Genomic DNA, 69,962 nt, shown 5'->3' on the forward strand with positions numbered 1-69,962 from the left:
TCACCTTTTTCTCTGGTCTACAAAATGGAAGTAATGGGCCCGGCAGAAATAATGACCCCTTCCCTACGAGCTATGCAAATGAAAGAAAAAGAAAAAGAGAAAGAGGTCTTCGCGGCAGAAAGATATGAGGACCTAGAAGGACTTGATGAGAAGAGAGAAGAAGCCCAGGAACACAGCTGCAGATACAGGCGAAGGCTGACAGAAGCCTACAGCAGGATGACCAGAGAAAGGGTATTCGCGGAAGGGCAACTCGTGCTGAAAGTGGCAGATTACATCAAAAGAGGCATGGCAGGACCGTCCAAGTTTGCGCCTAAATGGGAGGGACCCTTTGTGATAAGGGAGACACATCCCACTGAATATTACCGCCTAACTCAGACAGATGGCAAGGACTTGATGGACCCAATCAATGGGAAATGGCTGAAGTGTTATCATGCGTAGAAGGAAGGAGAGTGGAAGATCATGAAACCGCCCTTTTTTGTCTTTTCCCTTAAAACATTTTTCTCTTTTATTTTCCTTTTTTTTTCTTCAAAGTGGCTATGTCGCAAAAAAACAAGGAATTGTAATATGCTTTCATGAAGAGAATATGCAATGAAAAGTTATAAAGCATTATGAAAGACATCCCATGTCATAACAAGTAGCTAAAAAAGAAGGCAGTAGCATCTCATAGTTACAAAACCCAAGTTGTGGCAAACTCGCCAAATAAGTGCATAAGAAAAAAAAAAGGGGGAGAGACAAGGGAAACGTAAAGGGGAAAAGGAAACTGGAATCACATCAACGGAGGTCAGAGATAAGAGTCTGGTCACCAAAGCGGCTAGAACTACCAATGCTAGAAACAAGGCGCTCGCGACAACCCTCCAAGTCTGCCACCTCTTTCCTCAGAACCTCAAGGCGCGCGTCAATAGCTTCGATGGCAGGCTGAAACTTCCTCATGAAATAAGCACGGGCAATCTCACAAAGGTGGTCTAAAACAAACCCTACAGCAAACCCCACACTGACAAGTTCCTGAATCGTTGCTCTCCACTAAAGAATCCTCTCAGTCAAAACGGTGTCAACAAATTTGTGCTCAATATCATTCATCACACTTCATAACAACTTCAGAAAATGCTCCCTGGTAGAACGGCCAAATATGAACTCTCGCATAAAGTCACCACGGCTACTGTAAATTGCCTCGAGATGGGAGGCGCAGTCCTCAGGAATCCTAAAGCCATGGAAATCAACATAAGGAGGCTCAGAACCCCAGAAATCTGCAGGACCAAGGTCGTTAACCCCGTGCTGATCAAATTGGGTAAAGAAGGCCGCAGCCTCACTCGTCGAATCAGGCGCCGCGGCAGAACTACTACCCACCTCAAATTGAGAAGGAACAGCAAGGGGTGAACCTAGCGGAAGGCATCAAAAGCGGAATAAGAACACACAACTAAGCGAGTCAAAACACACAGCGAATGAAGAATGGAGAAAAGAGGAAAAAAGAGACTCACTGGGGCCTGTAGGAGTGGGGGCTGTGGGAATGGTAGGAACAGGTGCTACAGGTGTGGCGGAAGAAGTCACTGCAGGCATATCCTTGTTTGTTGCCACTTCTGGCTTGTCGGAGGTCTTTGCAAATAAGAAGGAATGGGGCATGCAAAAATGACGGGAAGCCGTGGTAGGAAGAGTGTTATATGCAGAAGAGAGATAACAAAACGAAAAGGGGAAGGAAATTTGGCAACACATAAAGATACGTACCCATGTTTTTGACTCCATGCCCAGAACTTTCCTCCTTTCCTTCAGATTTTGAGACCCTCTTCTTCTTGGCCGGTTCATCATCAGAATCTTCCAGAATACCCTCAGATTCTTCGAAGGACAAGTCTACGACAGGACCACGTGTGGCAAAATCGGGAATGGAGGAAGGGGTGACTGCCAAAGAAAAGCCGTCCTTCACGGCTTGGGATAGAGATGCAAAGGGGTCGCTAGTAGAGATAATGAGCGGTGTGACCGGGGAAGCAGCCTCGGCTTGGACAGCAGCAACAAAAGTATCCTTCTCCTAGGAAGCGGGCATTGAAGCAAGGTTGACAACGGTATCACTGGCCCCCTCAGCAGGAGCTCCCTGCGGAGCAGCAAGTGTAACAGGGATCCCAGCAAGAAACACCGTGTCTGCCCCATCAAAGAAGCCCTTCATTGGAACACCCTGAGAGGCAGAAATTTTCGCGGCCGTGGGACGGTACACGGAGATGGGTTGAGGATCAGTCTAAAAAAAAAAAAAAAGAGACGAAGGTTGAAGATGCAAGTACAGATAATAAAAAATAAAATAAAAAATAAAAAAAGAAGGTATAGTAAGGGAATGAAGGGAGAAAATCATACCTCAAGTTCGGGCTCATCCAGCGGAATGGGATGGGTAGCAAACGAGTCCTCTTTGTACTTTGACTGCAAGAGAAGAAATAAAGAGGAAGAAACAAGCCAACATGGATTAGCCGCAGGAAGAGATTCTAGACGAGAATGACAAAGAATAAGGAAGAGGGTTAGAGACGACATACCCTCCACTCAATAGTGGTGGGCACTCGGGGAGGGAGAAGTTTTCCTTTTACTGCCTCGTGTCCTACTGGAGGGAGGAGCGTCAGTGGATAGCTGAGGAATGGCAGGCTTGGTCCTGCCTGCGGCAGAACGTTTGCTAGACCAAGTACGAATAGAGGGAGGAGGGGTGCTTTCTAACGCTATATTGCTCATAGGAGGCTTGGACTTAGCAGAACTTTTCTTCGCTGGCACTGGGACATTGATCACTCTCGCCTTCTTTTCCCAACCTACGGGGTAATCACCGTCATGCCAATACCACCCTCTCTCCTCCTTGACCCACTCAAATATGGCCGAACGACTTTGCTTCCTAGCATAAGCCCGCACAGATGCAGAAGGCAAAAGCAGGCAGGGATTGGTGAAGACAACCATGCTAAGCTGGCTGGGTGGAATAAGGGAAAATCCACGGCTACCCAACAACTCTTTCTCAAAAGAGATCATCATTGCCTGCCAGTATCCATGCATAGCGACAGTACACATACCTTCCCTCTGAGAACCTGGGATGGTAACTGCTGTGAAGTGCTGGCTCCAGAATTCGAAGGCAGTATGCCGCAGGAAGGGTCGGATGGAAGTAGGAGACTCCGTAAGAAAAGACGGGCCATCAGGAATGTCTTGGTCCAGTCCAAATTGCCTTCGCACGTGGTTGGCAAGATAATGTACATACCTGACACCTTCATCGGCCAAATAAGGTAACCACCCAGCGTTGGTGGCTATCAAATATGTTATGCCCCTTTCATCAAACTCAGTTAGCGGGGTGGTGGTGCCGACAACGTCAGTAAAAGTGCCTATAATAGAATCCATACATGTATAACCCTTACCTAAGTCCATGTATGCCCTCCAAGAAAACCCAACTCCTTTGTCAAAAAACTCAACAATAGGATGCCCAATTGGCTTTAAACTAGCCCAACAAAAAGCCAAGGGAAAATCGGAGTCAAACCTGCCACATAAGTCCGTAATAACCTCTAGACACGAACTGTACTTCCCTCTGGCAAAGCGCATGGGCCTACACTTGGTCAAATGCTTGGTGCAGCGCTCATACAACATATACTGCAAAATGGTGCTGTGAACAGAAGTAGTGATCAAATGACAAGAGCCTGCCTGACTCTCATCGCTCTGTAGGATGTCTAGTTGGACATATAGATGCCCCAGAAACATAGGTGCTAGCGGCAAACTCACCCCAGCAGCGACCTTGATGGCCAAACGAAAATACAAAGGTTTCACGGTGTAATGGAGGTGAGAACCAAAAACATACTTACATAACCAGAATGCAACAAAGGCTGCACGGCTGGCAGCGGCGAAAAGCTTCGAGCGAGAACTAATCCAGAACAACAGTTTGGCGTTACCACTCATCTGTTTCTTCAATTTGGCCTCAATGGCCTCTTCTTCTGGAGAAAGCTCAGGGGTGGCAGGATCGACGTCACCAAGAATGGGCAGAAGTAACTGATTAGCCACGTCTTCCAAAGTTACGGTAATCTCACCGTAGGAGAGAAAGAAGGTGTGGGTGGCGGTGCACCACCGGCGGACTAGGTGGCGGAGGTTGAATAGGTCCCTGAAGTTGGCCAAACAACGGGATTGAACAATGGCCTTCAATATGCCGGCCCGCTGAAGCAAACCCATGAAGTGTGTATCCGTCAACTCTCGGTCTACCCACTCGTTCCAACCCAAGGCTGCACTGGACCCAAACTCGAAATGAATAGGCACAGGAAGAGAAACCCCTTGGCGGATAGAGAGATCAGAGATCGAAGAAGGCAAGGGAGCCCAAGAGACGTCGGGACTACGCCGGCAAAGAGCGAGCCATACGCGGCCCTACAGCAGCGGCACGTAGTCACCAGGAACTTTAGGGAAATGGCCGTGGACATCATACCAGGGGTCTAGGAGGGGCGCGCACTCGCTGTTGGGGTCGCGCCGCTCCGTTTCTTCATCGGAATGATCCGACTCGGAGTAGGCGACCTCTTTGTGCATAGCAGGATCATTAGCGATCTCTTTCCCTTTACGGCGGGAAGAGGGTTGACCTTTGGTCGGAGTCATGTTGTATCGGTTAGTAGGGGAAGAAAAATCGTAGTGATTGGGAAGGGAAACACAGAGAAGAAAAGAGAAAAGAAGGAGTGTTTGTGCCCGAAATCTGAAAGGACTTAGCTTTAAATACCCGCGCCATGGGGAAGGGTGCGAAGGGATGCGATGAGTCAGTCAGAAATTAAGGGAAAAGTTAATGAAGCGGAGGCTATGCTTTAAAATAACTGCTTAACTGGGAAATTCGAAGAGACAACACTGTTCACAGCAGGAAAAGAAAAAAAAATGGGGGGGGGGGAGATGTATATAGGTTAGGGTCCACTTTTCAAAAAATCCCGCGAAGGAAAAGAAGAAGAGGAAAACCAAAAGTATAGAAAAGTCTTTATTCACATATGAACTGCAGAAGCATTTCATATGTTCAGGGGGCTAAATGTAAATGCTCTTTTTTTTTTTTTTTGCAAGCCCAGCGGGGAGGAAGGCCCAAAGTCATGGGCAAAAGAAAGTATTGTGGAAATGCCATTAAGCAAGTGGCAAGAATAATGGATAGTGGGTCTAAAAAGCAAATAAATGGATCCTGAGGAAGTAAGTGGGCCTAGAAAGGCTCGAAAGAAAGTAACAACAAACCCATGGGCTGTATGGATGTGGAAAAAGTGAGAATGGGCCACGGTTGCTACAGCAGGCCCAAAGCAGTGCAAGTAATACCCATGAGCCCCAAGGGAAAGGTGAGAAATACTTGGGCCGAGGAAGCCCAAGAAGTTAGTAAAAGTCCATGGGAAACATAGAATTGAAAAAGGGCCAAGGACGCCCAAAAGAGTAAGAGGGCTGAGGACGCCCAAGCGGAAGTAGGTGGGATAATGGGAGCCCGCAAGTAGCAAAGGGCCCAGTGAGATTATTGGGCCCTCAGAGAAATAATAAACAGAAAAGGTCTAAAGTGGCCCAGCAGGCTTAGGTCAAGTAGGCCTCACGGCAGACATAACAGAATTGTGTGACAGGAAGCAAGTAACAAAGGCTGGGAATAAAGGCTTGGAACGGCCCACGAACAGGCATGGCCCAGCCCTTAGAAGATGCAAGCCATAAATGATGAGTCAAGCGAAACAGCCCACGCCAAAAGAAGCAAAAAATGAGTAGCAGACTGGGTAGTTTGACGTTCAGACCGCTGCAAACAGATGAGTAGCAGGCGGAATTTGAATAAGCATGGAGGCAAGGCACGCGCAAGGCCCAGGCACCACCAGCATATACCCAACCAATACAGGAAATGGTGAGGTCATGGGTCAGAGGTAAGGGGGTATGGTCTGGCGGTGGGGAGGGGGAAAAACCCATTTTTGTTTTCCTGCTTAAGCCATTTTGGAAGCAATGTCCTGCTGGGAAGGCATATGACCCAAAAGAGGCAAGGTTGAGTGGGAACCACTAGGTGCATGCCATGAGAGATAGAGGGAAGGAGAGTATTCACACCATGGCAGGAAAGAATGCCAAAAGGAGCAAACAAAACGAAATAGCCTTCTCTGACTGAGGCGAAATGGCACTGGTTGGGTGACTGACCAGTCAGTGATGGTTGGCAAAGGAACCCATGCCAGACAAAAACGGTTAGAGGCTAAAATGGTAAAGAGCCAAGCATGGCTAGCCCTATATAAGAAGCCCTACAGTGCACGGCTAGGGGGACGGTAACCTCTGGGAGATAGTGGCTAGAATCACCAAAAACAGGGGAATAAGAAAAGAGAGTAAAAAAAAACGAAAGAAAAAGAAAAGGTTAAAAGAAACAAAGAAAAAGAAAGAGACGGAGGGAATAGAGCGATTGGCATGCACCAAATGGATTAATCTCCCTTTCACCCTTCAATCCATGCCCTCTAGTAATAAAAAGGGAGAAACTTCATTCAAACCAAGTCACTTAGGCCCGTTCCTTCAAAGCAGCTAATTTCCTCCTCAAAGAAATTAGTCGCGTTGAGGGAGTGGTTCCCTTTCCTAACGTAAACTCCGTGGAACAGCTTATTGCAGCAGGCTAACATTTGTTTTTTTAATACACTCCTGACTCTTCATCTAACATTTATTATTTCGATAATGTAATGTAAAACGGCCACCCTTCATTAAGGCCCACTGACTATTTTGCTTAAATCCCTATTTTTTTATTATATCCGTCTGCTGTAGTTAACGTGATAGTTCTGTCTACCGTAAAAATCTGATTATCAAAGGGCATTGTTTGCGCACAACCCGGACCAAGAAGGCTTGCTCTCGGACCGGTCTCAACTCCTCAACCCAGAAGGAAACTTTGGGCTTAGTGTAGCAGCAGGCGGCCCAGCCCAACACTTGCAAAAAAAAGGCCCACACATTTGTAAAATAGTTTATAACTTTAGCATTTTTCATAATCATAATTCAAATGAAGACGTATTTAATTTGATTTAATCAATCGTTTTTTTTTTAATCTTAAATTCTATGAAACGTTAATTAATTGTGGCTACCAATAAGTGAAGCACTCATCAAAGAGTTTGCATTAGATACATTGGCATCAAATTGATTTTATTACACAAACAATCTAAAATCTTTAGCATATGTAGGAAAGAACATAATTATTATTGCCCAAGTTGGCACTTGGAATTTTTAAAGGGTAACAAAGATCAACATGCGAAAGCGAGCACACAAAGAGCTGCTCTGCTTTTATTTGGTGCATGTTGATATTATTGTCCATAAAGGGAAATACAGTAGTGCATATGTGAAGTAGAGCAAGGAAAATAGTATCAAATTTTCTTGATACAATAGAGACTGATCATGTGGAGAAGAGATGGTGAAAGTGGGGCTCAAACTCCAAGAGCTCAAATTTTCCATGAACAAAATCATAGTAGCCACCCATCAACCTCAGCTTCTTGTTTGCCAACCCCATTTGAACATATGGATAAGTTTCTAAGTTACACAGTGATAACTTCACTGATTCCTGCATAACAACATATACACACAATATATGATTATCTTCAAACATGTTTTAAGTAAGCCTTCTGTATAATTAAAGTCAGTATTTCTTCTGTTCTTTTTTCTCTTTTGAATCATGATTATAGTTGAAACAACATGGTAAAATAGAGCTAACCTTTTCACAATGTTTACATTGATCCTCCAATGGCAAGTCACCAAACTCTGCTTGGACCTTGACCTTTGCAGGTAATCCAATTTTGACCCACTCATCTATGAAGTCACTGCACACATCAATTGGATAGATGAGATATGTGAATTAGAATTCTAGCTTAACTTCATTACCCTATTTATTTTAGACCCAATTGGTTGGTTGATTAAATTGAGTGTATGTCAAAGAAAGCAGTTGAATTTTGCTAGATATAAAACTGTATGTAGAAAGCCTTACAAAGGAGTAGAATTGTCTTCAGGATGAGTCATAAGCCTCTTTATCCCACCACATCGACTGTGTCCAATGACCAGGATATTTTGTACCTGTATAATTTTATTTCTTGTAACACTCAGATATCCTAGTTACAAAATTGAAAAAGAAACATGGAAAATTTGAAGAAACAAAACAAGAAATTTTGGAGAAATAAACGAATTCACCTCAAGAACTGAGACAGCATATTCAATGGCTGCACCAACTCCAGAGTATTTCAGCTATACAATATCAATTATATTAGCATTTTAATTTAAATTTGATAAAATATTTAATGTTAAATTAAATTAGAATTTGGATGTTGAATTTAACAAAATTGATTATGAAGGATCAAATGGGAAACCTTGTCAAATGCAGGAACCATGTTAGCAATGTTGCGGACCATGAAGGCTTCCCCAGGTTGAAAGTCCAGGATATGAGAGGGACACACCCTAGAGTCTGAGCATGCGAATACCAAAAACTACACCATAAATTAAGAATATTAATATCATTCATAAATCAGAGAAATGCATTAAGTTTGTTTTATTGTTTCTATTTTCATAATCACAAGAATTGCGTATTATTAACTCTTTCATATCTTCTAACCAAGGTTGGAAAAGTAGTAATAATAAGTAGCAATGTCTAGATGGTACCTTGGGCCACTGGCCTTCGGCAAGTTTCTTGTACAATTCTGGATACTTGCTGCAAAAGCAAACCAAATAAAATTATTAAATTAACAGAGAAATGGTAAGTTTACAAGAGCCTTATAAATTTCAAGTAATTATAGGATACTCCTGAAGTACAATTCATGCATACTCTTTCCTCTCACATAATAATGAGCTATACTAATTAAATTTATGGTATGACCCATAAGTCATATGAAATGAGAGAGTAAGTTTTTATTGTACTTTCGAAAAATACAATAAACATCCTTAAATTTCAGCCTTTTGGATACCATATGCTTGTATTTTGAAAGTACTTTTTTAGTAGCATAAACAAGTGGTATCATACTCAAATTTGTTGATCTTGAAGTGTTGAAACCCTTCTAAAATCCTTTTAACTGGGTCACATTCATTGAGATCTGTCTTTTTCAATCCTGTTATCAACTTCTCAATTTGTGCAACCGCCACATCATCCTTGTCACTGCAGCCAAGTAATAGAGTTTAGTCAACAATCTCATGGATTGTTTAGTTAGTATGGTTAAAAAGCATAACATTAATTTTAGCTTCTCTAATCGGTAGCAATCTTTTCATTTCAACAATTAATACATAAGGAATTGTAAACATGCCAAAATTCTGAGTCAACAAATAATAATGTCCTGTGAATATTCTTTGTCCGCATGAAGGAACTTGGTATGCATAGTTTTCCTTTGTGGTTTGTAAATGTTGTGTTTGTTGAGTCAATGACAAAGGTTGTTTTCTATTGTTATCCCTTGACCCGAAACAAAATTATCACACTATAAAGGGGGATGATATTTGAACACTACAAAAAAATAATTTTCACATTATCAAGTGAGAGAAGGGGGTTAAAAGGCAAAAAGTGACACTTTTCAAAGTTAAAATATCATTTCTCCATCTCAAATAATAAATATCGAAAGCCTTGATGCTAAAATATAATTTCTCCATCTCAAATAATAAATATCTAAAGCCTTAATGATTTTCTAAAAGGAAAATATTAAATATATTACAAAAAGACTTTAAAAAAATAGTATAATAATGAATCTAATCGGTGTCACATAAATAATTAATATAATAAATAAAATTTTAATTACTATTTTGCTTTCTATTTAGAAGTTAACCCATCAATAATTGGTAAGATATGTGATTGACGTCATATTTGTAATATTCATAAAATCACTCTTTTTAAATTATTTTGGCTTTTTTGTTTTGGTGTTGTGTGAGAAGTTTTTATATATTTTAACCTCTTACACGGACATTTTATATCACCTAGTGGAAAGGTTAGTAATGCTATCTAAAGATTCTATACCTCTATGAAAATTTCGTATATTTACACCTATATGACAAACAAAGGGTTTCTGAACAAGTGGTAAAACCTGAGAAACTTCTTCAATCCTTCAACGGCCTCCTCCAATGACCCCATAGGTAAATCTTCTTTCTGCAAGTTAAGGAGATGTAATTATAAAGTGAAGAATATACAGAATTAATCATATTGTAAATAATAAAAAGCTTCATTTTTCTGACTTAAATTGGCTTTAAAAATTAAACGAACTGACATTAAAAAAAAAAAAATTTAAAAAGCCATCATGAAATTGCCAGTATATACTTAATAGCTGATTGTTTCTAAAGAAGAAAGTTGTTCTCTGAAATTCAAAATTATTATTATTATTATATATATATATATATGTATGTATAAGAACCACAAGATATATATACTTTTGTCTTAAAAAATAATAATAATAAAAGGAGAAAGTTTATAGGAGAGCTCCATGCATTAGAAACTTGAAAAATTCTATAAGAAGAAAATAAAATAATCTAAAATGGCAATCAAAGTGAAAGTCCCATGAAATGTAACCTATAATATATATGAATAAAATACGATCTTGTTTCAAAAACTTAAGTTAAACTTGGAAAATTTTATAAGAAGAAAAGAACACTGTTAAATATATATATATATAATGAACTTAAACGTAACCTAGCTAGAATAATTAATTAGGACCAAAGTATGATGCAGTTTGAAAGCATAAAAACTCAACAAAAAAAAAATGAAGAAAATTCTCTAAATTAAATGGTAATCAAGGTTAAAACATTATAAAATTCTAATGGAAATGCATGTAACCTAGAATAATTAGGACCAAAGTATATATATGATATTCTTAGCTAGAAAAAACATAAATGGTGAAGCACATAATAGTATTCAGAAAATATAAGAATTAACAGACCGAATTCTAAAGATTTCACTTTGAAATTTTGTAGAATTTGCTGCCTAATGTAAACCTAGTACACTTGCACACATATCTTGCACTGAGTGAAGGTCTCTATTTATAAGCCAAGTCTCTATGCTTACAATGAACATGCTCATCTTATCTTCATCAGAAACGTTTTTCACAGGAAAAACAACTGGACCACATTTGATTTTTCTCGTCAACATAAAAGACAAAGGAAAATAATTTTTCTTAATTTCACATTGTAAAACAAACACGTCTCTATACATGTACCCTTGTTTTTATACTATATCCTAGCTATGTAACCATGTTCCCATCTACCACGTACAACTGCAACGTTTAAAACATTCCATTTGCATTGTCCAATTGTCTCCTATCTTCTTTTTTGCATGAATAATATGTAATGTTTTCCTTCTTCTTGATGAAAATGAAATTAATCAATGTTTACGAGTTAATGACATATGAATAACATTTTTTAAGTCATACAGTTGCTTCTTTCATTACACTTAACAAAAATTTTATAACTTAATTGATGACACTTCTTCATGAAAAAAATACTTCAAAATTTAAGAGAAAAAGAGTTTAAATTACGAGATTAACAGCATATTATAACCTTTAAAAAAAAACATGTTACATCGACCATTTGCAATAAATTGGAGGATAAAGATGAGTATGTTTGGGGTTGCCAGCTGGTAGTACATTAGACAAATTTCCAAATAGTTATAATTAAATTTGCTATTGTTTTTGTTTTTTTTTTTAATAAAGTTAGAGGAGTAAGTATTGTTTTTTGGTTCAGAAACAAAAATGTCTACTTCAGTTAGGTATGAGGGGTGAACATATGATTAGCATGCAAAAGATTATTTTCTCTTTTTTTTCTAAGTCTTGGGAATCTAAAGTCTGATATATTAAGGTAAAAAAATAGTTTGGGTAAATTTCACTAACTACCCCTAAGGTGACAAATACCAAGGTGGTCCATAACATTTCAAAACTGACCACTTTAGTCCCTAAAGACAACTTTGTCCCTAACCACCGTTAGCCCGCCATTAGCTTCTCTCTCTTCTTAGTAACTCTCTTCCTTCGTCTTGAATGTCCCTAGTGGCAGTCCATCAAATAGGAAAGTCATTGAATTTTGGTGGAAACAAAGTTCTTTAGAGGAATGCGGAATCCCATGAGTAGCTGATCATCTAGGAGTCCAAGTCACCCTTATGTATTGTATTGTTTGGGTAATACCACTAGTGCATCAAAATAAATGCAGACTTTGAAATTGTTAAGGAATCACAGCTAGTATAGCTAAGACAAGTGGGTGACTAGCACTATAGGACTAGGACTTTGAAATCGTCATTCTTCTCTCTTCAGCTCACTTTGTCCTTCTCTCTCTCTCTCACTTTAGATCTCTTATCTCTTCAGTTCAATCATCCTTCTATCTCTCTAATCTTAGATTTGCCACAATGACCACCTCAGCAACTCCACCACCACATCTCTACCCACAACCACCCCCACTATAAATTTACCTATATTAGAACCCATCACCACCATCGGCCACAAAACCTAGCCAAATCCACTGCAACAAAACTCAAATCCTTCAACAAAACCCAAATCCAAAAAACTTATAGAAAACCCACCACTCCATAATAACCCACAACCACCACTGCAAATCCAACCCATATCAAAACCCACCACCGGCCACAAACCCAAAAACCCACAACAAACTCACCACACATCAAAACCCACTACCATCGAAAAATCCATAACAAACCAAAACTCAGCACCGGCAACCCATAACCACGCACAACCACAGCCCACAACCACTAAACCCACAAACCACTGCTGTGAAAAGAAGAAAAAGACAATGAAAGGGTGAGCAGAGAGAGGAGAGTGGGTTGGGTTGGGTTAGGTTGTGTTGGAGAGAGAGAGAAAGAGAGAGAGAGAGAGAGAGAGAGAGAGAGAGATGAGAGGGAGAAGAGATGTTTGACTTTTGAGGGAGAAATAAAGGAACTAAAGAGTTCAGAGAGAGAGATAGGTTTGAGAAAGAAAAATGAGTAACGGAGGCTAACAGAGTTAGGATTAAATTGTCTTTAAGGTCTAAAATGATCAATTTTGAAATGTTATGGATCTCCTTAGTATTTGCCCAAACCTCAGGGGTAGTTAGTGAAATTTACCCAAATAGTTTTTTATTCGGTAGGTAGGAGCATCAATGCATGTGATTTTAACGACTTCTAGGTAACCTCCCAGTCAAGAGGCAAGGGGTCTAAGTTTTTATGGACACAGCCATAAGCCATGTTTCATTTATATTTTATACAAGGAATCTAGGGACAAATCTCATCGGAAAGAAATATATTAATGTTGATGTTGGGCCCCATGTGGCTTGAATTACCAAGCCCAATTCAGTCTTCTAAACCAAATACAAGCAATAATAGGAAACCTCACCAGCCGACCTATGACATATATATATATATATATATATATATATATATATATATATAGTGTCGGCTCAATGGTATAAGCCATTGATGCGGCCGCCTAAGGCCCCAAGTGAAAAAAAAAAAAAAAAGGTCCCTAAATTTTAACCAATAGTATTAATTAAGCCGAAATATTAAAAAATAAATAAAGTAATATTTTCTTATCAAATGAAAAACAAATAAAAAAGAGAAAGAAATGCTATGTCCATAATATTTTTCACAACATTTTTACAAAAAATCCTAAATAGTAGATTGTTAAAGGCTGTTATTAACAACAACAAAATAATTTTAGTGGTAGGTCCAAATAGAAAACAAGAAGTAACTTAACACCTAAGATTTGTTATGAAAAACATCGTGAATGTAGCACTTCTAAAAGAAAAAAGAAAAGAAAGAAAGCAATCCACAAAAAAATTCACAACATTTTTCACAATAGTCGAATTAGCAAACTTTTACTAGTTTTCAACTAGATTCACCACTAACATTATTTTTTTACTCTCTACTATCAATCTGCCACATCAGCAAATGTAAAAAGTTTTGTCAATTTTTTCTTTTGTGTTTATTAAATTTTTTTTTTTTTTAAAAATCAAAGTGGTTCATGTTAATTAATAGTAATTTTACATATGAAACAAGATAATCAATTTTTGTCTTAGACCCCCAAATGCATCAAGCCGCCCCTGTGTGTATATATATTAGGTTTGTGTTGAATGGCAATGGAGATAATTCCTAAAAACCTAGCAGCAGCCGCATAAGAAGAAAAATAGTGTTTTCTTGTCTTATGGGTGAGAGAGAGTTACGGTGTATTGGGATTTGGGTTTCTTGAGAGTGTTCTTGTACATTATTGTATCTCCCTACTTTTATAGTGAAATTTGTCCATCATCGCCGTGGAGGTAGGCAGTTTGCCAAACCATGTAAATTCTTGTGTTCTTTGTGTGTGCTTGTTATTTAATTTCCGCTTATTTACTGTTATTGATATGAATCCTGATGTGCTATCTTCACAACAAGTGATATTAGAGCCAAGTTAGGATTTAATCCTTTGAATACAGTAAAGATGTCAAGCACAAAGTATGATGTAGAGAAGTTTTGTGGTAAGGGAAATTTTTCACTTTGGCAAAGGCAGATGAAAGATCTCCTAATTCAACAAGGAGTTCACAAGGCCTTGCTTAGGAAGGAGAAGAAACTGGAAACGATTAAGGCTGTAGAATGGGTAGAGATGGATGAGAAAGCAACTAGCGCTATTCGTCTCAACCTAGGTGATGAGGTCATTCACAACATCCTAGAAGCAAAGACAGCAAAGGAGGTTTGGGAAAAACTAGAAGGTCTTTATATAAGAAAGAATTTGACGAACAAGTTGAACGTGAAGAAGCAATTATATAGTTTGCATATGAAGGAGGGTTCTAATATGTTGGAGCATCTCAACACATTTAATATGTTGAACACCTAACTATCAAGTTTTAGGGTGAACTATGAGGACGAAGATAAAGCGTTACTCTTATTAGCATCACTTCCTACTTCTTTTGATCATCTAGTGACTACGTTAATGTACAGAAAGAGACTATAGTACTCGAGGAGGTGACTAGTGCTCTCTTGTCACACATGAAGATGAAGCAAGATGGTGATGGTTCTCAGGCTAATGTACTTATTGTAAAGTTTGAGTCAAGTAATAGGGGTAGAAGTAGATCAAGAGGACAGAAAGCCAACAAGAACAGATCATAGTCTAAATCACATGCAAAGAAAAATGTAGAGTGCTTTTATTGTCACAAGAAAGTGCACTACAAGAATCAGTGTAAAGAGTTGACTGAGCATTTAGAGGAGAAGAAGAATGGTAAAAAGCCCCTAGAATCAACTAATGTTGCTGAAAAAACATCAGATGACAGTGAAGTTAGTGCAGATTTACTTTCAATTTCATCAAGTAATTATGTTCTATTAGAATCTTGGGTTTTATATTCAGCATGCTCATATCATATGACTCCAAAGAAAGATTAGTTTGACAAGTATAAGCTTTACAACGGTGGTATGGTCCAAATGGGTAATGATGCTACATGCCCGATTATTGGAATCGGTACCGTGAAGATCAAGATGTTTGATGGAGTTGTGAGAGTTCTTAATAATGTCAAACATGTTCCAGATCTTAGAAAGAATTTAATTTCTTTACGAGTATTGGATGATTTGGGCTATTCATACTCATCAAAGAGTGGAATCATGAAGATTACCAAAGGTGCTTTGATGGTGATGAATGGACAAAAGTAAGCACGCTTTATAGATTGATTAGGAACACAGTTGTAAGAAGAGCTGCAGTCACTACTCCTGTGGAATCCAGCACTGACGATACAAAATTATGGCATATGCGACTTGGTCGTATTGGTGAACGTGGTATGTTAGAGTTGCACAAAAGAAATTTATTGAAGGGGGTGAAAACATGCAAGCTAGACTTATGCAAGTATTGTGTGTATGAGAAGTAGCATAGAGTCAGTTTCAAGACAGGCTTTCATACAAGTAAGGGTGTTCTTGACTACATTCATTCAGATGTTTGGGGTCCAGTATCAGTTTCTTCTCATAGCGATGCTCAATATTTCGTCAGTTTCATGGTGATTACTCTAGAATGATATGGATTTATTTTATGAAGCATAAGTTTGATGTGTTTGGCGTATTTAAAAAGTGGAAAGCACAGGTTGAGAATCAAACTAGCAGGAAAATAAAATACCTTAGAATAAATAATGGACTAGAGTATAGAGATAAAGAATTCATAAGATTTTGTGAATTAGAAGGCATTACTCGTCACTTCACAGTTAAAGGAACTCCACAGCAGAATGGGATTGCAGAAAGAATGAATAGAACCTTAGCATAAAGAGGCAGATGCATGAGATTGAATGCAAGGTTGCCTAAGGTGTTCTGGGCAGAGACAGTTAACACATCAAGCTTCATTATTAATAAATCTCCATCATCAGCCATTAATTTCAAGATTCCAGAAGAGGTTTGGTCAGGTAGATCAGTTGATTATTCGAGTCTTTGGTTGTCTAGCTTATGTACATGTGCAAAGTGGAGAGCGTTCTAAATTGGATTCAAAGTCAAGAAAATGCGTATTTCTTGGTTTTGAAAAAAGTGTTAAAGGATATAGGCTTTGGGATCCAATCTCAAAGAAAACGGTGACTAGCAGAGATGTCATATTTGATGAAGCCTTTATGTTGAAACAGAATGAAGCAGAGACATGTGATGATAGTCCGCAGGAGAAATTAATTGTTGAGGTAGAGTTTGACGAGAATAGTTCACCCAATGATAAGGGTGATGTTGAGATTGATCCACAACGGCAACAAGAAAAGCCTTATTCAATTGCTAAAGGTAGAGAGAAGCGGGTTCACAAAGCACCGCAAAGATATGGCTTTGTAGACATGGCTAGTTTTGCTCTCTTAACTAGTGGTGGAGATCCATTCACTTTCAAGGAGGCTACAAATAGGAAAGACAATGATAAATGGCTTGTAGCAATGTTAGAAGAGATGGAGTCACTACAAAAGAATAAGACTTGGAAATTAGTAAAATTGCCCAAGGGAAAGAAGGCTATGGGTTGCAAGTGGATATTCCACAAGAAAGAAGCATTGTCAAAAAAGGAAGGTGAAAAATTCAAGGCATGGTTAGTGGCTAAGGGTCACTCACAAAGAGAAAGAATTGACTAAAATGAGATTTTTTCACCAGTTGTGAAGAACACCTCAATTTGAGTAATTCTAGGATTTGTGACAATGCATGATGTGCGCGCCCAAATATGGCTACTGGGGCCTAGAAGGAGTTTGGACTCACAATCTATTTGTATCGTGGTTTTTTGAATTTCCTACAATGGGGGATACTATGCTCGGCAGCTCATGTACCCAAGTCCCTTATGCTCTCAAGACCACTCTCCCCCTCTTTCCAAGGTGATTACTTCCTCTCCTTAGTCTATGCTCTACAGAATCGCCAACCCCTTCAACTGAATCTTCCTTGCCTATTTATAGCCAAAGTTAGTGGAATAGTCATGATCATTCTCCTGGTGGGTGGAAGGAGAGGTTCAATATTGTCTCCCCTAAGTGAATGCTTAATTGTGAGTGGGGGAAGGTGGCAGTGGCATTAGAACTAGCTCCACCGCTAGACTTGATGCTCGGCGGGGGCATTCCCTAGGCAACGTAAGGAGGGTCCAATACCATTTCACTTAAGTGGATGTTTGGTGATGGGTGGGAAAAGGTGATAATGGCGTTGGAACCTGCTCTGCCAGTAGGCTCTTTACTCGGCAGTGGCACCCTTAAGTGATGCCGTACATTCCGAGTTCAACCTGCTCGGATGACATATCTGCCGGAAGTGGCGAGACTTCACACTCGCTGGCCATGCCGTGAGTGTTTTTACACGTGATCAACGTAAGGTTCTTACACGTGTTATTACCTCCATGGGCCTCTGAGTAAGTGGGCTTGAAGGAGGATGACGCCGGTACAATAGCCCCCCTTGATTCATACTCTACTTCTGGTGATGAATTAAGGATCCCGGTCAGGTCATGATGATGACTTCCCGTGAACATACACTCCCTACACGCGGCCAGGGAAATCGTCATTGTAGATTTCTCGAAAACGGTGCCGTGTCAGGTCGTCACGTCAGTAATTAAAATTTGGAAGTTGGTGAACCATCCGACGGTTCGTAAACCGTGCCCATGCGTGTAGAGAGGTTACCCAAAATAAATTTGGGAGGGTTTTCCTGCTCCTTGCCTCATTGAGTGCCTTAAAGTCCTATAAATAGCCCATTCTGGGCTCCCATTTCATTTTTCGTGTTCCTTTCACTCCCAATCTCTCCTTTGCCGAGCATTCCTCTTCTGCGCAAAAACTCTTCCTCAGTTCTTCACTCCCTAGAGCCCAAAATAAGTTTTCTCTACCTCTCTCTCCTTTTCGATTCTCTTCTGTTACATACTTTAGGAATGGGATTTTCTCACCTCCTCACCCCTGGGACTGCCTTGGCTAGTTTTGGAGAGACCTTTGGTGTCCCAGGGGATGTCGACATTACGTACTGCAATGTGGATAGTATCGAACTTGAGAGGGCGGTTGATTCAAGCGCAGCCTTCTTTCCGTTGATGCCTATACTAGAGGGTGGGGTTAGATTTCCTGTAGACCCTCTCATCATAGGCACCCTAGGATTCTATGGGTTGTGCCCCGACCAATTTCCCCCTAATTTTTATAGAGTTGTTAGTTGCGTCAACAAACTGAATCAGATGTTCGGGCTGCAACTGAACCACCATGACATCAATTTCATGTACAAATTGTGTGGTAATTTTACAACCGACTATTATTTAAAGACCAAAGATATGTGAGTCCGGCTTATCTCTTGTCTGCTCAACTCCAACAGAAACTCAGCTGGAGAGTTTTTTCGGGTGCACGACAACTGGCTCGCCAACGAGCTACTTTGCTTGCTTTCACCATGTGCGGTTGGTCGATACCGAGAATCTTTGCCTGTTCCGATTTTGTATCTTTTATTTGTGAGTTTAACAGATCGGTTTATCCTCGAATTTGTTGCAAAATCAAAAAGGTTCCTGCCGGATTCCCGAGTTATACACGCGCGAGATCTCAATTTTGTCCTTAGGTCAGAGATTTTCATTCACAAGGACGGGCAACTTCGGGCATCTCACTTGATCCTTGGGTGTTAACCCAGTGTACACCACCTGGAAAAACTTCAGCCAAGCGCTTTTGGTAGACAATCCGCTCCTGTCGTACATAGACGTTTGGCACAAAAAAATTCCTTCCACCCACGCTTACTATTGGTGAAGCCCGAGACCTCGGCCCCCGCTATACCACCACAGACAACATTGCTCCAGTAAGGGACGAGTCTGTCGAGCAAGTGTCCCAAAACCGAAGAAGACACGAAGCCATCGAACAGCCTAAAAATGTTGCCCCAACAGCCAATGAAGAAAACGCCGATCCAACCGGTAACTCGAACGTTGAACCCGACCATGAGGAAAAAATGGTGAAGTAGAGGGGGATGACCCTTGCTCGGTTCATACCCGGTGCCGGCCCCACGGCTCAACCTCAAGCCCCTCAAGGGTTTGTCCCGGCTCTTCCCGTTGGTGAAACAAGAAAAAGGAAACGAGCCATCGATAAGAATACTCCTGTCCCAAGTGACGCCCTACCCAAGACCCCGCCCCGCTTAAGGGGTGGGTCCAGGATTCAAGAGACGCCGATCATTACTCCACCGGTGGCTCAGGTCGGTACCACCGTGGCGTCTTCCTCTCAGCCTGAGGTCGGCTGGCAGCTTGCTTTTCAGTTGGGTGATAAGCCCTTACCGGCAACTGCCAGCGTTCGGCTATAGGATAAGGGCGACGGGGGGCGGGTAGCTCAAAGCTTGGAGGGCGACGACAAGACGCTTGCTAGACGGCTACAATGGCATTCCATTGCTGTAATTTCTTACTCCGTTCACTACGTACGTTGTAACAGTTGGCTTTCCTCCCATTTTCCTCATTCCATTACTGTTCTGTTTTCAGGCTGCACAGTTGACTGGCATTATGGACTGGAGACTGAAGGATGCGACTGAGGCCGTCGAGCGGGAGAAAGCGCTGAAGGCTGTTGCTGAGGCTATTGCCAGGGAGAAAGGGGAGGCAGCCGTAGCATCTAAGAGGAAAGAAATTGATGCCGAGAAAGCCCGGCAAACAACAGAGAGCAAGCTGACCATCCTGGAGACGAAGCTAGGCGAGACAGAACTCAGGTTAGTGAAGGCAAACAGCTTGAACCTTACCCACGCCGATCAAATTGCTGACTTGAAGTAATCTCTGGAAGCCTGTAAGGACAAGTGGTACAACACGGGCTTTTCGGAGGCTGAAAAATTGATGGAACCGATTGTTCACTAGGCTCGATGCCATGGCTTCAGGAAGGGATGGTTCGCTGCTCTCAAAGTGATGGGAGTGTCCGAGGACTCCCCGCTATGGAACCTAACTCAAATCCCCTATCTGGGCCCCCTCCTCCCATTCAGAGTCAAGCAAATGCCATGGACGAGGAAGACACTCCGAGCATGAGGGACCTTGCGTGGGACATTGAAGCTCATGTGGAGGCTGCTGATCCGGAGGTTACAAGCAGCATCTGTATCGGAGCTAAGACAACTCAAGATCAGACCCCCCAATAGCTAGGCCGGACAATGACGGATCTGGGCAACCTTTCCCCCCACAAAATCCTTCTGACCCTACCATTTGAAAATTTGGCTCTCTTTTCTTTTTGTTGGTTTGTGTTTGATGAGCCTAAGTCGCCGGGCTGTGGCGACGGAACAATTTTTTCATCTTTTGTGTTTTAATTAATGTCGTTCAGATAAAATTGTGCTTCTTATTGTTGCTTGTTTGATAACTGCTGATTTTATGAAATCCGAGTTAACCTGCTCATCATACCTTACTTTCTCACTATCGGGGGCCGGGAGTAGCCTTTCTACCCTTAAGGTATTTTGGCTTGGGACATTAGCTGTTCTGCCCGAGGATTAGTGTCTGCCATTAGGAAAAAATGATGTCTTAAAGTTTCCGCCTGCTCGGTGATAGGAATTGAACCGAGGAAAGGCTTCAGACCTTAGAAAAATGATAGCTTGAGGTTTCCACTTGCTCAGTGATAGGAATCGAATCGAGGATAGGTTTCAATCCTTAGAGAAAATGTAGCTTAAGGTTTCCACCTGCTCGGTAATAGGAATCGAACCGAGGATAGGTTTCTATCCTTAGAAACATGATAACTTGAGGTTTCCACCTGCCCGATGATAGGAATCGAACCTAGGATAGGTTTCAGTCCTTATAGAAAATGTAGCTTAAGGTTTCCACCTGCACGGTGATAGGAATCAAACCGAGGATAGGTTTCTGTCCTTAGAAACATGATAACTTGAGGTTTCCACCTGCTAGGTGATAGGAATCGAACCGAGGATAGGTTTCTGTCCTTAGCGTGAATGAGATGTCTTCACACTCGCAATTCTCTCTATATTTATTGCCCGGCAATAATAACTTAATAGTAATGGGGTTAAATGCACTGGTTAATGAATAAATACCGTCATACTAAATACGTGATAATGCAAAATTACATCAAGTTTACATCTTTGGAGAATAACAGATCAATGATAGAACTTTTTCAAGTTGCAAACATTCCATGGCCGGCGAAGCGGTTTTTTCTCCAAGTCTTTTAAGTAGTATGCCCCTGCACCTGCAATAGCAGTCACTCGGTAGGGCCCTTCCTAGGATGGAGCTAGTTTCCCTGCATTAATGTCTCGTGTGTTCCCTATGACCTTACGAAGTACTAGATCTCCAGTGGTAAACTCCCGCTTCCTCACACTTCTGTTGTACCTCTGGGCTAGCTTTTGCTAATATTCTGCTAGCCGAATGGTGGCCACTTCTCGGTGTTCCTCTAGCAAGTTTAGCTGCTTTGACATTAGCTTCTCGTTCTCATCTAGAGTGAATCTTGCGACTCGGGCGCTGCATAGGTTTACTTCAGCAAGGATGACAACCTCTGCCCCATAAGTTAGAGAAAATAGTGTTTCTCCCGTGGATCTTCTAGGGGTTGTCCGGTATGCCCATAAGACGCTCAGAAACTCCTCGGCCCATCTACCTTTGGCGCCCTCCAACCTCTTCTTCAATCCATTCACGATGGCCTTATTGGTAACTTCTGCTTGGCCATTGCTCTGCAGATATGCCAGTGTGGAATATCGGTTCCTAATGCCGAGGTTGTTGCAGAACTCTTGGAAAGCTTTACTGTCGAACTATAGACCATTGTCTGACACAAGAGACTTCGGAACTCCAAATCTTGTTACAATGTTTCTCCATACGAATCTCTTGACATCAACATCTCGGATGTTTGCCAGCTCTTCTGCCTCTGCCCACTTCGTGAAGTAGTCCACCGCCACCAGCACAAATCTCCTGTTGCCCGTTGCCCGGGGAAATGGCCCGACTATGTCCAGCCCCTATCGGGCAAATGGCCATGGGCTGTTTACTAGGTTTAAGTTCCCGGCAGGTTGGTAGATCATCGGTGTGTGTATCTGACATTGCTCACACCTCCATGAATGCTCGATTGCATCTTTCCTCATCTGCGGCCACCAAAACCCTTGCATCATTGCTTGGTGGGCCAATGAGGGTCCCCCCACGTGACTACCGCATACAGCCTTGTGCAGCTCAGTCAATAGCTCTTCAGCTTGATTAGGACGAAGGTACTGCAGGTACGGTCCTTCGAATGATCTTCGATATAACTTCTGATCGGCAAACAACCAATACTGAGTAGCGGTTCTTCGTACTCTGGCTGCCTCTTTTACGTTTTCCAGGGCTCGGTCTTCTGCAAGGAAATCAATGATGGGGTCCATCTAGCATTTCTTAGTTGTGGTGACCTAAGCAACCAATGCCTTGGCGGTGATACTCGATTCAACCACTAACTCCACCCTGATCAATCGAGGTACCATGTCAGTAATTGATGACGCTAGCGTTGCTAAGGAGTTGGCGTGTCGATTCTGTCCCCAAGCTACCCATTCAATTCTAACATTTTAGAAATTACATATGGTCTGCTTCACCAGCCGTAGATACTCAATCATCCAGGGTTCTTGGCCTCGAAGTTCCCTTGCACCTGATTAACTACTAGGAGAGAATCCGAGTAGACTTCCACCTCTTTGGCTCCCAAGTCCATGACAACTCTTAGTCCGGCGAGCAGAGCCTCATACTCGGCCTCATTATTAGAAGCCTTGAAGCCCAATCTGAACGAGTGCTCTAGCTTTAGCTTTTCCGGGGTAATGACCACAATTCCAGCCCCTGCTCTTGCTGTATTGGACGCGCCGTCCACAAACACTTTCCAAGGCCTAATCTCCGCGAGGCAAACTACATCCGCACTTTTTGGTGAGAACTCGGCAATAAAGTCTGCAAGTACTTGTCCCTTCACCGAGTTCCTTGGTCTGTATCTGATGTCGAATGAGCTTAGCCGGGTCCCCCACTTAGCTATCCCTCCCGTAAAGTCAGATCTTCTCAATAATGACTGAAGAGGATACTCGGTATAAATGTGGATGGTGTGAGCCTGAAAGTAATGGGGCAGTTTTCTGGTGGAATGCACGAGTGCTAGCACCAATTTCTCCAACGGCAAATACCTGGTCTTGGTGTCAACAAATGTCTTACTTACATAGTAAACCGGCAGCTGCACACCACTATCCTTCAATAGCACAGCGCTAGCTGCATGCTCGGATACCGAAAGGTACATATACAGGTCTTCTCTTGGCTCCGGGGCTATCAACGTCGGTGCCCATCCCAGATAGTCTTTAAGGTCCAGGAAGGCTCTATCACACTCCTCGTCCCATTGAAACCCCTTCCATTTCTTCAAAAGCTAGTACAATGGTCGGCACCGATCAGCGAACTTGGAAATAAATCGGTTGAGAGCAGCCAACATGCCGGTCAATTTTTGAACCTTCTTCAGATTGCTCGGGGGTTTGAGATGTTTCACAGCTTCAATCTGATTGGGTTAACCTCAATCCCCCGTTTGGTAATTAAATAACCCAAGAATTTGCCAGACCCTACTCCGAAAGCGCACTTATCGGCATTGAGGCGCAGCTGGTGTCGTCCGAGTATCTCAAACACCTCTTTAAGGTTGTCAATACGTTGCCCTTCTTGCTTGATTTTTATTACCATGTCATCAATGTACACCCCGAACGTGCACCCAATCTTATCCCTGAACATCCTCGTCATCATTCGTTGATAAGTGGCTCTAGCGTTCTTTAATCCAAATGGCATCACGGTATAATGATAGTTGGCATCCGGTGTTATGAATGCAGTCTTCTCCTGATCCTTGACGGCTAAGGCAATCTGGTGATAACCTTGGAAAGCATCAAGAAAGCTCATTCTCGGGTGCCCGTACGTATCGTCCACCAATTGATCGAAATTTGGCATCAGAAACAGATCCTTCGAGCATGCTCGGTTTAGATCGGTAAAGTCAACACAAACCCTCCGCTTACCGTTCTTCTTCTTCACAACCACCGTGTTTGCAAGCCATTTTGGAAAGAACATTTCTTTTATGGCCCCTGCTTCTTTCAACTTCCCAACCTCCTGTCTGACAGCATCGACATGCTCTTTAGCAGATCTTCTCGGTTTTTGTTTCTTAGGAGGGCATGAAGGGTCCACATTCAACTTGTGGACTATAAATTCAGGGTTGACCCCGGGCACCTCATATGGACTCCAAGCAAATATATCCACGTTCTGGATAAGAGAGAGCAGCAACTCCACCCTTTCCCCGTCACTCAAGCTTGCCCTTATCAAGAAACTCTTTGCACCTCCCGGAAGGATTTTTACTTTAACCAGTTCCTCGGCAACGTTGGTCCCCTCCGCTTGGGGCTACTGTAATTGCTATAGGGGAGCCTTCTTGGTTAATTCCATTGGTTTGATTTGTTTGTTGGCCACGTCAACTAAGCACCGTCTGGCCGCCTGCTGATCATCCCTTATCACTGTAATCCCTTCTTCAGTTCGAAACTTAACTTTTACATGCAAGGTGGACGGCACAGTCCCCATGTCGTGGATCCACGGCCTTCCAAGTATTGCCGTGTACGGCGAGAAAAAAGTAACCACTATGAACGTCACCATTACCTCCTTACCTCCCATGTTGACCGAAAGTGAAATCTGCCCTTCTAGAGTCACCATGTGGCCATCAAATCCCTTCAACGGCGTATCATACTTGGACAAATCCTCCTTTTTCAGGCCGAGCCCCCTGTCCAAGTTCGGGTACATCACGTCTGCGCCATTCCCCTAATCTATCATTATTCTCTTTACTATGAAACCCCTTACACGGGCTATGACTACTAAAGCATCGTGTTGCGGCTGGGTGGTGCCTTCCATATCATCGTTGTTAAATGCTATGGGTTGTCTGGTGTATCTCAGCTTCTTCTCTAGAGGGCGTTTGCCCATGCAACTTTCTGTTGATACCACGGCCAATACCCTGCTTGTTCTGCTTGCTTGTAGGCTCTTTAGTACTGCGTGGATGACCTCTATCACTCCAAAAGGGGGCGGGGGAGGGTTTCCGCGTAGTTGACCCGCCTTCTTGGTCTCCTAATTCCTTGTTTCCACTAGGAACTCTTTCAAATGTCCCGCTTTCACCAACTACTCCAAATGATCCTTCAATACTCTACACTGCTCGGTGGTGTGCCCTTTATCTCTGTGGTAGGTGCAATACAAATTCTGATTTCTCCTTGATGGGTCGCCTACCATCTTATTCGGCCGCTTAAAATACGGTTCATTTTTTAAATGGTCAATGATCCTGTGTACGGGCTCCTTGAATGCCACATTGACTCCCCCAATCGCTGGACCGGGCTCTTGAATTCTCAGATCCTTCCTGTGTCTAGGATTGAAGCCAGTATTCCGAGGATAGTTGATAATCAGGGCTTTCCCCTTGGTCTGCAACCGATCGTCTTCTAAGCGCTTGTTCTCCTCGATACGCCTCATCAACTGCCTCATATCCTCTAGAGGCCTTCTCGTTAATGATTCTCTTAGCCCAGACTCTTCAAGTAACCCCATCCGAAAGGTGCTTGTTGCGATCTTTTCATTGCCCCCGCCAATCTTGTTATATAGCTCCCAGTAGCGATTGGCATAGTTGCGAAGGGTTTCCCCAGCCCCCATTTTCATTGATAGTAACACATCTACGGGCTACGGAACTCGGCTACAAGTCATGAACCGCACTCCAAACTCCTAGATCAGTTCTGAAAAACTATGGACCGAACCTTTCTTCAATCCAATGAACCACCTCAAAGCAGTGGGGCCGACGCTCAAAGGGAAAACCTTACACATCAATGCATCGTTATGGGCGTGTAAAGACATCATTTGAATATAGTGACTTACATGTTCCACCAGGTCTGTCTTTCTGGTGTAGGAATTGAATGGCGACCATGTGAACCTACTCGGCATAGGCGCGCTCTCAATGTCTCTCCAGAATAAAGACCGGGCAACTTGGCGTAATGCCAGGCTCATTGCATCCATGGCCACATTTCAAGGTCGTCCCTTATCCGAGGAAGTCGATTCATGGTCCGCATATTCTCGTGAATGATCGCGGTGTCAACCAGACCCAGATTGATAGGATCCTTCCGCACAGCGATTCCCTACACTTGCCGACCTTTCCCTTCGTTCCTCACGGTCCCTTCTCCTGCGTCTGCCCTGCACTTGCAATTCCAAATCCCTCACCGCCTTACGTAGGCGCTTGAGCTCTTGATCCCTCTACTCAAGCTCCTGGTTTCTTCTGTCGAGGCAGCTGCGGCCCGAGGCGTCAGAAATTGTCCGAAGGGTCTAGTATGATCCTTCTCTGGGTCCAGATTCCTTTGCTTCCTCATGTCGCCTATCCTCTTGCCCCTTTTCCCTCCTTTCTCGCCATGTAGACCCCTGCGACGACCCTCCAGAGTCGCTCTCCACATGACTTCCCAGTCTACTTCCAGACATTCTCCCGTGCGCGCCTAGATAGTACCACAGTTACGTAGGAGATCCCCACAAACGGTGCCAACTGTGCGCACCCAAATATGGCTATTGGGGCCTAGAAGGAGTTTTGGGCTCACAATTTATTTGTATCGTGGGCTTTTAGATTTCCTACAATGGGGGATACTATGCTCGGCAGCCCATGTACCCAAGTCTCTTATGCTCTCAAGACCACTCTCCCCCTCTTTCCAAGGTGATTACTTCCTCTCCTTAGTCTCTGCTCTACAGAATCACCAATCCCTTCAACTGAATCTTCCTTGCCTATTTATAGCTAAAGTTAGTGGAATGGTCATGATCATTCTCCTGGTGGGTGGAAGGAAAGGTCCAATACTGTCTCTCCTAAGTGGATGCTTAATTGTGAGTGTGGGAAGGTGGCAGTGGCATTGGAACTAGCTCCACCGCTAGACTTAATGCTCGGCAGGGGCATTCCCTAGGCAACGTAAGGAAGGTTCAATACCATTTCACTTAAGTGGATGTTTGGTGATGGGTGAGAGAAGGTGATAGTGGCGTTGGAACCTACTCCGCCAGTAGGATCTTTGCTCGGCAGTGGCATCCCCTAAGTGATGCCGTGCATTCCGAGTTCAACCTTCTCGGATGACATATTTGCCGGAAGCGGCGAGACTTCATACTCGCTGGCCATGCCGTGAGTGTTTTTACATGTGATCAGCGTAAGGTTCTTACACATGTTATTACCTCCATGGGCCTCTGAGTAAGTGGGCCTGAAGAAGGATGACGCCCGTACACATGACATGGAGTTAGAGCACCTAGATTTGAAGACCGCATTCCTCCATAGAGAATTAGAAGAAGAGATTTACATGCAACAGCCCGAAAGCTTCAAAGAACTTGGCAAGCAAGATTATGTTTATCTGTTGAAGAGATTAGGGATGGCAATTTAGATCTGACCCGTGGATACCCGGCCCGGCCCGACACGACCCTAATGGGCCAGATTTTACCCAGCCCGATAAAGAATAGGGTCGGGTATAGGTTTTTAAAAAAAAAACCCAAAATGGGTCTGGGCCGGGTTCGAGTTTTATCAAAAAAAAAAATCTAAAACCCAACCCGAAACCCGACTCGGATAATACCCAGTTATTTGAAATTACTAAAACCCCCCTCTTTTATATATATCATTGTAATGGTCCAACCCTAAGTCACTACCCAGCCCAGCCGCCTCTCATCAATCCTCAGCCCCTCACACCCTCAACAGCCCCTCACGCCCTCAGCCCTCACTCCTCAGTGTCCTCAGCCCCTCACGCCTCATCACGCCCTCAGCCCCTCAGCAGTCAGCACGCAGCATGCCTCGGCCAAGCTCACAGGATCAGCCACGCCTCGGCCAAGCTCAACATGTAGTTTCTAATTTTAATATTAAGTTTTTTTTTTTTTTTGGTTTTTGATTAGTGGGATTTTGTTATTTAATCAAAAAGTTGATCTAGTACTAAATGAGGTTAAGAGTTTTTGGCTGTACGATAAATTTTGAGAACAGGGTTGCTTTTTGTTTTTTCTTTCACTCCCTGTATGATTTTCGAATAAATCAGTTACTAGGTCTTTTATTTTAGGTAAACATATGTAGTTTCTTTATTCCTTTTATGTGCTACTAATTCTTTTCCTGTTTTTATTTTTTGGGTAAGATGTCTAAAGAGATACTAGATCCCTCTGTTTAGGGCTTTGCTATGTTCATACTTCATATATATATTCAACAAATTCTACTAAGTTGCACCACTCAGATCCTATATATATTCAACAATTTTTCTAAAGGGTATCATTACTTTCTAAATATAGTTGCACATGCTACTAAGAGTGAGAGACTTAAAAGAAAAGACAATTGGAAACCAAAATTTTTTTTTTTTTGGTTGGGCTAAATTTGGGCCCAAGAAGATAAACGGGGCCGGCAGGGCCTGGCGGGGCGAGTCTGGGCCCCGAAAAAAAAAATCCAATTAATAATCAGGCATGGTTCGAGTCACGGTCTTGGCTCGTGGGTCGGGTTCGAGTATACAAAAACCCGGCCCGAACCCGACCCGTTACCATTCCTAGAAGAGATCATTATATGGCTTGAAGCAGTCTCCCAAGCAATAGTACAAACGGTTTGATTCATTCATGGTCACACATGGGTATATGCGCTGTGAGTATGACTGTTGCGTTTATTTTAGAGTACTTGCTGGTGGCTCTTATATATTTCTTGCTCTATCTGTTGATGACATGTTAGTAGCTGCAAAGAGTAAGCAAGAAATTGTGAAGTTGAAGTCTATGTTGAGTAGTGAATTTGACATGAAGGATCTTAGAGCTACCAAGAAGATCCTTGGGATCGAAATTCATCAAGATAGAAGGGCTGGTAAATTATGGTTATCTCAAAAGGGATATCTAAAGAAGGTGTTAGAAAGGTTTAGTATGCTTGATGCAAAACCTATTAGTACACCGTTTTCTGTCCATTTTAAATTGTCCTCACAGTTGTGTTCAAGTTCAGATGAGGAGTCAAAGTATATGTCTAAAGTATCATAAGCGAATGCAGTTGGAAGTCTTATGTTTTTTATAGTGTGCACTAGACCTGATATTTCTAATGCAGTCAGTGTGGTCAGTAGGTATATGGCGGATCTAGGCAAAGAGCATTGGAATGCAGTAAAGTGGATCTTTAGATATCTTATAGGCACTCGTGGTTTCGGTATCCTATTTAATCAGAGAGCTAGTACAGAAGCTGTGGTTTATGTGGATTCCGACTATGCAGGAGACCTTGATTCTAGAAAGTCTATGATAGGCTATGTGTTTAGGTTTGCTGGTGGCCCAATTTGCTGGAAGTCTACACTACAAGATGTAGTTGCTTTATTCACTACAGAAGCAGAATATATGGCAATGACAGAGGTAGGAAAAGAAGCCGTTTGGCTTAGTGGACTGGTTAATGAGCTTAGTTCCAAGCAGGATAGCATGGTGCTACATTGTGATAGTTAGAGTGCAATTCATTTAGTGATGAATCAGGTATATCGTGCAAGAACAAAGCATATTGTTGTGCGGTATCACAAGATCAGAGAATGGGTTTTGTCTAGTGATATTTCTTTGTCGAAGATTCTCACTAGTGAGAATGCCTTTAATATGTTAATAAAGCCAGTTCTAATAGACAAGTTCAAGCACTGTTTGGACTTGATTGGTGTTTGCAACTTATGAGCCCTAAAGGGCTAAAGGGGAGGCGATGGAGGAGTTTGCTAGCGTAGCTTGATCAATTCAAGCCAAGGTGGAGATTTGTTGATGTTGGGCCCCGTGTGGCTTGAATTACCAAGCCCAATTCAGTCTTCTAAACCAAATACAAGTAGTAATAGGAACCCTCACCAGTCGACCTATGACATATATATATATATATATATATATATATATATATATATATATATATATATATATATATATATTAGGTTTGTGTTGAATTGCATAAGAAGAAGAATAGTGTTTTCTTGTCTTGTGGGTGAAAGAGAGTTAGGGTGTATTGGGATTTGGGTTTCTTGAGAATGTTCTTGTGCACTATTGTATCTCCCTATTTTTATAGTGAAATTTCTCCGTCATTACCATAAAGGTATGCAGTTTGCAGAACCATGTAAATTCTTGTGTTTTTTGTGTATGCTTATTATTTAATTTTCGCTTATTTACTGTTAGGTGCTATCTTCACAAAAATTAATGTGTTAGGATTTGAGTTTATAGTGTTGGCAAACCATGATAAAAAGTAAGTTTCATTGAGTTAGCATTGTGCACTTTCAAGTCCAAGACAAAAAAAACTCAAGTTCAGGATGAAAAAGTGAGATGCAATTTGGTTCTCTCGATTACTGTTCTATTGGCCGAGAGTCACAGATCAGCAAAAATTAGCAAACGTAAAAAACTCATAACTTGATTGTTTCAAGCCCAAATCGTGACCCATTTTTTGCAGTATTTAAAGGACATTATAAGCTAACTCTAGGAGGGGTTTTTAGAGAGAGAAGAGTGTATCTTGTGCCTCCAATTGTATATCTAGGGTTTTTGTACCCAAAACTCTCTCAAATCTTCTACTGGTGTTATTCTTTGAAGAAACTCAAGATTCGGTGTTGTAGAAGTTGATGTCATCACTAGTCATCAAAGATGCTAGAGATTTAAACCTTCAAGGGTGGTCTTGAATTCACAAAATAGAGTGTTTATGTTGATGATCTAAACCTTTAAGTGGGATCTCAGAGTCACAAACGTGAGTGTTTGTGTTCAACAAATTCAAATAGAAGAGTCTATGGATTCAAAACTGCGTGTAGTCATGTGAGTAAGAACTACAAAAGGTAGATTTAGATTTTGGGAAAAATCTATTGTAAACACTTTCATTTTATCATAGCGAATTTGTTGCCTTGGGTATAGTTTAGGTTAAATCCTCCCCAAGTTTTTTACTTTTAAACTAGACAGTTTCATTGGTTTTCCTAGGTCATCATATCGCCTGTGTTATTTATTTTCTGCTTTATGTGATATGATTGTTTGTGTTTAACCTAGATCTGAATAATAAACCTAAGTAACAACTTGGTTAATTAATTAGGTTAAACAATTTGAGTGTAAAGGAGTCTAAACGAACTAACATAATGTCTTCGAACGATTATAAAAATTAATTATCATGAAATACACACCATATGTTCAAATCATATGGTATTTCTTAATAAAAAAACGAAAATATCATTTTGGTTCTTATATTTTGGGGTCGCAATTAATTTCTTGCACGAAGCTTCATGAGCCTTGTTTCATTCTTAAAGTTTAATAAGGAATTTAGGAAGAAATCTCACATATACCAAAAAGAAATATATTGATGTCCTAGCATGATTGTAAAAAGTAATTATCATGAAATATATACTATAAGCTCAAATCATATGGTATTTATTATTAAAAAAAAACAAAAATGTCATCTTAGTTCCTACATTTTGGGGTCAAAGTCAATTTTCTACATAAATCCTCATTATCCTTGTTTCATTCTTATATTTTAATAAGAAATCTAGGAACAAATCTCACATAAAATATATGTGCGTGTGTGTGTGTGTGGTTGTCAAAATCACATGAGGATCATAAAAATAGTAGGATCGTACGTAAGATTGTATAGGATTGTAAGATCATATGAGATCCTACCGATCCTACCAAAAACATAATTTTTTATGGGATAAATTTTCTGTTTTAATGAAACTTTAAGGGTTTTTATTTTTTCATGTTATAATGATATGACTTTTTTTTTTTAATTTTATAAAATTATGTTAACCTAAGCAAATGTTTTCTAGTTTCTAGTTCACTTGTAATTTAAATGAAAAAATGCTTCATCATTTCTAAATGAAGAATTTGATGTTACCTTTGTTGCCTTTTAAGCTATAATATTGTAAATTTTTATGATCAATATATTAATTTGTGTTCTAATATTACTAAAATATTTTTTTATATATATAATTTCATCAAATATGCTTGTATTTGTATATTGATTGATTAATTTTTCTTGTACATGCTTTTTAATTGTTATTGAGTGGTATAACTTGAATAGTTGAGTGTGAAATTGTATTTTGATGTCTTTTACATCTCTAGTATACAAATATATAATGTTTACATAGACGATGATGATTAGGAATTTAGGACGGTGGTTATAAGAATCTTAGAATAAGAATAGTTAAATATTCACTTCACCTTAATATTCATCTTTCTTTTGGATTTCATATTGTAGTTAGCTAGTTTCCATTTGCTAACTTATTTTTTATTTCAAACTTGAAACTTAGAACTTGGAAAATATTTTCCATATGTTTTGATAAATATTTTGGTATTTGGTTGCTAATTAAACATTTATTGAACTTTTTAGACACCTTGAGTCAAAACTTAAATATATTTGTTTCGTTAGTATAGATTTAGTGATGTATGACATGCAAATTACATCATATGATGCAAATCTAAGTTTTTTTATGGATGAATTTATAATTTACGTGAGTATTCAACATACAAAGCCATTATTAATGTGTTTTTTGCTTTAAATTTGAAAATATGTAAGATCTTATGATTCACGATTTGATCCTACAATCCTACTATCCCACCTACCTTCAACGATTCTACGTAAGATCTTGATTTTGACAACCTTGTGTGTGTGTGAGAGAGAGAGAGAGAGAAAGAGTGAGAGAGAGAGAGAGAGGACATACAGAAATATATTGATGTCTTAGCATGATTGTAAAAAGTAATTATCATAAAATATATGCATACCATAACTTAAGTTGAAATCATATGGTATTTATTATATATAAAAAAAAAAATTATAATGAACATCAACCTAGACGAGGGAGTTTCCTCAAAAAAAAAAAAAAACTAGACGAGTTAAGTTCCTCCCTAGTATAATTTTTTTGATTATTGGGGCACTAAATGAATCGCTCATTTTTTAATGGATTATATCTTTATCAAATTACATTAATAATTATAAATATATGAAAAACTAAGTGAAACTAGGTTATAATTCATGTTTATGTATGAAAACATTCAACAATAGTGATAGTAAGGTGGACTTATTTAGATGAGTGAGATGGTCACTACAACTTTTACGTTGAGTTTTATGAATGAGTCACTTGGCACCAAAATTAAGAAAATTAAAATGGACACTTAGTGCAAAATTATATTGCAATCAAAAGATTTTTTGGATTTATTTACTTTTTTTTTTTTTTTTTGTTTGGTATACAGTAAGGGAGAGGAAGGTAGGATTTGAACCACATGCATGAGAATATGAGACACCATAAACAATATTATTACCACTTATCTATTATTTGAACCCCTAATGCAATTACTTTTGGAGTTATTCTAGAACCATAACATTTACCATAACCATCCCATGTAGAAAACTATGACTGATTGACTGTTAGTTTCACATGTACTCACTACTTATTTTTCACCACTCACAATTAGCCACATAAGACAGTTGTGGGAAAGGGTTTGGTTTTAGAATTATTGTTACATTTGGTCATTCCAACTTTGAGACTCGAAATTCAAACTATCTTGACAAAGAATCATAATTCTAATGAAGATCTAATTAATTTGATTTAATCAATCCCTTTTTTATTGTTTTTATTAAAATTGCTTGTTTGATACAAGAAATATCAATCCAAAAAATCAATCAATTTAGAAAGTTCATCCTATAAATGGTTTTCTCTCATCTCATCTCATCCCTCCCAAATACTAAAGATCAATTCTCAATTCAACTTGCTTCCAGATGAACAAATAAATTATAGAAAACATTAAAATTTTTGTCTTAAATTCTATGGGTTTCAGGGTCTAACCCATAAGTTGGTTGTATGTTTGCAGTGACCGAATGAACTCCTTCAAGGGCTGGCCCAAACATTTGGGCTAATCTTAAAAAGAATGTTATAAATTTATAATGGCCACATATTGGACTTCCTAAATATGCGTCTTCAGCCCACAATGCAAAAAACATTGTACTAGGCCACTAGCTTGTAACTACACAATGGAATGGACTATGGAGCCTCAATTTTCTTTTTCTTTTTCTTTTTTTTTGGATAAATTGAAAGACTATTTGTTTTTTATAAATGAGGCTCAGTTTTCTTTTGTCCAACTAATATTTCCTTTCATATTATCTTTTCCACATTCACATATGGCAAGCATGACTACATGAAGCAACCCTTAATATATCAGCTTTATTTTTTTTTTTTTTTTTAAATCATGAAACAACTCATATTTCTCCAACTTTTTTTTTATGCAAAATAGAAATTTTATTCTAGTCTAATCTAAGTGTATATGTGTATAAAGCTCCCTTCTAGAAACTTGAATCCCAACTATTACCTCCATACCTCACAAGCATTTATACTTGATATTTCTCCAACTTTTATGTCCCCTAAAAGTAATATTACAATTATTACAAATTTCATTATATTAGACGTAAAATAATGATGTGTCAATTTTTAACTATAAAATAGAAAATAATTAAATAGTTTATTTGTCGTGTGTGTGTGTTGTTGATTTAACACCATCCACATATATTGTCATGGTAATTTGGAAATCTTTTTGTAATAAAATTGATATATATATATACACACACAAATAGTAAAGCACAAAAGGCTATCTTAAAATGGATTGAAAACGGTCAAGAGTTCAACTAACATCTCCCGATCTTTTTAACGAAAACGTTCAAAATTTAAATCTTTATTATTTGCTTATAATTATAGAATAAAAAAGAAAAATAGGACTGAGAGTAGTCGGTGGGATACACTAGAACAACTGTGAAAGGCCCAATTTAGCCCGAAAAGGGATTTATATAGAGTGTGTATACTAGTAAAAGCAATCTAGTACAGTCAAAAATGACAAATAGACAATATAGTCTATACAATCAATATAGTCAACTAGTATCTTGGTCCGATGATAAAGAGATAATATGACTACTACGAAATTATTTCAAAAAAAATATAAAAATCATTAATATAATTATACAAAAAAAAAAAAAAAAATTTATTAAAAATAATGATAATATACTACTCGGGATGAGCAAAAACCACCTCTCAGACTCAGAGCCCGACCCTTGTTTTCTGTTAAGCACTCTCTCCTCTTATATATACAATAGTTCCACAATTTCCTCTTCCTACTTTTTGTTTTTTTTGTTTTTTTTTGTTTTCCCTTTATTCATTTCCGTTCCGGCAGAGTGGTGTAAAATTCACTTCTGATTATCATGGCGACTCCTCCCAATCCAACGGACGGCAATCCGCCCACCCCCGGTCTGATCTCTCTCTCTCTCTCTTCATTTTTGTTGTTGTTTCTCACTCTTGTTGAAAAAAAATAAGAGATGCTACGTAAAATAAAATGAATAAAACAACTTTCACCGATAAGATTTTGTGTGTGTGTGTGTGTGTGTGTATGTAATCTGGGTTTTATTCAAACTATGAAAGAAAGAAAGTAGGACAATTTGCTGTGTGTTAAAAGTGCTAAAGTGGGTGTCAAACGAAAAGGCATCATATGATAGGAATTTTTTTTTTTCTTTTTAAATCCTGAAATTATTCAATGAGTATAGAGTTATAACATTTTTGGCAAAATATTTCACAACTGTCGAGATTGAATGGAAGTTATTGGTGGGGCTCAGATGAGAACTGGTAAAAAAAAAATTAGTGAAAAATGTCGGGATATGTGGGAGGTGTATGGTACACAATGTATGGATTGTTGTCTATACAATTGAATTGGTGATGGAAAAATTGCTGTTATGTGTTTTGTCTGTGGTGATTTTCCTGGTTTCAATTTAATGAGCATTTGTGCTAGAAGCACAAGGGTGTTTTATAATGCTCCTTTCTACTGCAACTGATTTGCGCATGAGCATAAACTGCTTATAGCCCATTAGGGGTGAATGCCCCTGGATTGCCTAGAAACTGGTTTTTGGTAGATGGGGTTAGTTGCTCATAGGTTTTACTAGCTGGAGCGAGTAGAAAGGGCTCTTCTTTATAAAGGTTCCCTACCTTATCACAAAAAAAATGAATAAAGTTTTGCGTGTGTGTTCTAAATTTTGCCAAATTAGAGATGCTGCAACTTCATGATTAAAGAAAGAAAAAAAGTGCTTTTTTTTAAAAAAAAAAATTTTAATGAAATCTTCAGCAACACAACCAACACAACCAACAAATCAGGATCAGCAAGATTCTAAGGTGGAGGCTCCAAGTCAAACTTCTCCAACGTCGGTGTTTGTCAATTCCGAGCCAATGCGAGAGGAACAAGTGCAAAATGCAGTTAAATTTCTTTCACACCCCAAAGTTAGAGGTTCTCCGGTCATCTACAGAAGATCATTTCTTGAAAAGAAGGGCCTCACAAAGGAGGAGATAGACGAAGCCTTTAAACGTGTTCCTGTAAGTTGGTTCTTTTATCATGATATATTGATTTGTTGTTAGCTACAGCATTCATTTATATGCAGATCACCCATTTCTGTTATTTTTTTGGTGCCCCACGTTGTTTTGAATTTACAGGACCCGCCACCAAGTGCAACCAATGTTAATCAAGGTATTATTAAATATTAATTCAGAGTTGGGTTTAACCGGAGTTTAGTAGCTTATCCTTTATAACTAATGTTCGTATGTAATTTATCAAAATGCTAACAGATGCGGAGGTGAAGCCATCATCAAGCAGTCAGCCACAGGCCGTGGTACAAACTCTGCAGCCTGCAGCAGCTGCTCCCCCTGGTACCATTTCCTCAATGCGGTCTCGATTCCACTGGTCTCATGCTGTTTTTGCTATAGGATTACTGGCAGTTTCAGGTGCTGGAACAGCTGTGCTAATTAAGGTACCAATGATTGACCCTTCTGAAATCATGCAATCCATTATTCAGATGTTTTTGTATTTGTATGGTTCTCTCACCAAGCTTCACTTATGGCTGACTGGCTGTATGCATCAGCTTATACTACTTGATATCTCAAGCTTGCTCACAATAATTGATAACAAATTCCTTCTTCTAGAAATCTATTGTTCCAAGATTGAAGACTTGGATACGCAAGGTTGTATTGGAGGAAGAAGATGACATTGTCAAGAAAATAGATTCAAAACCGAGTTTAGCAGAGGAGGCAGCTGCTGCTGCAAAAGCAGCTGCAGCGGCAGCAGCTGATGTGGCAAAAGCAAGTCAAGAAATGTTGAATTCAAAAAATGAAGGTGGGTTTATACTTGAATTTTAGCTTATTTTGTCTCAAGGGATCTCTTTCTATTTTTCTTTGTTGGTTTTTTTTTTTCCACCCATTTCTGTTTTGTTTTGGAATGTTCACTTATCAGTAATATCTCTTTGATCGCTTTACTTTATTCTATACATGGCCAGAAAGGAGACGTTTTGAAGAATTTACTAATCTCTTGGATGTGCAAGTACGAGAAATGAAGTCAATGACTAATGCCATAAGGAAATTGGAAGGTACTGAAAAATTGCTTTCTGAACAAGAAGATATACGAAACTTTTATTCCTGAAAAAGAGTTTGGTTCTTGATTTTCTGCCTTTAGCACTGAATATTAAGTTCTTTATTCGTTAAGGGTGAGCTTGCTCATCTCATTAGAGTTGTTTGCAAAGCATCTAATTCTATTACAACTCCGTGTTTGTGTGTTAACTGCTTCTAAGTTGCTAATATATAGGCGTTTAGCCATTAAACATCCAAAAACTTTAGCATTGATACACTTTGATACTAATGGAGAAATTCCCTTTACCTAGGTGAATATGAATTGCTTGCTATGTGTTGTGGAAGCAAGTTTATATTTCCAAAAATATATATATTAGTTTAATCATGCGTGTAATAATTAAAGCAATAAAGTAAAGTGAACACAACTACACATAAGACATAAGGAATTTTATGTGGAAACCCAAAACTAGGAAAAATCATGGAACCTCGTCCAGCCAAAGATATGCATTTATAAAAACAATTATTAAAAAGAGTTACCAACTCAAACCTGAGTCCCCTAATGTCAAATTGGCTATCCACCTTACTCTCTGCTTGAATCTACATTGTGACACATGCTTTATCTCCAAGTTTTGTTTTCAACACGTGTAATCTTTGGTATGAAATCTATTTGCGGATAAGAGATTCCAGAATCTCCCTAGAAGACCTCTATAGACACCACACACCCTAAAAAATCTTATAGTCTCTAAACACTTAAGCTCTCATAGAAGTTAACTTTTGTGGATGTGGTCCTTCTCTCACGAAATGAAGTGTTTTGACAAACCACCAGAAAACTCTACAAAGATTTTCTAACTTAAGAACTAGAGAGACTTATGAAATAGAAAAATCATTCAATTGTTAACCTATAGAAACTCTGAGCTTGCTCTAAATTTTGTGTTACAAGATCCTTATGAAGAGAAAAAGACTTTCAGGCCAAGGAATCATTAAAAGTACACACACACACACACACACACTTTTAATGATTCTTTGGCCTGAAATTTAGAGCAAATTGTGTCAATGGGAGAGGGTAATCTTTGGAATTCTCAGTTCATCCTGCCTTTGCAGGATTGGGAGTTGGAATTTGTTGATACTTTTTTTGAGGTGCTATATGATAAATTTTCTGCTTCGACTGGTCACGATTGAGCCTTGTGGTTACCATCTAAAAAGTAGTGTTAGAGGTAAGTATTCTAATGCTCTCAAGGGTTCCACAAACAGTTTTTCCCCCCCTTAGAAGAGCATTTGAATGGCTAAGGTTCCAAGAAAGGTGGAATTCTTTGTGTGGATTGCTGATCTTGGAAAAATTCTTACAGTTAAAAATCTTCATAAGAAACACATTTTGATAGTTGATTGGTGTTGTATGTGTAACTTGTAAGTGCAGTGGGGAATCCATTGATCACCTGCTTCTTCATTGCTCTATGGCAACAAATATATGGTCCTTCTTCTTCACTTTATTTGAGCTGGCTTGGGTGATGCCCAAATCTGTGGTTGAACTGTTGGAATGTTGGCAAGGTCGGTTTCAGTACCACAGAGGAGCTAAGGTGTGGTGAGCCTTGCCCTTATGTGTCATGTGGATTCTGGGTACAAAAGTAATAATCGGGTCTGATGGTCCTGCCTGTCATTAAAGAGCATATATTGGTCGTTGTTTGACTGGATACATGCTCTAGGTGGCACCCCCTCCTTGTCTTTTGTTGATTTTATTGTCTCTTTTATTTTGAGTTGTTTTCTTTCGAAAGGAGTTGCACACATAAATTTTTGTACCATTTTATTTTCCTTTTCTAATAAATTTTTTACTTATATATAGAAAGGCCTGATGGTACCTACGTCGTCCTCAATCTCCCGTGTTGTTGGTTTGAATCGACTCCCCTCTCTCCTCCCAAAAAAAAAAATTTTTAAAAGTTTCAAAACATATTCGGTCAATTGAATGTGTTAAACGGTTGATCGAATGATCCAAGGCTTTTAATTTTAAACCAGATTTTCCTAAATCCTAGATTCTTGTCAACCAAATAACCAATTCAGTCGATCAAAAGTTTTTAGGAGTTTTACTCGAAGGAAGGTAGATCGATCGACAAAGTGAATTTTTACTCAAACGAAGTACGAAGAAAGCACCGTTTTGTTTTTAAAGAAGTAGAAAAATACACATATTTGACAATTTTTATAACCATTTGGCTAGGAATTTCGGGAAGGAATTTACTTGCCTATTCTTACCAAGGAAAACAGGCCATTTGACACAGATTCTAAACCATGTTCCATGCAAGATGTGGAACCAAAAGTAAAACATGGTCTCTAATGTGTGGATTTTGGTCCCTAGATCACTTACCAAGCTTCAAGTCTTGATGATCTTCAACGTGAACCACAAACCTATGTAAACCTTCATCATAGAACCCGGACTCACATCTTAATCACCATTCCTATAACAAAATCCAAACAATTTGTCCTAAGATTTTAGTCATGGGATTTGCCAACTCTAAATTTTTGGAATTACATACAAGATTTCTAAACAACAATGTTACAGACAATAGTAATTTTATACTTTAAAACTTTTTTGTTTTCTTAAATACTGGTGTTTTGAGTCCTCTTATTGTTTTCTTTTTATTGGAAAATTGATCAGAGGCATCTTATATGTGACCAACTTGCAACAGTGTCACATATATCATGAATGCATGTTATAAAAAAGGTATGCACTCAAACTCTGCTGATCCAAATGAATATTTAGTTTAGTGCCTGAGCCAAGCTGAGCAATCTGTCAAGCCATTGTTCTTTGCTGTCAATGCTGTTGCGTAGGTTTTCTTAGGTATTCTGATAAGATGCTAAATAGTCTCTTTGCTTCATTGTTAGTGGTTCAGCTGTATCCAGAAAATCCCATTGCTCATTGGGATAACATCTAACATTCTTAATACCCTTGTTCTTTGTTAGATCTTGAAGGACATATCTACAAATTACGTCTCACCAATTACTAGCAATATGCTATTCTTATTATTGAATATCCTTTCTTTCTGCCTAATCATCAGGACAATCAAACACCCAAGGGAGAGCCTCTTTTGTTGATCAAGAGGATCATGGAATTGCTATATCGAATTCAAAGGTAAGCTGAACATTGGCATAATTTGAGAACACTTCATGCTATCTAAAGAAGATTTTAGAGAACTTACTCTCATCGACGTGGCCTCTCTAAGGTTTAAGGTTTTATTAATTTAAATGTTCTGCAGCAAATGTATGTAAACAACAAGGTGGATTATGACTTGCGCTCAGGTACACTTTGGGGATCAAGTGGCAGTTCTCTCTTGTGTATATTTTAATTGGTTTAAATTTCAATGTTTTATAATTAAAATTTTCTGTACAGTGAGATCTTCCTCGCCTCCCACATCTGCAGAGCCATCAGTTGCACCTCACCCTAAGTCCTATATGGATGTAAGTAGTTAACCTGATATTTCCATTGATGAGAAACACAACATAATGTATGACCGTATGCTTGAGTATAGTCCCTCTTTACTTGTCATGTCTAGTAATTGTAAGAGTCAATGACATGCATATTAATCACTTAAAAATATTGGGAAGATTATATAATTAATTAGCTAGGTATGAAGTGTTAGATTATCTTGTGAGAGAGTGCTACATCTTTGGGAATTACTCCACCAGAGTCAGTGGTAGAGATGTTTTATGGGAATGACTACATATTGGAACTGAGAGCATATGACTACTGTAAGTCTAAACTAGATTTCATACCCACACTCTACAAATTTCATTGTTTAAGGCTCATTGGGCCTGAGCCCACAGTTGTCTTTGGGTCCAAGTGCAATTGTGCACTTACAACTACCATCTTTTAATTCTCTGATTTCTGACCATTGTTAGACTTAGTCCATATCTGAGTAGTTGTATACTTTTTGTCTAACTACATACTTATATTAGTTTGTTATTTGTTATCAAAAGTTTCAGAACAAGCATTAAAGAAGATAATAGCCAAAGAAAAAGGGAAATAATCATGAGATTGAAATGACTGTCAAATTTTCATTCTTGTGAATAACTTTCAATTATGTTCAGGCCTGTAACATATTTTGTTATCTGCTTTAATATCTGTTTGCTGTTATCCATAGTTGATGCTTAATTTAGATCCATGGGTTTGTCTTGACTGTAATGATGCACTTCATACTATTATGTGTGTTGATCTTTGTTATTCTAACTCAGAACCAATTACTGTCTGCAAATTGTTCTGATTTTCTTCATTTTTGATTAACTTTAAAGCCAGATACATACTGCCACCGTCCACTGATATGAAATGTTAATATCTTGCTCATGGTGTTGCAGATTATGGCCATGATCCAAAGAGGGGAGAGACCTCCTAATATCAGAGTAAACTATGTGTAAATGTTCTGTTGAGATCAGCTTGTTAGTGAGGTCAATGCTAATACTGGGTCATTCTAAATTCATATGCAGGACATAAATGATCAACCCCCAAACCCTAATCAGCAACCATCAAATCCTCGTTTAGCACCTAGAGCTAAGGTTTGTTTTTGAGCATTTTTCCTTCTAAGATAGTTCATTTCTTTTTCAAAAATAGATTTTGTGGACTATCGGAAAAACTGAAACACTCATAACATTTAACTTATTTTAGGGGTTGGGCTATTTTGGAGAAAGAAAAGAAAAGGAATAAAATGGTGGGTTGGGATAAGCTATGGATCTTCAATAGATTAGTCAATGGCGGCCACATCTATTCTTTTTTGTCATTCTATTTTGTCCAAAGTCATACTCTTTATTACTTCCTTAATTAACATGTCATTTTTTACTACTACTAATTTTATTTTTGGTTTTCCTTTACCTTTTTTTGTTCTTTCAACTCACCTTTTCTCATTGGAGTATTAATCTTTCTCCTCTAAACATGATCAACCATCTCAAGTGACTCTCTCTTATCTTTTTATTAATATGGAGCACCTCTATCTTTAAGCGAATTTTCTCATTTCAAATTCTATCTTTTCATGTATTTTCACTAATTTAGCTTAACATTCTTATTTCAGTTACACTTTTATGAATATGTTGCCTCTTAAAAGCCCAACAATCACTACCATGAGCTCTAAATCAAATGTCACCTTCTCCCATATGAGTAGGGTTAAGAGTAAGGTCTTGGGTTCAAAATCCGTAGTATGTACATGTGTACTTACCAACTGAAGAAAAAAAAAATCTTATGGCTATAAATAATTTAGAAATGGCCTAGAGTAGATGCATGCTTTATAAAAATGTAGAGTCATAAAATAGAGGAAAAGAAAAATTCCTTCTTCAATTTGTTACTCTAATCACTGTTGAAAAATGTGGAAAAGGAAAATGGTAAATTTCTTGCATTCACACCAAATAAAATTGATTGTTGATTTGCTCGTTTGAAAAGAATGAAACTGATTTTTACTTCATGTACTCCTGAGTAGCCATGGGAGCTTAGTCAGGCCCATAACTCAAGCCAACCACTTCAATCTCAAGTAAGCAGCGAAGGCTTGACTTCCAAGGTACAAGACAATGGAGTAACCTATCAGTTAAATGGTGACAGTTCAGTACCTTGGTGGCAACAGAAAAATGTCAAAATCACAGAGATTGAAAATGGAGATGAACTCAAGGCAGGGATTTATGGTCAACGATTCAGTGAGCCACCTGTTCAACCACCTGTTCAGCGTTCATGGGTCCCTCCTCAGCCACCCCCAGTTGCAATGCCAGAAGCAGCTGAAGCCATCCGACGCCCAAAACCAGCAGTTCAGAGAGAACAGTTGGTTGATGATCAGTCAGTCACAAATCCTTCAGATGTAACTGATGAGTTGCTGAGGGTCACAAAAATATCTGAATCTGGAGGTGCGATGGAGGTTAATGGTGGGAGCTTGGTGCTGAACTCAAGTGTGGAGATTAATGGTGGGAGCTCAGTGCTGAACTCAAGTGAGATACAAGAAGATCACAGTTATGAGCAAAGTGTTCATTCAACTTAATCTAAGGTACCCACATGTATACTTTTTAAGTTTGTAGTAGTGGCCCATGGAATGTTTTGGATCAATTTGAATCGAATAATGATCCCATGCTATTGTGTAGTTATAAAAGAATTTGAATGCAAGAAACGTGGACTTACTTTCATGAGAAAATGAGAGTTATAATCAATAATGAGAGAAAGCCCTTATGAAACATAGTGCAAGCATATATTATTTGCGTTCAGCGTATGCAAGCATTTCTAGCTCCTTTTGTACGGGTTTGTTATGGCCTTCTAAAATTGGCAATGTTTACTGCCAAGCTGCTACGAAATGCAGATCATATCTATCGCGTCTTCTCTTTATCTGCTATAGTTAAAGTTTAGCTAAAGTAGGGACAACTGTTTTTTACAACTTGCTTAGGTTGAAAGTTGCAAGTGGAACATCACTTTCACATGGCTCATCACTAGTACCACATTTATTATGTATTCAACCACAATATACCGCATCAAAAGTTGAGAAAACATTTTCTCAAAAAAACAAAAAAACCACAGTTGAGAAAACAAATTTTGAAAATTTTTGTATACTTAAACTTATTGTGAGCGGAAATCTAGAGTTTATGCTTTTTCTTCCCGAACAATTCCACCTTGCCTCGCGAGCACTAGCCTTTTTACCTTGGAATCAGTTTTGAGTATGAATCTTACACCATCTAGAGTCCTGATTTCCACTATGTTAGGGAAGATGAGATAACCTCCAGGTAGCAGTGATTGGTCAAGTCTTCATTTGATTAATGGGGTCTGCTTCATATTTTATGTCAGTTATCTTTCCAAAACTTGCGAGTGCATAATGACATAATGCACGCTTGACTTATTATAGAATCCTAATCCTACCTTCTCCTTTTTTATTTCTTTTGGGCATAATTAAAGAATCCTACCTAGCATGGCCCAATTCGGGTCAACCAAATAAACAGCCTATTTTTAGTATCTGTGGGCTTTGTGCATGTCATGTCCACCCATTCATCTTATTAGTTTTTTTTTTTTTTTTCTCTATGAAAAATAGCCACCATTTTTTTTAATAAAACTCGAGTTCCATAAAAAATAGTACGGCAAAATTAGAGGCTAATTTTTCAAAGAACTTGAGTGTTTGAACCTCGAGTTACTCAGCAAACTTGAGTTTCAAAAAAGTGATAAATTGCTAAATATTTTACAAACAGTGATATATTATTAAATAATAGTATATAGCCATTTTGGCCAACCTTATAGTTCATTAATATTGTTTGGTTTTGTTTAAGAGGAGAATTAGCATTTAATTTTTTTCTTATTATTGAGAAGGAGAGAGAGAGAGAGAGAGAGAGAGAGAGAGAGAGACAGAGAGATTGTTGAAAGTCTAGAAGGAAGGAAGGAATTTCGTATTGGGAACTTTGTGGGATGAATTGGCTAGACAGTGGTGGCCACTTTCTGCCGACCAGAGCTTCTCTCCTCGCAGGAGATCACTACACGTCAAGTCCACTTTCCCACTAGTTTTATTACCACTTTCCTCCGCTTATTGCTCCTCATAATACATTAATCAATTAATCATATCTTTTGTAACAGTAGGGAGCAAGTCTTTTCTTTTTTTTTTCTTTTTTTTTTTATGGGTGCAAGTCTTTTCATTGTAGGAGGATTATCGCGAGAAGTGTTACATTTCATAATATTTTCACAATATTTACAAATTTTAAATGATAAATTGTTAGTGAATGTTCATAATATTTTCACAATATTTATAATAAATTTTAAATGATAAATTATTATTGATTTCAATCTGAGCTCACTACTAAAACTATTTTTCCTCAACAACCTGTGCCATAAAATTTTTTATAAAAATTTTGTGAAAAATATTGTCACAAAGTATTTATCTTATCAGGAAATAGTCTCTCGCACTAATATGCTGTATATATATTATGGTCCCAACAATTAACTTGACTTGGTGGTCTAGTGGAGGTTTTTAATGTTCAAAGATCCATGTATTAATTAGTGGTGCATTTTCTCAAAAAAAAAAAAAGTTAGTGGTGCATGGTGAGCCCCATCACCAAACCTAGCTACAACTGCCAGCACGAGGCCTATTCCCATGTAAATCTCATGTCATGTATATAATTTATTTAATTTATACTCAACTAGCTTTTATAATTCTTTTTTAATTAAGATGCCCCATTATTTGGTTTTTCTTCTTTCTTTTTTGTCTTTTTATATTTCAAAACAAGATTATTCGGCCCTTGATTGGTCCCACTTTTTTTACTCTGAGGGTTTACACTAACAATATGTTAATTTAGCGTGTTAATTTTTTTTATAGATGCAATAATATTTCAAATCTATGACACCTATTCCATAATAATTATTTTTTATTATTAAATTAAAATATTAATCAATTTTTTGTATTGACAAGAGATTAAAACTCATATCTCTTATTTGGCAACACAAATCTTGATCAGTTGAGCCATCTAGAACCCAAGACATGCTAAATTATATACAAAAGAAGTGTGCAAATACTGACTTTGAAAACTACATTAATTTTTCACAAAGCTTGCATTTATTCATTCTGTGTTGTTAGGGAGAATATATAAAAGAACTCGTCAAATGTGAAATTTGTGAAAAACGTTTGCCAATAGTTCATGCACGTGATTTGTCTCATTGGTTGCGTACTAGTCTCAAACGTTTTTTGCACAAGTTCAGCACCTTTCTTCTTCAGTACTTACTTCATTTTTGTTTGTTGCGGATATAGTCAAAGAATAAAAACAATGTGTAATAGTAAGAATAGAAGGGTCATGATCTCTATTACGTTTAAAAAATGGAAGAATTCATTGTGTGTGTGTGTGTGTTTTCATGATTCCTCGTTGGAGACCTTCTTATATCTTAAAATCTTCATCATCTAATCCTCACCTTTTGGAGAGAGAGAGAAATAGCCTTTTTCTAGTATTGTTTGGTAATAATTATACTACAGTATTGAAAAATAACCTTTTTTATTTTATTTTATAATTTGATTGTTACAACTTGAGGATGATTGAAACCCTAGATGTTTACTCAAAAAAAAAATCCTAGATGCTATAAACATTTTAAGAGATGTCAATTAATTAAGATACAAGTTATTAGCGAGTGCCTCACACTCTTCATATCCACATTTCATACATATAAGATATCACTTACAAAGAGTGGATACCAAGTATCCATATCTTTTAATTGGCACTCACATTTTGTGAGTGGTGTGTATGGTGTGTGAAATTAAATTTTTTATTTTTTCATTTGATAATAGAATTTCAACTTATGACTTCTGCTTTTGATGATTGGAACCCTAGATGTTATGAACATTCTAGAATGTGTCAAGCAACTGAAGTACAAGACTTTTGGTGAGTGTCTCACACTCTTAATATTCACATTTCATACATATCACTTACAAAGTGTGAATTGTGGACATCGAGTGTCCAAATCTTTTAATTGATACTCACACTTTGTGAGTGGTGTGTATGGTGTGTGAAATAAAAAAAATCTCACTTTTTCGTTTGTTATTATTATTATTTTTTATAATAGAATTGCAAACTATGACTTTCGTTTCTAATGACTGTGTTCTTAATTATCAAACCAAGATACCAAACGATTTTTGGTATAGGAGGTAATTGAACCTTAGATCTCTTATTTAACCATCGAAAACTTTACCAATTAAGCTAATTGGAACTTACTTTTCGTTTGTTAATTAGATAATTACAATGGAGGTAGGAGAATTTAGACCCTAGATATCTAGAACATACTAGGAGATGCCAACTATTTGAGCTATAAGGATATTGTCAAATAAGATGTATTTAGAAGGAAAAAAAAAAAATTTTTGCTTGAAGAAGTTGGTTGTACTCAACCAAATAAAACTAAATAAAAGGATACATGGTCAAACGACTCAAACCTAGTCGTAATACCAAAATATGTACTTCTCTTGTTAAGATTTCATTTTAAGTATATCTCATTGCCAAGGAAATAATTATATGAAATTAGCCTCATCACAAACGTTTTGCATGTGCCTATTGAGGCTTTTTTCTTTTTGCCTGGTGTCATAATTTCCCATTTATCTCAACTTTTAAATTATGTCACAACCAAAAAAAAAAGCCTTAAGCTGTCATTTAATGATGTCATCTCTTTTTTTTTTTTTTCTTTTTTGTTGTTACTTGTTAGTGCAAAATGAGCAAGATGTTTGAAACTCTTGGCCTGGAATGGTGTTTTAGCAAAATCATAGATTCAGCAAAAACTAATATACAAATTAAAAAATCAAAAAAAAAAAAAGAAGAAGAAGAAGAGAAAGTAACAAAAAATGTACCTACCAAAAATTATTATGAACCAACCATGGAACCCTTATCTTCTTTGTGGGAGAACACCAATTTGAGAGAGAGAGAGAGAGAGAGAGATGTATTAAATAAAAGAAAACGTGACTCTTCATAAAGTTTTTTTTTTTTTTTTTTAAGTTTGGAATGAGATCTTGAAGGAAATATACAAAGTGGACTAAGAAGTTTTATTTATTTATTTTATTTGTTTGGATAAGTTTTGTGGGGAGTAAAAGGACCCAAGTGGGCATATAGGCCTTTGGGCTGTAGCAAGGAGGGCCGACCTGCTCTTAAGCTAAGAATCTGTTAGTATTGCGAATCGGTCCATACGCCGAGGGTCCGAGGACACATCCGAGAGTAAGTTTCTCCTCGGATAGACCTAGGAGAACTCGAAGCTTCACTATGAAGGTCAAGGCATTATTCCGGAAAGACTGTTGGTTAAAGGGGGGAAACCCTGAACCTTCGAGGTACACCGGTGTTAGAAAAATACCAAAAGCAAAGGCTGCCACCTCCACATTAAAGACTCTGCACCTACCTCCCTGGCCGCATTAATGGGGAAGTGACCCCTGAACAGTAGAACTGAAACTTCTGGTCACTATTCAAAGGCACTAAGAAAAGAAATATCTAGGAGGGAGGGGGTTGGAGCAACACGTGGATAAAGCATCAGGAAAAGAAGTATTTAAGGGGGATGAACGCCAAAGAAAATGGGCGGTCTGGAACTAAAAAAGAAATTAAGAATTGTAACTTTTAAGAAAGAAAGAAAAATAATACAGAAGTAGTCCTCTGCTTATGTCCGAGGAGGCCTATTTGCAATTATCGTTTATTATTTACAAGTGTTTGTAACTTTTAGCCTGTTATCAAGTTTCAGTACTTCTAACCTAGGTTTCAAGCTCACACTCTACAAATTTCATTGTTTAAGGCTCATTGGGCCTGAGCCCGTAGTTGTCTTTGAGTCCAAGTGCAATTGTGCACTTACAAGTTTGTTTTGAAGACATAAATTAGTAGAAGATAATCCTATTTTGTAGGAATTTTAAGTGGAGTTGGAGATATATATTTATCGGGTTGTCCCCGAGTTTCATTCTTAAGTGTAGGATCTAGAGGCAAATTTCTGAATCATAAAAAAATTCAGTTCAAAGAGAGGAATCTTGTTATAAATAGTATAGATTGTGAATCAAAATAGAAAAAGAAAAAACTAAAGAAAAAGTATTTGTATTATACAAGTTGAAAGCATTGGTAGCACTGTAAGGATAATTTCTATTAAAAGTATTTCTATAATAATGATTTAATTTTTCATGAATTTAATCCATAAGATTTTACATATAAATATATAAGTTACTGTAAAATTAAATATTCATTACATAATGAATTTTATCCGTATATTAGTAAATTCCCTTTTCACAAAAAAAAAAAAAGACATATAATAAAACTTAAAAAGATTTAACATTTTGTTAATCTTTTCTAATGTTGTCACACAAGCTTTTGGGTGCGTATATTTTTTCATGTTATTATTATTTTTATTTTTATTTATTTTATTTTTTAAATTAAAAATAATGCTAATTTATCATATTTTTGGATAAAGAAACCCAACTAGGTTTGTTTTTCTTGAAACAAATATTGATTAAATTAGATATATATGTTCATTTTTACAAATTATTTAATACTCTTTTTATTTATTTATACTCATTACATACTTAGTCTAATATACATATCATAATTATCATTAAACTTTTCTGTGTATTAAATATATTACTGACTAATTTATTTATTTTATGATGAAGATGATCCTCATCTCTAAAACACTTATAAAACCATTATTCTACGTAAAGATGTATATGTACTAGCCTCATCACACGTGCTTCGCGCGTGCGATAAGGTTCTTTTTGTTTTTGGTTTAGTGTCATAATAATTTTTTATATATAACTTTTTTGAGAATCTAATTTATATGTGAATAAAACAATTTGAAAATGAATAAGAAAGTGACCATATTTTGTAGGAAATGTTTTAGTGGGAGTTAGAGTTGTATCTTTTACCAGATTATCTTTTAATTTTGTCTCTACTTTTACAAAGGGATGTAAGGGTATTTTTGAAAAAAAAAAATAAGGATCTCAAACAGGAGAAGCTCCTTAAATAGTCGTATAGACATATAATTTAAATTATAAAAAAAAACACACACACGTAGAGAGCTATGGAAAACTAATAATTGGAAAAAATAATAATAAAAATACTCAACTTAAAAGTTATTAAACAAGGGATTGTATTGGTTTTTTTTTTTTAATTACTAGTAAGAGTTGCATGTGCAAGGCACATGCTACCCCATGAGTGAGAAATTTAAGATAAAATTATATTTTAAGTAGTATCAAACCATGTATTTAAATTTAGAATAGTTATTTAACATATGACTATCTATTTAGTATGATAATTTCTTAGGAAAAGGTATTTAGTATCAAATGACACCATGTCAGCGCTATCAAAATCTAATAAATGTGAGATATGTCAACAAAAAATAACTAACACACTAACAATTGAAAGACATGTGTTAGTGGGTTGTTATTTTTGCACACATATCTCTTGTTTATTGGATTTTGGTACGGATGACCTGGTATTATTTGATATAAAATACCTTTTCATTTCTTAGAACCTATTTGCTAAAGATATTATTTACTCACAAAAAAATTCTACTAAGAATGATAACAAATGTCGTCATCTTCCAACAATAAATAACTAAGTTTTGATAAAATATTGTCACAATATTAAAAATTTGCAATAAATAATGACATATGCTACAATTGAAACTCTTCATCAAATTAAATACCTACAACCAATTTATAATTTTATAATTTTACTGTGACAAATGGTGGGCACTGGTATGATATTCTATAATTTTATTTTAGAGTGATGCTACATTCACACAATTTTCACAACAAATTATAAGTGACAAATTATTATTGGTTTTTAATTGGGACAACCACTTTAAACTATGCATTAAAAAAAAAACTAACTGAAGAAAATTGTGCACCAAATTTGACTAAACCAAAAAAAAAGTCTAGGAACACAACAAAATGTTACAATATTTTCACAATACTTTTATTTTCAACCGTGGTAAGTTTTGGTCTGATATATTATTATTTATTTTATAGAAATGCTATCTCTATAATTTTTTCATAACAAATTTTAGATGGCAAGTTGTTACTAATTTTAAAATTGACCCACAACTGATATCAATTTTTTTTATCTATCAATAGTAGCTTACCTATGATTGTGAAATTAATGTGAAAATATTGTGGATTTAGTGTTTTTTTATTTGATCTATAATAAATTGAGATCTCAACAATTGTGAATATATTGTGATAACAACAAGTGTTACAACATATTCACAAAACATTTATTTTCTGTTGTAGTTGGTCACAATCTCATCTTTTATTATTTTGTTTCAATCTATAAGAAATTAACACCTAAATAATTGTGAAAGTATTGTGAAATTTGTTGTGTCAGTATAACAATATATATGCCAACTCATATAAATATTAAATAAAAAAAGAGCACAAACCGATAACTGAAAAAAATAAATAAATGAAATGTCAATGAAGTGATGAACAATACATATTAAACAAATCAAAAGTACTGTAGCTTTTACACATTCATACAACAAGTATTACAACATTTTCACAAAACATTTATTTTCAGTTGTGGTTGATCACAGTCTCATATTGTATTATTTTATTCCGACCTATAAGAAATTGACACCTCAATAATTGTGAAATTTGTTGTGTTAGTATAACAATATATATGTCAGCTCATATAAATATTTAAAATAAAAAAAAGAACAAAACGATGATTAAAAAAAATTGTTGTCACTATAACTATATATATGTTGGTTCATATAAATATTAAAAAAAAAAAAGCACAAACCAATGACTAAAAAAAAAAAACCAATGAGGTTATGAACAGTGCTGTAGGGATAAAAGACCCAAGAAGTGTTTTTGGGCCATGGGTTTTTTGTTTGAGTATGTTTACCTGTCTGAGGATAGATTGGTAGTGACATGGATGTCAGACTTAGAGAGCCACGAGCAAATTGTGGCAAAAGAAGCTAATGGAGGTAATTCGAGGAGGGGTATCTCCTTGGCTAAGCGAAGTAAATGTTATATGGTACGTCATGTTGACTATAAACATCTTTTAAGAGATCTTATGGATGAAGATATGTTTCATGGGGACACAGGGAGCAGGAACAGTTAGGAAATATCTAAGAAAAAACTGCTACCGCCGCATTAATGAGGAAGTGATATCTGAACAGTGATTTTCAGCTTTACAATTATTACCTAAAGACTTCCGAAAGGTGTTGATGAGACAAGTATCAATATTAGCAATCTAGACCTACACGTGGAGAGCAAAAATGGGAGGGAGGAGGTAGTATAAGAAGAAAGAAGTTCCCAGAAAAAAGGGGATCGGAGGAGAAAGAAGAAAATACTGTAGACTGAATATCTGTAATCCATCTTTGAGAGAGAAGAGATATAAGAATCTGTTTCTCGACTTGAGCCTGAGGACAACTTTCTTCATACAAACTAATCCATCCCTATTATTCCGCAATCTTGGGTTATTGTTATTATTGTTTGAACTCGTTAGAAATAAGATTTCTAACCCACTCTCTATAAATTTATTGTATTGGGCTCTTTGGACATATAGTCTTTCTCTTGTTGGGTTTATGTACAAATTGCGACCTTATAAGTACATATTGAACAAACCCAAAAGTAGTGTAGTTTTTACACATTCACGCCACAAGTGTTACAACATTTTCACAAACATTTATTTTCTGTTGTGGTTGGTCATAATCTCATATTTTATTATTTTATTTTCGACTTATAAGAAATTGACATCTCAATAATTGTGAAAATATTGTAAAATTTGTTGTGTCAATAGAACAATATATATGCCAGCTCATATAAATATTTAAAAGGAAAAAAAGCACAAATCGATGGCTTAAAAAAAAAATTTGTTATGTCAGCATAACAATATATATGCCAGCTCATGTAAATTAAAAAAAAAAAAAATCAATGAGGTGATGAACAATACATATTAAACAAACCAAAAAGTAGTGTAGTTTTTACACATTCACACCACAAGTGTTACAATATTTTCATAAAAAATTTATTTTCAGTTATGGTTGGTTATAGTCTCATATTTTATTATTTTATTTCGACCTATAAAAAACTGATACTTCAATAATTGTGAAAATATCATGAAATTTTTTGTGTTAGTATAACAGTATATATGCTAGCTTATATAAATATTTAAAAGAAAAAAAGCACAAACTGATGACTAAAAAAAAAAATTTGTTGTGTCAGTATAACAATATATGCAAGCTTATATATATATATATATATATTAAAAGAGCACAAACCGATGACTGGAAAAAAAAAAAAAAAACTAATGAAATGATGAACAGTACATATTGAACAAACCAAAAAGTATTGTAGCTTTTACACACACATGACACAACAAATGTTACAACATTTTCACAAAAAAAATATTTTATGTTGTGGTTGGTCATAATCTCATATGTTATTATTTTATTTGACTTATAAAAAATTGACACCTCAATAATTGTGAAAATATTGTAAAATTTGGTGTGTCAGTATAACAATATATATGCCAGCTCATATAAATATTTAAAAGAAAAAAAACACAAATAGATGACCTAAAAAAATTTTTTTGTAGACACTGTAGCTACCGTGCAATTAAACAAACTAAAAGGACATTGTAGCTAGCATTTACATATTTGCACTTTATATATATAGATATAGATATAGATATAGATACAGATACAGAGATCATTATTATTATTATTATTATTATTATTATTATTATTATTATTATTATTCATAGAAAAAAGTAAGTAGTAAAGTAGGTAGTACTGTATTGAATTGACCAATAGGGACCCATCAGAATTTCTGATGGGTCCCTATTATGGGAGTGTTTCCAAATGCAAAAGTGGATTACACACAAACGGTTAATTACTCACATCCACTAAAAAACATAAACAACCACGGATTTAATAGCATGAGAGTAATAACAATTAACAACAATCAAAAAAACAAAAATCACCCACGTAAAGTCCTAAAAAAAATTGTACTTTCCAGGTTTCTCCTTATGCCAAAGCATCTAATATATAATTATTTACTCAGAAAAAAATAAATATTTGAACTTATTATAACAAAGAATCAATTAGCAACCCAAGCAGAGAATCTAGTATTATTATTATTTTAATTTTAGTATCTAGTACTTTCAAATACATTACTCTCAGCCTGTCAGCCAAAAAAAAAAAAAATACTGACCATCACAGGAAGTCATAATTTTTATTTTTATTTTTATTTTTATTTTTATAAATATAATCAAATTTTAATTTATAAGTATATATTAATTTTTTTATTATCAATATAATATACTAATTAATTTTTTATATAAGCGAAACTTGAGAAATATAATTAGACGAGAAAATTTTACTATAATTACTAACTTGAACTACAAAATGTTTAAGTTCTAATAAAAAGAAAACGATAAAAGAAGGTTGTACGAGGCAGGCAATAATAATAAATTAATAATAATATACCTGGCAACATCACATCACTCTTTACAATTACATATTTTGGTAAAAAGAAAGTTGGATTGGAGATTTTGGACCCAACTGAAATCCGAATAATCCACTCAGAGTCCACCCTTTCCTTGATTCCCTACCGCGCCTATCCACTCTTTCTTCTTAACTTATTATTTATAACCATTTTCTATATAAAATTAAGGCTAAAATACCACTAATCTAAGAAGTATGGACACAGATACAGTTATAAGTATAGACAAGAGTGCGACACTGTAATATAAGTTATTTCTAAAATAATTATAACATAAAACAGTTGATATGACACATATACAATATAGATACAAACGAGTATGACACCCAAATGAAATATTCAGTTCCTAATACTTTTGAGACTTGGGTTAATGTGAGTTGTTCAAAATTTTTCAAAACTGATAGTAATTAAGAACTAATTTAGTCGATAGAGTGACATTATAGTCACGGGTGAAAACCGTCAACTCAGCTCCATCTATCCATTTTTCATTCATAAAAAAAAAAAAGTTTCCCATCAAAAAAAAAAAAGTTAGTCAATTAAAAAAAAAAAAAAAAAAACCACTATCAATCCCATGCCACATAAAACTAAACAACCCAACCCAGGGCCTATATATTATAAACTTTTTGCATTTCTGTGACCACAAATTTTATTCTTAAAATCCCAGTTTTTCATTTCCACATCAACTCTTTTTGTTCTCTGAAATCTTATTTGTGATGGCTTTGAATTTGGTTTCTCCAGCTGAAATCAAAGCCTTATCGTTCTTGGACTCCACAAAGTCCAATCACTCCCACAAGCTCTCAGTCTCAGGTTTACTCATTCACTGCCTTTTTTAACTTTCTAAAGCTCACAACTTTATATTTTCCTTCTCTGCCAAAAAAATCCTGGAAAAGTTGCTTTCTGTTACTTCCTTTCCTTTGGGTACTTCAGTTTTGTTTAAATGAGAGAAAAACTCAATCTTGTTGCCAAACACTTGCTTTCTTTAGCTTAAGGACAGAACAGTTATTTTTGTATGTACTTCCGGTTCTTAACATTTGATTCTCTGTGTTGGTTGCTGTTTGAAATTATGAACAAAGCATATAGCTTTAATTACAAAGAGGTTTAACTGAATAAATAAATAAACCTTTTTTTTTTCTTTTTTGGAAGTGGGTAGTTTTTGGTGTTTAGCTATATTGCTTTTGGTTGAATTTTTAGTGTGTGTGTGTACGGATTTTAGAACTTTTGAGGATCTGGGTCTGTGAAAAATTTGAAAATTTGGTATACTAAACGTTTATTTGAGTATAATTTGGTGTTGTATAATCTCGAAAATGCTATTCGGATTTGTAGAGTAATTCAGTCATGATTTTTGCTGTTGTTGTTATTGATCATATTGCAGTATATGAATTTCGGTAATTATGCTTCATGATTTTTTACTGTATTAGATATTGTTGTGTTAAGTAGTTTGACTTTAAAACCCTTTTGTTGGGGGTTTAATTTTTAGTTCTTTTTGATTTGTAGTTGGATATAAGTTGAAGAGGAAGGATCATAGAGTGGTATTTGGGAAAAATATTCATTGTTTGGCACAGGGACCTCCACCGGCCTGGCCAGGACGAGCTGTTCCTGAGTCTGGTCGTAGGACTTGGGATGGTCCAAAGCCTATCTCCATTGTTGGATCAACCGGGTCAATTGGAACTCAGGTAAAACAAAAGTAATTTGTTTTGTGACCACAATAAAATTATACTTAGTTTGGATTTGCTTATTTGCAATTTTGGTTTTTTTTTTTAAATTTTTTTTCTGGCCCCCCTACACTTTTTGGTATTATTCATGGTCCTACTATATTATTCAAGAACGGACACTTAAGGAGAACATGTAGATAATCTTTTATAAAATGTGTTGTTGGTACTAGCTAGATATTGTAAATTTTGATGTAAATAAAGGGGAATTGGAAACCGAAAAGGATTAGCAGGTTTTGAGATCAATAAACACTGATGACATAATGTGTTGTCAAGTTGGCACTAAAATTTTTTTCATTTTGTTTTGTAAGAAACTCGTCTATTTGGTATTTCCTTTTGTCATTGTGGAATCTGTAGTGACTTGTTTTTTATGTCTCTAACTTCTTCTTCTTTTATTTTTTATCTTTTTATGTCTAATTTTTTGTTTGACGGTAGAACGTTTTTGTTCTGAATTCAAACTAATGCTTGGCATGTGAAGTATGTCTTGACCCTTAATTAGTTGCTTAGAATTAGCTTTGGTGTTCTACAGACATTGGACATTGTGGCAGAGAATCCTGATAAATTCAGAGTTGTGGCACTTGCAGCTGGTTCAAACGTTACTCTTCTTGCAGATCAGGTAACGGTTAGATAAATAACATATAATACATGGTTTGGATTTTCCAATTTACAGCAAGCCTTAAATTTTAAGATGATATAGTCTGAGCTGTCACTTGATTACTATCCAGCATTATTGACGATTTCGTTTTATGAACTTATTTGTTCTTGCTGGATAGGTGAAAACATTCAAACCTCAACTAGTTGCTGTTAGAAATGAGTCCTTAGTTGATGAACTCAAGGAAGCTTTGGCTGGTGTTGAACCAAAGCCTGAGATTATTCCAGGGGAGCAAGGAGTTATAGAGGTGGCATAGAATCTGTATATTTGGTCTTTGTCTGGATAATGAAAGCCATTCTTGTTATTCAATAGATATTTTCTGCATATTTTTTCAGGTTGCCCGCCACCCAGATGCAGTCACGGTAGTTACAGGAATAGTAGGTTGTGCAGGACTAAAGGTAAATCCTTCAATTTTAAGTGTATTTTATTGAAAGGGCGAAACCAAAAGCAAGATATCACTTATTAGGAACAAACACATATTTGGCTAACTGAAGTGTTCCTGTTTTTTATTTTTTTTCCTTAGCCTACAGTCGCTGCAATCGAAGCAGGGAAAGACATAGCTTTGGCCAATAAAGAGACCCTGATAGCAGGAGGTCCCTTTGTCCTTCCTCTAGCTCACAAGCATAACATAAAAATTCTTCCTGCTGATTCAGAACATTCTGCCATATTTCAGGTATGAAAAGACGTGTATTGATTGCTAAGCTTATCCAACAAAATTTCAGATACTTCCATTACATTTAGTTTTTGGTAGTGATATGAATAATTCATGAATATTACTTGGATCTCATGTTATCTGTGGCACTTGAATGATCACTATATCATTTTACTCCACTATACGCGTATAAGAAGAAAAGCTTAAAGAAATCTCTCTTCTTCAGTGTATTCAAGGCTTGCCAGAAGGTGCACTTCGACGCATTATTTTAACCGCGTCTGGTGGGGCTTTCAGGTGTGAAAATCAAAATTTAAGCTATAATACTTCAGCTTGTAACTTTAAATGTACAGGGGGCAGTAATCACTTCTAATTTGCAGAGCTGGAGTCAATATGCAATTATTACCAATGTGGCTTAATTTGGCTCTTCTATGTTAGTTTGCTTGATAAGACATGTATTTAGTGCTCAATGTTTTTTAGTAATTTGAAAATCTTCTTAGTACAGTTTTAATGAACTCAAGTATACATTACCTGTTATAGAACAAAAGGAAAGCATCAAGAAAACATCTCAGGCCCCAGACATTTTTCTTATATTCAGTTTAATGATAGTTTCCTGCAAAGCCATTGAAAACTCCTTGCCTCTCATGTGTAGTATATCTGACTCATAAAATTTCTTTCATGGCCAATTTTGGAGTGTCACGTGACTCACATCTCCTACCTCTGATAATTAATACATTTAAGAGTTTTAGATCTTTTAGATTTCAGGTTATAATTATTTAGGAGCGGCTTGATGAACTTCTTGTGTATTTGATTTTCTCATATTAATAAAGATATCTTTACTTATCAATGAAAAAAGGAACTGAATTTTACAATTAGTTTACTTGGTTACCAACAGGGATTGGCCTGTTGATAAACTGAAAGATGTTAAAGTTGCTGATGCCTTGAAGCATCCTAACTGGAATATGGGGAAAAAGATCACTGTTGACTCTGCTACCCTTTTCAATAAGGTTTGTTCTTTACTTCTTTTTCTGTCTGTAGTTCAGATTGAAATACTGTGCTCCATCCGACTGATGTGCTATAATGGTATGAGGTGCCAGGAATAAGAAAATAAGTTCCTTTTTTTTTTTGGATAGGGTCTAGAAGTCATTGAAGCCCACTACCTGTATGGAGCTGGATATGATGATATTGAAATTGTGATTCATCCGCAATCTATCATCCATTCAATGGTTGAAACACAGGTTTGGTTTTATACATTTTCTAGTGTTGCTCTAATTATGTTTAAAGTGTCTGATATTTGCAAATGCTTTTATTTTTGTAGAGGCAGGGATATTGAAATGATAATGCTTCTGAATATACATGTGAAATTTCTCTTTTTATATCTATCTCTATTTATTTCTTTCTTTCCAGGATTCATCTGTTCTGGCACAGTTGGGGTGGCCTGATATGCGCTTGCCCATTCTCTACACAATGTCATGGCCAGACAGAATCTATTGCTCTGAAGTGACTTGGCCTCGCCTTGATCTTTGCAAGTACATAGTCTTTCCCCAATCATTTTATGGTTTTAAACTCCCTGTCATTTCCTTTTTAAATTCCAGGCGGGTATCACTTACCTACATTTCCAGGGTTAATTCCCTTAGTGGTAGATGCTCGCTAAATTGGTCACACAAACTGCTTCTCTTAAACAACCTTTTTCTGGATATCTTTCCAGAAATTATAGTGAGAATTCTCATCTTAGAAGATAAGCAATTCCTCTTCTTGCCAAGAGTGTTTAAGATATGATGATCAAGTTGAAAATGGTCAACATGCTTATAACTTCATGTCAGCGTGCTTGTTTAATATGACTCAAGTTAAAATGGGGTTATGCAGGCTTGGTTCACTAACATTTAAAGCTCCTGACAATGTAAAATACCCCTCGATGGATCTTGCATATGCTGCTGGACGGGCTGGTGGCACAATGACAGGTGTTCTTAGTGCTGCTAATGAGAAAGCTGTAGAGATGTTTATTGATGAAAAGTAAGTGTTCTGTTTCTTGATTTTCACTCAGTCCAAATGTTTCCTTTTGAACATTGGTGCATATCTTCTTGATAAATGTGTTTTCTATTTCTGCTTTCCTTGGGGTTCTTTTTCCAGATAACGTAACTTTTGTTGCTTATTGTTCAGTAGTATGCAAAATATTATATGTTTTCCTTTTGTAAAGGTTGTAATTTTTTCAGAGATTGAAGATCAGTTTATTGGTATTTTTCTCCAAAATGTTTCTGGTCTATTTCTATTTCTAAATTCCTTGGGAAAAATTTTCCATGGGCCCTGAGCCTCTGTCATCCTCTCCCACCGCAAGTAACCTGCATGACTACTTATTTACATCTTTAGAAATTGCATTTGTTATGACTACTTATTTACATCTTTAGAAATTGCATTTGTCATGAACCTATTGCTTTCAAACTGGACCGGTTTTCTTGCCCTTTGCATTTGCATTCACTATCCTGGTTTGCCTAACATATATTATTTGGAATCCAATTATTAAATTACCTCAGCTGTTTGCCTACTTAGTCATCTATAATGCAATCCTGTTCTTATATAAATACTGCTTCCAGATGTGATTTCTTCGCCGTTGAATAGTTTGCTTCGTTTTCAGGATTAAATATCTGGATATTTTCAAGGTTGTGGAGCTAACATGTGATCAGCATCAGAAGGAGTTGGTGACTTCACCTTCCCTTGAGGAAATTATACATTATGACTTGTGGGCACGGAAATATGCTGCCAGTTTGCAAGAGTCTTCCCGTGGAAGTCCTGTTCTTGCATGAGTGAAGCTAGCCTTGTTGGCCTGTATAAAGTTGGTCCAACTTGGAATGGAGATGTTGAATTCCTGCCAAAAAATTAGCATTTTTGCTAAGGACGGTTTTGGCGGTTTTGGCAAAAAGAGGAGAGAGAGGGGTGATTGGGGGGGGGTGGGGGTTGTTCAACTGTATCATAAATGGGTTTGGGGAAAATTGAGCAATTGTATTGAACATATATGAAAATGAAAATACGTATCTGAAATGTGTTCCCCATGATAGGTTTCCGAATGTTTGAATGCGTATCTTGGCCATTTAAGTGCCTAATTCAGAAGAAATCAATGGGAATGTTAGCAGAAAGACCAAAAAAATTGATGATAATCTCAGTTTGCCTCGAGGATGCAACTTCTTTGATTGTCTTGACCGCTTCTTTTCCAGTACCTTGTGCAAATAGGATCAGAAAGCTCTTCACTATGACAATAATTTCTTTTTTTTTTATACAAGATAGAATTTTACTTTAACCTAATCTAAGTGTAAATGTGTGTGAAATTTCCTCCTAGAAACTTGAACCCCGGCACTTGCCCCCCACACTCCATAAGTTTTTATACTTGTGGAGTGACCACCGTACCAAGGGTACGCGGTGGTACTGTGACAGTAATTTCTAATGCCTTTGGCCTTGTTCTAAACAAATTAAGTTTCTAGAAAGCATTAGCTTTTTCCTGCATTTGATGATGGGTAAGACTCAAATCTCCTAAGCCTAACTAAATTAATTTCCTTGTGTGTGTGTTACACTTCTACCAGGGACATAATTCGAGAAAGATATTTCTGTTAAGTTAAAACAATGACACTACCTTATCAATTCACTATCTTATTTATTTCATAGCAAGAAGCAGATATTGAAAATGATACAAAAGTCATGGGAACTCGCTACTACCCCTTGGATTCTGGATTGTGATAAGCTTGCAGTACCTATTGTTTTTGATGTTCTAGATCCTGTAGCATATGGTAGGATACTTCTCTTTGTATCTTCTGTGGAGTTTTAGAGGTAGCAAAATTTGACCCGGACCTAAATCTAAGAAAGGTGGAAGTTTGGCACATGAAATGTGGATTGTATTATATGGACCAGTTGGATCTTTTTTGACTTCCAATGATTGAGAGTGACAGATTTTGGTCTGAAACATTTTGTATTTTGTCAGACTTTGGATTGGATTGGGGACAAGCTAATACATTAGGCTGAAACCCGGTTCTGAACCAAGCTCAATCTGGACAATGAGTAGGCCTTGCATTGCATAGGTACATTTGGGCTTTCTTTGAGGCCCATAGTTAGACTGGACTTGAAACTTGACAAGCCTCAATCCATTCTGTTTATTTTTTTGCACATGGGGTACTCTGTCTCCACATATGCAAGACTCACAGGTAGGGTTATGTGCCATGTGCACTAAATAATTTCAAGTTATTTTATTTTCAATGAATCACTTATTCAACCAAACATAGAAACACTAAAAACACAATATTTTTCATAATATACTTTAAATTTTTAACAAGTTTTTATGGTTTTCAACTAGGGCATCATTGTTGTTATTTTAATCATTTACTATTCATAACTTCCAACCTCAATAAATTTGAAATATTTTATGACAAGAATTGTATTAAAAATTTTATTGCACTAGTCTTGCAAATACTACCAATTACAAAAGAAAAATATGAGGTTCAATCTCGCTTACATAAAAAATTTATCTATACTTGTTCAATCATAAAAATTACCGATTCAATTAGTAAATATTGAAAACCAAGCCTATTTTCAATTATTTGACTATCCAACTTTTAAAACCATGCATGTTAAGAGCAATCATCATAAATTAAAATTCTATCTTATCCAAAAAAAAAACATTTAGTTATTATATTATTTAAGTAATAGTTCTCATGACTTTTATTTATTTATGGATTTTCTTAGTGAAATATTGGTGTGCATCAAGACACACAAAAGAGAAGCTGAAGACCAAGAGAAGAGAGTGTGTATGGAACCACAAACGTAGATATCGGATAGGGAAGTAGCCAATCAAAAACTTGAGAGTTTCCACGCGTCACACTCTGAAACGAGTGACCGAATTTATCACCCATAGAGGAAAGGATAATAAAAAAAAAACATTAAAAAAAAAATAAAAAACAATATCAAAGTCAGAACTCAGAAACACAACACAAACTCAAAATGTGTGTGACAAAATAAAACCGAGTCCACATTTCAATCTATCATCGTCATCCATGGCAGCAGCGACGCCGTATGCGACGGCCTACACTAACACCGCTGTCTTAGTCCCTAGACTCTCCACCACCAACACCACCACCACCGTTCGCTGCTCTGCCTTGCCTTACCTCCCACCTCCTCGCTTGTCCTCCGCTTCTTTTCCAGCTTCTACTAAGCACTTTGCAGGTATATTTTTGGTTAAGAACTTTGTTAGAGCTTAATGACTAAACTAAACTAATCTTATTATAATGTATATAAATGGGTATTTTTTTTTTCTTGTTTGTTTTGTTTTCCTGTTTGAGTTTTGAGTTTGACTTTATTGATATGGGTTTCATTTGTGTATCACTCAACTGGGTTCTTCTTAACTTTTGGAAACCAAATAATATATGAAAAACTTTAAAGCTTTAAAGTAATCTTTTAAAAATGTATTTAAATGGGTCATCATTTTTTGTTTTTTGAGTTTGCAGCTTATGGACTTATGGTAGATTGGTAGTGAGGATCTTTTAGAAATATGTGGGTTTAATTTGTTTGTCACTCAACTGTGTTCTTCTTAACTATTGGAAACCAAATAAAATAGTAAAAGTTCTGGAAATTACATTACATATTGGTTCATATAGCCCCACAAAATTTTGAACTTCATTATTTGATATGTAAGGTGATTGAGATGTACACGAATGTGTGTTTTTAGTTGAGTGAGTCATAGCCTAAATGCTTGTTGAAAATGGTGATTTGAAGGAATGTGGTTAGGATTTGCTGACTTGCGATCATTTCATTGAAGGAATAGGCATCAGGGAGTTAAAATATGAAAATATATATAAAACAGTAATCCAATTTTAACATACTTCTAATTGCAGCAAAGGATAATTGAACCTAATCTACGAACTTTGGATTTGGAATGAGGCCGGCCTACTCAATTTCTTGTTTGATTGATAGTAGGTGATGAGCGAACTAGTGGCACTTAAGTTCCCATATTGTAAATTGTAATTAAATGTGGGAATTGACTGAGAACATCTAAATTCTTAATATAGGTATTCTAAGGCTTACTACACCTTTGGAGGGTGCTTAAAAAAATTATGTGCACAAGACATGCAGGGGAAGACAATGTTGATGGGTTTTTTGGAGAATGCATGAGTCTGTGTATTATGTATTGAGTATTCTTTTTTTGTTTTTGTTTCTGTTTTTGTTTTTTTTTCAATATCATTGGTTCTAACTATATATTTGTTTGTGATTGAGCTGAGTTTTCCATTTTTAATTTGTTGCTATTTGTAAAAGTTGCTTGAACGTTGCCTTCTCATAAAAAGGAAGAAATGATTTTTTTTTTTTTTGAAAAGCAGAAGGAAAACAGTTTATTGAAACTGTTTAAATTGTATAACTAAGATTCTTGTTTCTCTTTTGAACAGAGTGCCGTAGGTCCTCTGTGTCTCAGATTGGAGCCTCTTCCTCAGAAGACACATCCACTTCCCTTGATGCTAGTGAACTTTTTACAGACTTGAAGGAGAAGGTAAGAAGGAAAGCTGGCATAGTACTACTGAAGAAATTTTACCAATTTTCCTGCATTGTGTCTTTTGAATTAACTGATTTTTTTTCTGACTCTTTTTTCGGTTTACTATAGTACTTATTTTGTTTTGAGGAAAATTTCTATGGGTTTAAGTCATTTCCTTCTTTTGTAATAATTAGTGGGATGCACTAGAGAACAAGTCTACAGTAATTCTCTATGGGGGTGGGGCAGTAGTTGCTGTTTGGCTTTCTTCGATTCTTGTTGGTGCCATCAACTCAGTCCCATTGGTAGGTGATTTCTTTAAATAGCACGTGCTTCTATTTTCTTAAACTGGATTATATCAAAGAAATTTATGTTGTTTAAGTCCTTAGTAGGCTGATAAATTTTCAGCAAATAAAAATTGCTCTCTCTCTCTCTTAATAGCGGATTATTCAAGCACTCTGACATGGTTGTCTTCTTTTGCCAGCTTCCAAAGATTATGGAGTTGGTAGGGCTAGGATATACAGGATGGTTTGTATACCGTTACCTTCTCTTCAAGGTAAATCCAAGAGACTACAATTTTTTTTTTTGCTTTAAAATCTTAAGTACTTTATTTATAGAATTTGTGGTTTTAGGGGCAATTAGATCGGTTTTGTTGCATTTATGTTTTCATTCCGCATGCAATACTCCAATTGATTCGGTCTCCCATTTTCTGTAGCTCATGCTTTATTGTTCCTTTGAATCACTAGAGCTTGAATTGTTTCATTTTCAATTTGGAAAGCTTTGAATTTTCATCCTGCAGTCCCAAATCAATGTGAATAAAATCACATTAGAAAGTAGAAATTTCGCCCCTTCCAAATCAGCGTGAATAAAATCACATTATTAAGCCTTAACTTTTAACTAGTCAAAAAAGGCCAAGAGCCTCTTGGCTCAGTAGCACTAGGCAGAGGACTCAGGTTCGTCCCCTGGGGCAAGGTCCCCTCAACTTACTGTAACCAGAAAAAGAATCCAGAGAATGCCAAACCAAACCATATCTGCTGTGGAAAATAGAGAGCGTCTTTTCTTCATTGGGGATGAATGGGATAAGTTAATTGATTGGGTTGAGAAGAATTGAATAGGGAATTCTTTGAAGGCTGTCTGTAGTAGGCTAGCATCCAGTGCAGCTGTTTATCAAATATGGGCTAAGAGGAATGCTATCATTTTCCTAGGCTTGTTCAAAACAGAGGACCAGATTGGGGAACTCATAAGGAAGCAAGTCAAATCTCAAATTGAGGGTGGCTTGCCCTATGCTTGCTCCATAATTAATCAAGGATTCTGTTACAGATGGGGTTTTGCAGATTCTGTTCTAAAGATGGGAAGGCCCTGCTTAGTTCTAAGTGATCTATGGTCCAGTTGAAGGCTGCTGTAGTGATCTAGAGTGGTTTGTTGCTTTTATGGGGGTGGTGTTAGTTGTTTTGTCAGAATGTTGTGGCTGGTGTCCCTGCTCTTGTTCCTGTTTATTTAGTTGGGGTGTAATTCTGGTTTTTAGGCCTAGGAGGTGTTGCTTTATCCTATTCGTGGGCTCTTGCTGTTTTGGGTCTGGCCTATTGGCTTGGCCGTGTGTTTTGTTGTAGTTTCTGCCATCCCAGCTTGTTTCAATAAAGGTATCTTGATTATCAAAAAAAAAAAGGAGCCAAACCTGAGAGAGGGTTCAACATGGTTGGACCTTAATCTTAGAATATCTACTGTATCCAAGATAAGCTAGTTATTATCATGATCCTGATAGACCTCATGAATTTTTCACTAGCATATAGATCACCTATTCTAACAAATGATGTTCTTCTTTTACTTCAGTCAAGCAGAAAGGAACTAGCTACAGATATTGAATCATTGAAGAAGAAGATTGCTGGAACTGAATAGATCTGTTTGATTTTGTGGCAATTGAAGCCTCCGATTATCATGATGTTTTGTCTCCTTGTATTTCCTTTATGAGAGGCATCTGTATCCTGTGATGTAGAATAGGTTTTGTATTAATCCTCATTACTGTTGTATTCTCCCATTTCATCCTTAAAATAAGACTTGGGCAATTCAGTGTTTACAATTCTAAATGTATGCAGTTGTTGATTATACTTCCACAATAGTGATTATGAAGCAGCTCTTACGCTGCCTATGAAATATTAGCTCTTGTTGCTGTTTGCATTTTGATTTTTCTTTCCCTTGTCATTGCAATAAGAGAAGAGCTAGCTACTTGGAGGCAAAAGAGAGAACCGGTTGATGCACCTACTAGGATAAGAACCACCATTGCCAGAGTCAAAACCAGCTATATTACACTAGCAAAGTTCACAAAATCAAACTAGAGTCAGGATGTTTCATGTTGTGGAAATTTCTGCAAGAAACCAGTCAGAAATCTATGCAAGAAACCAGCCAGAGGTGCAGATTACATCATATAGCAAGCTTTTATTAAGCTTGGACATGTTGATTGTCTATGTGGCTACATTTTGTGGACTAGGTTGTAGCTCTAACTGCTGTGGACAATCTGGGCCAGAATGGTGAGTCCTTAGGCTGTCAGCATTAGTATCAGACTCTTCAAAACCACATTAGGCAAAAATTTAACTACACTCAGCCAAAAGACTCATGCATCATGTTGAATAAATTATCAAAAAGAAAAAAAAAAATTTGTATTCTCACATCTCTCTTTATCATACTATTTTAAATAAAATAATGGTATAGTATTGAGACTGATGTAGTTGTCTATGAATAGTAGATTAATTAAAATAACAAAAGTGAGGTTTTTTAGACTAAATTTGACTAAAAATGTATTGAGCTTGATATAAATGATGGTAATTTCCATTTCAAATGTGTACTCATGTAATCTTCTAAACATAATATGATATGACATTTGCTAAAGTATGAATATAGATTCTAAAGCTGAATTTTTTTCTCACTTTAAGACAGAGAAAAAAAAAAATCGAAGTCTTGACACCTATGAGAACTAAATCAATTTTCATATAAAGATTGAAGCTGTATAGAAGTGGACCAATTGGACCGAAATGGAACAAAATGAACTAAAATAGACCAAAATGGACTAAAGTAGACTGAATTGGACTGAATGGACTGAAGTAGACTAATTAGATCAAAGTAGACCTAAGTAGACCGAACTGGAGAAATTAAAATTAAATGGACCAAATGAACCAAACTGCACAGAAGTGGACCGAAGTATACTGATTGGACCAAATTGACTAAAGTTGACCAATTGGACCGATGTAAACCAATTGTTTACTATGGGTGCATTTTGGCTTTAAAATGGGCGTTTGTACGAGGAGTTGCTGCTGTGAAATGGAATTTTGAGTTTCCAAAATACCTAACTAAACAAATCCTATAATTTTGTACCATAAAAAAAGAAAAATAAATATAATGTATTATATCTTAAGGTACAATTGCTTCAAAAAAAAAAAAAAAAAGCTTCAAAAAAAGGTACAATCATAAATAAGCACATAAATGTTTTTTTTTTTTTGCAATACTATTATAAATAAGCACATAAAAAAAATATTGCAAATTTTTTTTAGAAACTCAAAGTGCCGCTTCGTTCTGTGTGAGACTTGGAGAATGGGAAGCAAATTAATGGAATTGGGTGTGACAGTGACAAACCCATTCAGCTGCTTTGCTTCATCAAAGTCTCCGCCTTTCACCTTCAGATGCTCCGTCTCTCTCTCCTCCTCCTCCGACCACCACCACCGTGCCTCTTTAGGTAACCCTCTCTACATTTCTTTATTTTCAACATGTAAAACCCAACAAAAAAAAAACTGTAAACATTTATATTATTTTTTGTGTGTATCATATTGTGGTGATTCCTTAAGCTCTGTCATTCCTGTGTTCTAATAAAGTTAACTACTTTTGCATGCTGCATGCAACATTAGGAAAATTTAAACAATACTATATATATATATATATATATATATATATATATATATATATATATATATATATATATTTGTGATGTTGTTTCTCAACTATTGATTGTATCAATTCTGTCTATGGTGAAATTTGATTTACAAAGTGACTGATTGAGTGAATCAAATTTGATTGTTATTGATAAAAGACAGAAGGGTTCAAAGGAAAGCATGATTTGTTTGATTTTGGCAGTTAAATTTTGGTGGCAAGTGAAGGCAAGGTGTAAAATCGAACCCTTTTTTTAAGACTAAATTGAACACTAACACATAATTGAGAGACCCAAAATGGTAGTTTAGACAGAAAGCTTATGTAAAAATTACTGTTTATTTTAGAATAAGAACCTGCTTTTTTCTATTTTAGCTAAACCGCTTTTCAAAACACCCACACCTGATTATCTATTCTATACTCTTATTTCATTCAAATATAAAATTTTCTTCACATGGAACAACCAACATTTACTCTCTTCATTCACCCTCTGGTAAAGCAAAAAAAAATTAATAAAAAATTGTTTTGCATAAGCTACAGTGCCTCGTAAATTTGAACAAGCACTATAACAAAATCTTATTTTGTATAATGGAAATATGAGCTAATGGGGGTGTTTTTATTTTTGGGTTCATTGGCCAAATTTAGGGGCTTATGCTATTTTAGCTGAACTGATGTAATACTCATATCACTGTATCCATCATTACTCTTGTTGTTGTCTATGTACTTCTGGTACTTAAAAGTCAATGCAATCTTATATTTTTTTTTTAGGTTTGGCAGAAAGGCCTTGGAAAACTTTGGACGCTAGACTTGTGCTTGAAGATGGTTCAATCTGGAGGGCTAAGTCATTTGGTGCTTCAGGAACACAAGTTGGTGAAGTGGTATTCAATACGTCTTTGACAGGGTGAGCTGGTCTATGAATTCTTTATACCCGGATAAGCTGTTTTGAAATTTTCATTTCTTACGAGTTGTTAAGCATGCCGCATAGGTTAATCCATTGTTATTATTCTGTGAGAGTTTGTTTGTCCCTGCATATTTCATGGTGTATTCTCAACTATCCACTGGGCACCCTTGCGTTGGCTTGGACTTTTGATATGAAGATAGTGGCCTTTTTCCATAAGCTAGAAGAAACTGTTCTATTGTTATTGATGGTGTTTCATCAAGTTTACTTGTGGGTATGGTTTAACTTACACAAATAACTGCACATCTTTGAAGCTAATTTATGTTTTCTTGTAGTACAACTAAGTCAAGGAATTTGCATTTTCTCACTAAATTTACAGTAACATAGCTGTTAGTGATATAGATGCTCCCACATTTGCACACTGTTCACAAGGACGTGGTGTAGTGAAAAGTGATACCATAGATGTTATCAGCCAGTGAAGAAATTTACCTATCAAAAGAAAAAAGAATCAGCTAGTGAAGAAAGTGATGAGAAACATATGAAGTCATACATTATATCAAATATCTTCCTTGTTTCTAGCACATCAATATGCTGACAGATACCTGCGTTGCCAATTATGACCAAATTCTATCCAACATATCAGTGCTGATTTGGGGTTTGAGAACTGTTTTTTTTTTTTTTTTTTCATAAAAATAACAGAATGTTAGCTTTTCTAGGATTGATTTGAAAATAGCTTTACAATGTAGGCAACCTATTATAAAACAAGCCATTGTTGGGTATGTTCAGCAAGTTGCATGGAAAAGTTGGGATCCACAAAACACGAAGTATTGAACATGATATGCATATTTGAATGTGCAGTAACATTTATACTTGATGGCTGAAACTAATCAAGTGTTATTCTTAGTTGGATGCTGCTGATTGATTTTGATTGTTTGAATTCTATGTTATGACTTATGATGGAAATGTAAGGTGTACTTTTTGCATCTGGAGCTTCCACAAGAAGTTCGCACTGTTACACATTTAACACTTGTAACATGCTTCTATTTTAGATCAATAAGTGCTTTTCCTTTGGTACTTTGTTCTTCAACCACGCCTAGGTGCACTTTTAGCAACAGTGAGAGAACTTATTATTAAGGTTCATGAGTTAACTAGTTGTGCAATGCGGATGCTCATATTTGGAATTTGATTTATGGTTG

The 69,962-nt window shown here is 36.9% G+C and overlaps 8 protein-coding genes across 10 annotated transcripts in view; 4 read left to right on the forward strand and 4 right to left on the reverse strand.

Moving 5' to 3' along the window:
* Positions 1–7,086: 7,086 nt before the first annotated feature.
* On the reverse strand, positions 7,087–10,914 carry LOC142630591 (carbonic anhydrase 2-like). Its single transcript, XM_075804609.1, has 9 exons — positions 10,806–10,914; positions 9,960–10,021; positions 8,918–9,049; positions 8,560–8,608; positions 8,271–8,387; positions 8,095–8,148; positions 7,895–7,980; positions 7,625–7,730; positions 7,087–7,474 (listed from the first exon to the last, which is right to left on the reverse strand). Exons 2-9 carry the CDS (start codon positions 10,004–10,006, stop codon positions 7,310–7,312), a joined length of 756 nt encoding a protein of 251 aa, XP_075660724.1. The 5' UTR covers positions 10,007–10,021; positions 10,806–10,914; the 3' UTR covers positions 7,087–7,309.
* A 10,666-nt stretch (positions 10,915–21,580) lies between these two features.
* LOC142632934 (uncharacterized) lies at positions 21,581–22,570 on the reverse strand. The gene is made up of 3 exons (XM_075807244.1): positions 22,373–22,570; positions 22,043–22,177; positions 21,581–21,976 (listed from the first exon to the last, which is right to left on the reverse strand). The coding sequence occupies exons 1-3, from the start codon at positions 22,568–22,570 to the stop codon at positions 21,581–21,583; spliced, it is 729 nt and encodes a 242-aa protein (XP_075663359.1).
* Positions 22,571–22,791: 221 nt separating this feature from the next.
* On the reverse strand, positions 22,792–24,962 carry LOC142632935 (uncharacterized). Its single transcript, XM_075807246.1, has 3 exons — positions 24,652–24,962; positions 23,979–24,489; positions 22,792–23,571 (listed from the first exon to the last, which is right to left on the reverse strand). Exons 1-3 carry the CDS (start codon positions 24,960–24,962, stop codon positions 22,792–22,794), a joined length of 1,602 nt encoding a protein of 533 aa, XP_075663361.1.
* A 369-nt stretch (positions 24,963–25,331) lies between these two features.
* Positions 25,332–25,847, reverse strand: LOC142632936 (uncharacterized). Its single transcript, XM_075807247.1, has one exon. It carries the CDS (start codon positions 25,845–25,847, stop codon positions 25,332–25,334), a length of 516 nt encoding a protein of 171 aa, XP_075663362.1.
* Positions 25,848–35,166: 9,319 nt separating this feature from the next.
* LOC142631340 (peroxisomal membrane protein PEX14) lies at positions 35,167–43,711 on the forward strand. 3 transcript variants are annotated; one of them, XM_075805481.1, is made up of 13 exons: positions 35,178–35,395; positions 36,261–36,505; positions 36,623–36,656; positions 36,755–36,936; positions 37,109–37,298; positions 37,459–37,548; positions 40,573–40,646; positions 40,771–40,813; positions 40,905–40,972; positions 41,867–41,911; positions 41,996–42,064; positions 42,976–43,401; positions 43,441–43,711. In XM_075805481.1, the coding sequence occupies exons 1-13, from the start codon at positions 35,350–35,352 to the stop codon at positions 43,519–43,521; spliced, it is 1,593 nt and encodes a 530-aa protein (XP_075661596.1). In that variant the 5' UTR covers positions 35,178–35,349; the 3' UTR covers positions 43,522–43,711. The 3 variants fall into 3 exon arrangements, with proteins under 3 accessions (XP_075661595.1, XP_075661596.1, XP_075661597.1); XM_075805480.1 differs by having other exon boundaries at positions 35,167–35,395; positions 42,976–43,711; XM_075805482.1 differs by lacking the exons at positions 40,771–40,813; positions 40,905–40,972 and having other exon boundaries at positions 42,976–43,711.
* An 11,371-nt stretch (positions 43,712–55,082) lies between these two features.
* Positions 55,083–60,363, forward strand: LOC142632313 (1-deoxy-D-xylulose 5-phosphate reductoisomerase, chloroplastic). Its single transcript, XM_075806750.1, has 12 exons — positions 55,083–55,257; positions 55,945–56,123; positions 56,689–56,775; positions 56,933–57,058; positions 57,147–57,209; positions 57,335–57,484; positions 57,690–57,757; positions 58,356–58,467; positions 58,594–58,698; positions 58,868–58,989; positions 59,327–59,473; positions 60,093–60,363. Exons 1-12 carry the CDS (start codon positions 55,164–55,166, stop codon positions 60,259–60,261), a joined length of 1,422 nt encoding a protein of 473 aa, XP_075662865.1. The 5' UTR covers positions 55,083–55,163; the 3' UTR covers positions 60,262–60,363.
* Positions 60,364–62,366: 2,003 nt separating this feature from the next.
* LOC142632245 (protein CURVATURE THYLAKOID 1A, chloroplastic) lies at positions 62,367–66,117 on the forward strand. Its single transcript, XM_075806672.1, has 5 exons — positions 62,367–62,662; positions 63,877–63,977; positions 64,154–64,261; positions 64,441–64,512; positions 65,787–66,117. The coding sequence occupies exons 1-5, from the start codon at positions 62,494–62,496 to the stop codon at positions 65,850–65,852; spliced, it is 516 nt and encodes a 171-aa protein (XP_075662787.1). The 5' UTR covers positions 62,367–62,493; the 3' UTR covers positions 65,853–66,117.
* A 1,368-nt stretch (positions 66,118–67,485) lies between these two features.
* Positions 67,486–69,962, forward strand: part of LOC142632244 (carbamoyl phosphate synthase small chain, chloroplastic-like) — a 4,983-nt gene continuing 2,506 nt past the window's right edge. The window contains exons 1-2 of the mRNA XM_075806671.1: positions 67,486–67,680; positions 68,637–68,769. Coding sequence (XP_075662786.1) covers positions 67,539–67,680; positions 68,637–68,769 — 275 coding nt within the window. The 5' untranslated portion in view covers positions 67,486–67,538. The remainder of the gene's footprint in view (positions 67,681–68,636; positions 68,770–69,962) is intronic.

Source organism: Castanea sativa, chromosome 4 (genome assembly GCF_040712315.1).
Source record: "Castanea sativa cultivar Marrone di Chiusa Pesio chromosome 4, ASM4071231v1".
NCBI lineage: Eukaryota > Viridiplantae > Streptophyta > Magnoliopsida > Fagales > Fagaceae > Castanea > Castanea sativa.

Coding starts and splice junctions, on each gene's coding strand:
- LOC142630591 (XM_075804609.1), bottom strand. CDS start 10,006: ATGGGGTCATTGGAGGAGGCCGTTGAAGGATTGAAGAAGTTTCTCAG. Junction 8,609..8,917: donor TTCAAGATCAACAAATTTGA/GTATGATACCAC, acceptor TTGCTTTTGCAG/CAAGTATCCAGAATTGTACA. Junction 8,149..8,270: donor TGGTTCCTGCATTTGACAAG/GTTTCCCATTTG, acceptor GATATTGTATAG/CTGAAATACTCTGGAGTTGG.
- LOC142632934 (XM_075807244.1), bottom strand. CDS start 22,570: ATGGACCCCATCATTGATTTCCTTGCAGAAGACCGAGCCCTGGAAAAC. Junction 22,178..22,372: donor TGACTGAGCTGCACAAGGCT/GTATGCGGTAGT, acceptor TTTGCCCGATAG/GGGCTGGACATAGTCGGGCC. Junction 21,977..22,042: donor ATGTTGATGTCAAGAGATTC/GTATGGAGAAAC, acceptor AATGGTCTATAG/TTCGACAGTAAAGCTTTCCA.
- LOC142632935 (XM_075807246.1), bottom strand. CDS start 24,962: ATGTACCCGAACTTGGACAGGGGGCTCGGCCTGAAAAAGGAGGATTTG. Junction 24,490..24,651: donor GATCAGCAGGCGGCCAGACG/GTGCTTAGTTGA, acceptor TTTCTTGATAAG/GGCAAGCTTGAGTGACGGGG. Junction 23,572..23,978: donor ATGCCAACTATCATTATACC/GTGATGCCATTT, acceptor CCATTGTACTAG/CTTTTGAAGAAATGGAAGGG.
- LOC142632936 (XM_075807247.1), bottom strand. CDS start 25,847: ATGGGGGCTGGGGAAACCCTTCGCAACTATGCCAATCGCTACTGGGAG.
- LOC142631340 (XM_075805480.1), top strand. CDS start 35,350: ATGGCGACTCCTCCCAATCCAACGGACGGCAATCCGCCCACCCCCG. Junction 36,937..37,108: donor GAACAGCTGTGCTAATTAAG/GTACCAATGATT, acceptor TCCTTCTTCTAG/AAATCTATTGTTCCAAGATT. Junction 40,647..40,770: donor TTGCTATATCGAATTCAAAG/GTAAGCTGAACA, acceptor AATGTTCTGCAG/CAAATGTATGTAAACAACAA.
- LOC142632313 (XM_075806750.1), top strand. CDS start 55,164: ATGGCTTTGAATTTGGTTTCTCCAGCTGAAATCAAAGCCTTATCGTTC. Junction 57,758..58,355: donor GCGTCTGGTGGGGCTTTCAG/GTGTGAAAATCA, acceptor GGTTACCAACAG/GGATTGGCCTGTTGATAAAC. Junction 58,468..58,593: donor CTGCTACCCTTTTCAATAAG/GTTTGTTCTTTA, acceptor TTTTTTGGATAG/GGTCTAGAAGTCATTGAAGC.
- LOC142632245 (XM_075806672.1), top strand. CDS start 62,494: ATGGCAGCAGCGACGCCGTATGCGACGGCCTACACTAACACCGCTGTC. Junction 63,978..64,153: donor TTACAGACTTGAAGGAGAAG/GTAAGAAGGAAA, acceptor TGTAATAATTAG/TGGGATGCACTAGAGAACAA. Junction 64,262..64,440: donor CCATCAACTCAGTCCCATTG/GTAGGTGATTTC, acceptor TTCTTTTGCCAG/CTTCCAAAGATTATGGAGTT.